The 70,338-nt window shown below is 49.3% G+C and overlaps 2 protein-coding genes across 2 annotated transcripts; both read right to left on the minus strand.

Annotated features, from left to right (window-relative positions):
* Nucleotides 1–23,176: 23,176 nt before the first annotated feature.
* On the minus strand, nt 23,177–30,187 carry LOC135460947 (uncharacterized). Its single transcript, XM_064737923.1, has 6 exons — nt 30,099–30,187; nt 29,970–30,046; nt 27,850–28,158; nt 26,624–26,920; nt 25,422–25,739; nt 23,177–23,363 (listed from the first exon to the last, which is right to left on the minus strand). Exons 1-6 carry the CDS (start codon nt 30,185–30,187, stop codon nt 23,185–23,187), a joined length of 1,269 nt encoding a protein of 422 aa, XP_064593993.1. The 3' UTR covers nt 23,177–23,184.
* An 885-nt stretch (nt 30,188–31,072) lies between these two features.
* On the minus strand, nt 31,073–49,942 carry LOC135460948 (Fc receptor-like protein 5). Its single transcript, XM_064737924.1, has 14 exons — nt 49,807–49,942; nt 47,666–47,704; nt 45,828–46,136; nt 44,878–45,174; nt 43,683–44,000; nt 41,568–41,876; nt 40,285–40,636; nt 39,303–39,491; nt 39,176–39,252; nt 37,061–37,369; nt 35,834–36,130; nt 34,471–34,792; nt 32,358–32,665; nt 31,073–31,428 (listed from the first exon to the last, which is right to left on the minus strand). The coding sequence occupies exons 1-14, from the start codon at nt 49,940–49,942 to the stop codon at nt 31,073–31,075; spliced, it is 3,618 nt and encodes a 1,205-aa protein (XP_064593994.1).
* Between the last annotated feature and the right edge of the window lie 20,396 nt (nt 49,943–70,338).

A 70,338-nucleotide genomic window follows, 5' to 3' on the forward strand; every position in this document is an offset into this window, starting at 1 on the left:
CCTTGTCATCTCTTTGTAGCTAAATCACACTTTGGGGGAGTTGAAGGAGTTTGGAAGGAGCTAGAGAGCGGACCTCTGAGTTTTTTAGATGATGCCATTGCTTTTTCTTCTCTTCTACATAGGCAGGAAGGGTGAGTTGGGCTCACATCTCCACCGCATGGCTCACAGGGCCGCAAGACTTGTAGTTACAAGAGCTCTGAAGGATTTCTTGGCCAAGAAGACACTGCAAACAAGGATATTTGTGGTTTGGAGCCAACCCTTCAAAATTTCATCTTATGGACTAATGCTACAGGGTAAGCTTCCTTAGCCAATCATGTTATGACACGCAAACCTACAGCACTGCATCCTAAACTTCTTGTTTACCATTGTAACTACTTTTGTGTTTTCTAGATCTTGGACTTTAAAACTCTAAACTTTCCTCCACTTCAACGTTCCTCCCCGTGTCTCTGCTATAATAAACTAGAAATCCACATTCTCGCTTCTAGCACCTAAGTTTGGAAGCCCTTTGCAAGGTCTCAGATCAAATCCTGTGTTTAATTCTAAGCTTTGCTGACAAGACCAAAGGTCTGAGATTTCCCTGCATTTGGGTTTCCAACAACACTGATGCTGTCAGTTCCAGAGTGCCCAGGGTCCCTCTTGCAAGTCAACTCTGGCAGGAACAAGGCGGCTGCCAGGGGGGGCTGCTTGTGGCCTCCGACAGCCCATTGGCCAGGGCTTGCCAGCGGCCCAGCCCCTCAGGGGCTGCCCCAGCCCGGCCAAGCTGCCCGGCAGCAGCGCCGCAGCCCCACAGCAGCTCCAGAGCAGCCCCATGCAGAGGCACCTGGAAGCCCTCAGCAAGGCAGCCGGCAGCACACGGGCAGGAGGACACGGCTGGCACTTCCTGCCTGGCACAGGGCTTGTGGCCATCTCCAGGCACCACTCTGACAGGGATCCCCGCAGCTCCGGCCCCCGCCCAGCTGCTCTGTGGGCAGCACAAAGGCTTCCGCAGAACCACCAAAGGCCGAGGGGCTTCTGGCCATTTCCCCTTGCCGGCTGTACACCTGGGCAGCTGGCTGAGCGCAGGCACCCTTTTCCCCCTGGAGAGCCTCAGGACCCCTCAGCCAGCTGTGCTGCTGAGCACAAGCATCCTTTTCACCCTTTCCTGCCTCTTGCCCTGCAGACCCTGTGCAGCAAAGAAAAGCTCCTGGCAGTCTGTGTATCATAATACATTCTATAATTATTTACAGTAGTCTATAATCTATAATAATATATATAATGATAATATATAATTTTTTTTTCAATATAGATAAAACAATGAAAAGAAAAAAAGAAAAATCTTGAAGAAAAGGAAAATTACCCTGGCTCAGGTTGCCCCAGCAAAGACAGCCTCCAGGATCAGCTCTCCTTGTAAGTCATCTGGCAGCGCAGCCAGCCGAGCCCCGACAGACGAGGCCGTGTCCTTCATGCCCTGTGCAGCTCATCTTGCAGCTTCTGGATGGTGGAATATCGCCCATGCTGTATTGCCTGCAAAACATGCAGTGTTTGAAGTGCCAGCTGCGACACCGCATTGCTCATGTCCACTGTCAGGCATTCCAGGGCTGCGAGAGAGAGAAACAGAGCCACGGTCAGAGCCGGATCTGCGGGGAGCCAAGGAGAGCCCCCTGCAAGGCCCATCCCAGCCGGCTCTTGCCATGGCCAGGAGGGAGAAGGGAGCAAGGGGATCAGCCCGAAGCTGCTGGCCACGAATGGCCCGCGTGGCCCTGAAAGCTCGGTGTGCTCTGCCCACGGGAGCAGAGCCCTCCGCAGCCGGGGCAGGGCTTGCAGCTCCCCCCGGCAGCCCCCGCTGTCAGCCCGCTGCCCTCACTCACCAGCGCAGATCAGCTGCAGCTCTTGCTGCTGCCCCCTCAGGTGCCGCCCGGCCATGCCTGTGAACACAGAGCCTGTCATGGCCCCAGCAGCACAGCTCCCTGCCAGCGCCGCTGCGGCGCTGTGGCCACACGGGCTGCCGGCCCGGCAGGGCTCAGCTCAGCCCATGCGGCACACGCTGTCGCCCCAGGGCACGGCTGTCAGAGGGCGGCAGCAGCAATGCCCGGGCCAGGCGGGGCTCCACGGCGCCGGGCGCGGCTGCCGCTGCCGGGGCAGCAGGCGGGGCCGGGGCCGAGCTGCGGCGGGCCGGGGAGGGAGCCCGGGCTCGTAACTCACCCATGAAGCTGATGGCCGCCTCTCGCAGGGGCTCCTGTGGGCTCTCCAGGTAGCGCAGGGCTCGGCGCAGGTGCTCGGCTGCTCTGCTCCTGTCCTCTGCCAGCTGGAGAGAGCGGCAGGAGGGAAGGGTTGGCGCGGGCTCAGCCCCTGGGCCGGGCGCTGCCTGTGCCCAGCCCCGGCCTTCCCTGCCCGCACAGCGCTGAGGCGCGGCCAGCAGCCGCTGGCGCCGGGCTCCCGAGGGGAGGGGGAGAGGGCCGGCTGCTGCCCGGGGAGCCGCGGTGCCGCCCCTGCCCCGCAGCTCTGCCGGGCCGGGGTTTCATGGGCACCCGGCTCGGGCCCACGGGAGCCTGGAGAGGAGCCCGCGCGGCCTCTGGCTGCAGCAGCGCGCAGGGGCACAGCTGCCCGGTCCGCACACTGAGCACCGCCCTCAGGGGGCTTCTCCAGGGTGAGGCTAGGGCATGCAGGCCGTCCTTACCAGGAGCTCAGTGAACTTCAAGTGTTTCTCTTTCCTCAGTTTTTTCAAGATCTTTCCTTTTCAGGAACTTGACCGCACAAAGCAGCATCTGCCGAGAAGTCTGGAGAGCAGCAGAGACATGGAGAGGGCCCCACAGCCCAGGGCACAGGAGCCGCAGCCTGGAGGAGGCTGCGGTCCAGCAGGTGCAGGGCAGGAGGCAGCCGAGCCCCTGCCAGGGGGACAACAGCAGCCCACAAGTCCTCACCTGTGCCACACGCCAATTCTCATCATTGCAGTGGAAGAAGAGTGGGAGCAGGCTCTGCCACACTTGTGTCATCAGGGGCTTTTTTCCTTCTTCTTCTGCAGCAGACATCAAGGTGTGGAAGACAATAATGGAGAGCTGCTGCACCTGGCTATCACCCTGTAGAACAGGAAGGCAGCAAGAGCTCAGTCTCAGCTGATTCTGGCCCACATTGGCCCAGGCCTGCATCTGCACAGGGCACCAAGTGTCTGGGCAGCAGCCAGTGGCCGTGGCTGGGGGCACAGAGCCTTACGTAGTCAAAGAGTGGCAGGAACACTTAGCCAAATGCAGGGCAATGGGGCTGGGTATGCGGGCACCATTATCCAGGAACAGATAGCCCAGCAGCATGATGGTCATCCTGAGCCGCAGGAGCTCCACGAGCTTTTCGGTCAGGCTCCATATTCTTTCGGCCTGTGCGGAAGGCAAGTTTGTGAAAGGCCACCCTGCTGCCGCAGGGCCCAGAGGCCAAAGGCCTGTCCTGAAGCACTGGGGCAGCTGAAACAGGAGACAGGAGAGCTGGGAGTAGCTGCCACAGCGCCCAAACCCCAGGCAAGGTCAAGCGACTGCGTTGCCCAGCCCCATACTGCCTGCATGGCTTCAGCCACTGCCCCCTTCTCACCAGAGGGGAATGGTCCCTGAGCAGGAGAAGGGCCCTGAGCAGCTGGCTGCCAATGTCTGCGCGGTCCCTCTGCAGGTGCCATGACAAGACCAGATCCATGATGCTGTCCCTGCATTCCCTCAAGTCCAGGCACTCGAGGACCTGGAAGGCACAGGGCAGTGACGGGGGAGCCGGCCGGCAGGAGCCCGCAGCCGCACAGGACTGGGCCCAGGACGCAGCAGCAGCAGCAGCACAGGGCATGGGCACCATCCCAGGCGGCTGCGGTGGCGAGAGGGCAGAGAGCTGGGAGGAAGCACAGCCAGGTCATGTTGGCCTTCAGGCTCACCTCTGCAAGGAATGCCAGGGCAGGGAAATCCCAGTATGGCATCTCTGTGCTAAGCATCTCAAGGAGGCAGCATAAGATCCTTTTACACAAGGGCCTGGATGCACGGCACATCTCCCTGGAAGGTGGAAAATGTCACTAAGACCTTCACCCGGGGGGGGAAGCCTCTCCCAGCACTGACTCACATAGTTCTTGTCTTTCCCCACCACCCCCTGCCAGGGAACCTGGACCCTTTGAGATGTGGGCGCTACTGGTCACCCTCCTTTCCCAGCCTTTTCCAGTCTGCTTGACTGTCCCTCGTCCCTTTGGCCCACAGCCATGTGGGACAGCTCGGGCACAGGGCACAAATGCCGGGAGCAATGGGGAGAAGTGGGGTCTCACCCGGCCAGCAGAGCCACGGCAGAGTGGTGGGTATCAACGCAGAGCAGCATGCCCCAGCCACGCTTGCCTTCCATTGACACCACCATGTGCGCACACTGGACAAGGCAGAGCAGGGACTTCAGGGTCTGCACTGCAAACCTGCGTGCACAGCAAAGCCCAGGTCACTCTGGCAGCACTGGCTTCTTTGCAGGCCACATGTCAGGGACAGGAGGAGTGGGATGGAGCACCTGTTGGGGCTGGTGGCAAGGCCATGCTCTTCCTGGCATTGCTTCCAGAAGGTATTGACCTCCTCTGGCATCTCTTCTGTGCTGAAGAACACTTGGAAGAGCAAATGCAAAAATAGGTGGGGGAAATATGGCCTCACTACACGTGGGACAGAGGGCTCCTGGAGGATCTTCCACATCACCATGGTTGCCTGCAAAGGACAAAGCCCCCCGAGACAGCGCTCAGTGCCGAGGTGTCCGTGTGGCAGGGCCTGAGCATGCCAGGGAGAGGCCCGGAGAGACCTTGGCAGGGGAGCACGGGGCCTGGTGGGGCTGAAGCTGGCCCTGGGCCAGGTTTCAGGCCAGTGCCTGAGGCAGGCAGGTGCAGTGGGGGAAGGAGGATGGAGAGCTGCTGGAGAGGCGGCCTTGGGGCCAGCAAAGGCCAGTTGCGGAAACTCACAGCCAGGGCAAAGACAGCCGTTTTGTCCCCATTGAAGGTGCACGTGCTGTGCTCTGGCCAGCTCCCCAGCACATCCAGGAGGATCAGCTGCACTGGCTCTGCAGTCCTGGACGAGCACATGATGGTCTTCCACATGGAGGTGGCAGCTCTGCGGGATTAGAGCTCTGTCTCAGGGGGTGTCTCAGACACAGCAGTGTGGCCTGGGCATCCCTAGGGGCCCGGGCTGACCGCCGGCGCTGCCTCTGCCCACTGGCCCTTGCCAGCAGCAGCCAGGCAGCCCAGCTCTGTGAGGACAGGCCCCTGAGGGGCAGCAAGGCGGCATGGCAGCAGGCTAAGGGGCTGACGTGCCAGGGCTGGGAAAGGCAGCAGCCAGAGGGTTCTGGAACTCTCTAGCTCAGACACCTGGGCCAGGCGATACAGGGTGATGGGCTTGGGAGGCCTGAGCCCTCTGGGCAGGTGGGCCCCATACCTGTCACAGGACGGGGCCACACGCAGGAGCGTCACGACTGCGTCAGCCGGCTGTGCTTTGGTGAGTTTCAGCAGGGCCTTGTCCAGCCTGTGCTGGGCAGAATCATTGGCCAGGAGCCATCGGTGAATGTACCTCACCATGGCAGGCACCTGCGGGAGGCACGGGGAGACTTGGAAAGCTGCCAGAGAGAGCAATGTCCCCAGGCTCCCCAGAGAAGTCCTTCCCTTGCCAGTGCACTGCCATGGCCTCAAAGGCTCTGAGGGAGCAGCAGGCGTGGCTGGGGAAGCCACGTGACTCCTGGGGGAACTGAAGCCTGGCCCCAGGCTGCTTACTTGTTCTGGCCTGGCAACACCCTTCTCCAGGAGCAAATCCAGCAGGGCGGCACTGGTCTCATGCTTGAGGAGCTCGGAGTGAGCTGTGAGCCCAGTGCCCATGGTGCGGGTCTCTTCCTGCCGAATGCTCCGGATGAAGCGGCAGACGAGCTGTAGGAGAAGGGCAAGAAGCCGCGGATGTTGCATGGAGTGCTGCACACACGGTGCTGGGCTGAGCAGGGACAGCAGGCCCAGCCCGGGTGGGGGTGGCTGCAGGTACCTGTGCTGGAAAAAGAAATGAAATTTAGCGAAATGTTTAATTACAGTTTAGCTATGAGTTGTGAGTGAATTGGTTTGTTAAAAACAGTTTTGTAGCCGTTGATAGTATGTGTTGAGTTTTGTGTGTAACTTAGCAGGTAGTCTTAGGAACTTAATAAAACATTTAGAGCAGGGTAGGAAATATCTGAGGAACAAATAGCAGGCATTTTTGTGATCAAGGAAGTGGATGCCTCTCCTATTCCAGAAGAAATTGAGCAGGCTGTAGTACCCTGGGTATGGGAGTCAGGGGTCCCCGGAAAATCTAAAGCTGCGCAGCCCGTAAAGGTGGAGCTAAAGGAAGGGGCCCAACCAGTGAGGGTAAAGCAATACCCCTTGAAGCTTGAAGCAAGGAGAGGAGTAGCCCCGTTGATTAAACAAGTTTTGGTTCAAAGAATATTACAGGAATGTGAATCGGAGTATAATACTCCAATTTTTACAGTGAGGAAACCTAATGGTAAGTACTGTTTGGTACAGGACTTGAGGGCTATTAATGAAATAGTGAAAGACATACATCCAGTTGTTTCTAATCCTTATACATTGTTAACATCTGTATCGGAGGAGTTTAAATGGTTCTCTGTGATTGATCTTAAAGATGCCTTCTTCTGCATCCCACTGGCAGTAGAGAGTAGGAAATATTTTGCCTTCATGTGGGAGAGTCCTGATTTTGGGAGAAAGAGGCAGCTTACGTGGACAAGACTCCCACAAGGATTTAAACTCAGCCCTACTATTTTTGGAAATCAGCTGGCCAAGGAGCTGGAGGAATGGAAGACAGCCCAGGTAACAATATCTTCATCCTTGTATGTAGTCCTGCAGTACGTGGACGATATCTTTCTGGCCACTAAGGAAAGGGACATGTGTGTGGAATTAACAATTAAATTACTCAACTGCTTGGCCAAGCAGCTTTTTCTCTAAGGAAAAAGCTCAATTGATCAAAAATAGCGTTATTTATCTCAGTTGTGAGATCACACAAGGGCAGAGACATTTGGGAGTAAACCGAATAGAGGCAATATGTGCTATTCCTTTGCCTCGTAACCATCAGGAATTGAGATCTTTTCTAGGAATGGTGGGATGGTGTCAACTGTGGATCATGAATTTCGGTCTCCTAGCCAAGCCACTGTATAAGGCCTTCAAGCAGCATCGGTTGGAATGGACGACACAACAAAAGAAGGCCTTCCAGGAATTGAAGCAGGCACTAAAAGAGGCCCCAGCCCTAGGACTCCCTGACCTGACCAAGGAATTCCAGTTGTATGTGAATGAGAGGCAAAAACTGGCATTGGGGGTCCTCACCCAGAAGGTGGGATCATGGAAGAGGCAAGTAGGATACTTCTCCAAACAACTGGATTCGGTAAGTTCCGGGTGGCCCTCGTGTTTATGAGCCATGGCGGCAACAATAATCCTTATTCAAGAGGACCGGATTTGACTTTGGGTGCAAAAATTAAAGTATTTGTTCCCCATATGGTCATGGCTGTTTTGGAGCAAAAGGGGGGTCACTGGCTATCATCAAGTCGAATGTTGCAATACCAGGCTATCCTGAGAGAGCAGGATGATATTGAAATAAAGACTACTAACCATGTTAATCCAGCAGAGTTTTTACGCAGTGACCAGGAGGCTGGGGGACTGGTGCACGATTGCGTGGAGGTAATTGAACAAGTATATGCCAGCAGACCTGACCTAAAGGATGAACCATTGGAAGAACCTGAATGGGAACTATACACTGATGGATCCAGTTTTGTCGAGAATGGGACTCGCTATGCTGGGTATGCAGTGGTAACATTGGATCAGGTAATAGAAGCAAAGGCTTTGTTATCTGGAACTTCGGCCCAGAAGGCAGAGGTGATTGGACTCACCAGAGCCCTGTACTTGAGCAAGGACAAAAGGGTTAATATCTGGACAGATTCTAAATATGCCTTTGGTGTGGTCCATGTACATGGGGCGTTATGGAAAGAAAGGGGGCTTTTGAACTCACAGGGAACCAACATCAAGCACCGGGAAGAAGTGCTACAGCTACTGGATGCGGTACATAGTCGCAAAGCAGTTGCAGTAATGCATGCTAAAGGACATCAGACTGCGGAAGGAGAAGTTTACAGAGGAAATCGATTTGCTGATGTTACAGCATGGCAAGTGGCACAGGAAATATGGACTCAAATGGCATTGGTACCCATAAGAACAAATCCGGCTACCCCATACCTGAATCAGGTGCCCAAATATTCAATAGAAGATGGAAAATTAATAAACTTGCTAGGGGCACAGAGGAATCAGCTCGGGTGGTATGTTACACCAACGGGACAAATAGTGGTACCTACTCGCATAATGAAATTTATTTTGGAATCAAAACGTAATAAATGTCATTGGGGGCAGAAGCATTGGTAAAATTTTTAAAGAATGAGATAATCTCTAATCAGATGTTAACAATGGCAAAAAGAGTTAATGCAATGTGCCTGGTATGTTTGAAAAATAATCCAGTAGTTAGGAGACAAATACAAATGGGAAAGTTGCAAGTCAGGCCACAACTGGGAGATTACTGGCAAGTTGATTTTTCCGAATTGCCTAGGGCACAGGGATACAGATATTTGTTAGTGTACGTATGTACGTTCTCAGGGTGGACGGAAGCTTTTCCATGTAGAACTAATCAGGCTAAGGAGGTGGTAAAAACCTTGTTAAAAAAAATAATACCAAGATTTGGAGTACCCTTAGGATTGTCATCAGATAGGGGTCCGCATTTTATAGCCGGGGTAGTGCAGGAATTAGCATGAATGTTTAGATATAACCTGGAATTTGCATACCCCGTGGAGACCTCAGTCTAGTGGGCAGGTGGAAAGGATGAATCAAACTCTGAAAGGACAAATCAAAAAGATTTGCCAGGAAGCTAAACTGCACTGGCCTCAAGCTTTGCCTTTGGCCCTACTCAGGATTCGAATTAAACCAAGGGAAAAGGTAGGCTTAAGTCCATATGAGATACTATATAGCAAACCATATCATGCAAGTGTATTAAAAGGGGAGGTACATGTGAGTGGGGACCAGGCGATTGCAGAGTATGTTATGTCACTTAATAAGATCTTGAATTCTTTAAGAAATACGTTACAGTGGAATAAACCGCTCACGCTGGAGAATTCTGTCCACGACATTCAGCCTGGGGACCAGGTGTACATCAAGAAGTGGATTACGGATCTGCTATGGGAATCATGGAGCGGACCCCACCAGGTGATGATGACGACCTACATGGCGGTGAAGGTCCAGGGGATGGATGCTTGGATCCATTACACCAGGGTAAAGAAGGCACCGTTCCAATGGGAAACCCAGATAGTGTCTCCAACCCGGATGATGTTCCGCGCAAAGCCGCCTTCTTGATTATATTGCTGCTAGTGATCATGAGACTGGTACCCGTTCAAGGGTCTACTCTAGTACAGGTTGAAGAAACAAAGGTTACAGTTGTGGAAGGGATGGATGTTCAATTAACTTGTGTTATATTTCACAGCCAGAAAGTTGAGGCCGGTGAAATTATTGCAATATGGCAACGGGGGGCTGAAAGAAGCCGAGGCAAGATAGGAGTCGGTTAGGATCAGGATAAACAACAAGGAAGCACGGTACTGAATCTTACCAAGGTAACCACAAACGATACGGGAGAATATACATGTTTGGTCAAAATACGGGATAGTTTTGATTACAAAAGATTTTGATTACAAAAGATGGGGCCAAAAGAGTGAGTATGAGGGTTTTGCCATGGACAGGGGATCGTGCTGGGTGGAAGCAAAATAGGGAACTGACCTGGGACAGAATAGAGGACGGGACCAGCTGGTGGCAGAAGGGAGGTAAAGGTTGTGGGTGGTCGAATGTCACTAATCCTAGAATAGGAAATGCATGGTGGAGGCATGACAAAATGATGTCATCCTTACAGAGACATGGTAAAAGAAGTAGATGGGACGCTAATGATACAATAGAACGAAATGCTGAGCAGGGAAACTTAGTGGCAGGATTAATTAGAGATTTTGGGATCATGCAGAATGTGACTAAAATAACAGCTTGCCTGCCATTACCACAGGCTGCAAGTGAACCAATTCCCTGGGGAATAATACTGGTAACCAAAATGCCTGAATCATTCAAGAATGTTTCATGGTCCTGCCAGTCAGTTCCCAAACCAGTAGAGGTATGGAGGGATTTGTGTATGACCGTTCGGGTTATGACTAAAGAGGAATGTGAAAAGAAACCCAATCATTATGGTTGGATTCAAAATACCAGGAAGTGTTTGATTGCAACCCCAAAACCAGGTTGGGGCGATGAGCCATGCAATCCAGTACGAATAAAAACAAAATCCCACCGAAATGAGATGAGTTGTCAGAATATCACACAGAATTTTGACACCTGGAAAAGCTGGAAGACATTGTGGGGACCCAGTGTTTTGGAACACTATAATTACCTTGGGGAAGTACAATGGTGCATCCAATGGTCAGGGGTAAAGAATCAGTCACATTATAGGGCCATCATCACGTCTACATCTTCCCAAGAGTTCAGACTGCAGAAAGAGGATTGGAATTGTACTGAGGTTTTTACATGTGATACACCGGAAGACCGAATTGGATTGGTACCGGTGAAAATGGCATTAAAGTGGGGATGCGAGTGTAGGGGCTATGATCACATAGTTAGCAGAGAGTTCATGGTTGGACCTATAGATTGCAGATATACTACTGTGCACAGTCCTGGAAATCTAGTCTGGGTGTTGGGACACGGACAGTGGACCACACATTTACCTCTAGATAGATCAGTAACCCAAGTCACCCTAGGGGTTCCCACATTGTGTCCATACTGGAAAGAGAATAGATTGATCCGAAGGAAAGGACTCAAAAAGAGGGAAGAATCCCTAGAGGAGCAGTGGCATGAACCTGGCTCAGGAGTACAATTTGGGTGGATATTAGAGTCATTATTCCCTCCGATAGTGACATATCGAAATAGGGAAATGCTCAACAACTTGTTAGGACAGACAGAAAGATTGGCAGCAGCTACTAAGAAGGGATTTAAAGATCTAAATTTGCAATTGCAAGCTACATCAAGAATGACCCTACAAAACAGAATGGCATTGGATTTACTACTGTTAAAAGAACATGGAGTTTGTGGTTACCTGAGTAGGAGAATAGATCATTGCTGTGTACACATTCCAAATGTTAAACTTGAAGTGGAGAAAGATATTTCCCAATTGGCAGAAGTGGAAACAAAAACCAAAGAAATTGAAAAGGAAGCACAGTATAATTGGATAGGAGAAGTATTTTATTCTTTGGGGCTTCATCTGTCTGGCTGGATTACTTCTGCTATACAGTATGTACTAATGTTTTTAGTATTTTTGGTGACTATATGGATTGTATATAGATGCCTTTTATGTGTGATCGAAAAGGAAAAGAAGCGATCTCTCCGGTTGCTGAAGGCAATGACCCATGGGCGGCAGAATGAAGAACATCCCCCACCTCGTTATGAAGATGTTACTGTCAATACTGTTGGTTGAGCATCCTTGCAGCGGGACTGAAGGATGCTCAAAAGGGGGGAAATGTTGGAAAAAGAAACGAAATTTAGCGAAATGTTTAATTACAGTTTAGCTATGAGTTGTGAGTGAATTGGTTTGTTAAAAACAGTTTTGTAGCCGTTCATAGTATGTGTTGAGTTTTGTGTGTAACTTAGCAGGTAGTCTTAGGAACTTAATAAAACATTTAGAGCAGAGTAGGAAAGTAAGAATGCTAACCTGTTTGGAGGCAGCATACAATGAGACAAGCAGAAGATTTATGATTTTGTTTGTGAACTAAGGAATGCATTACAGGGGTCTGTCGTTAGGCAAGGGGAACTGTGTCTTGGAGACCTTGTTGTGAATCGCATGTATATAAAAGGGAAGCACCTGTGCATGAAGTTTGGGGCTCTGATTTGGGACGTGAGTCCACAGGCTCCCGGGCCCTTTAATAAAGCACGGCACAAAACTTATCCGAGTTTTGTGTCCTTTGTCTATCAGGCAACACCTGCGCTGTTCTATGGAAGCGGCCACGGCTGGATTCCTGCTCATGTGTGCGCTCCACAGCTTCATCTGGCAAAGAGGGAGTGCAGCCAGAGCTGAGGGGCTGTGGGAGAGGCCGGAGAACACAGCCCAGCTCTGCGCTCCCCAGGCAGGGAGAGCCCTGGGATGTCCCAGGGGGATGGAGCGAGGCCGCTGAGGGGTGTCTGCCTGGCCCCTCTTCCGGCCTGTCCTTGGGCATTTCCCCAGGGGAGGGCTGGGATGGGATGGGATGGGACGGGACAGGACGGGAGGGGACGGGACGGGACGGGATGGGATGGGATGGGGCCAAGTTGGCTGCAGGCTCCAGCCCTGCAGCCCAGCTCTGCCACTCACCCTCCTGCGGTGGATGGAAGGGCATCTTCTCCTGTGCTAGAGCAGTTCCAAGGCCTTCTTCCTCCTCCTCCTCCACAGTGTCCAGCTTGGGTACTCTCGAGGCTCTGGAGCCCCAGCAGCGAACATAGCCGGTGCCGCTCCTCCAGGGCCTTCTGCGCCTTCCCTGCGGGCAGGACGCGGCTGTCAGTGCTCGGCCCGGGCTAGCAACGGCCCCCGAGCGCCCCTCACCCGCCCCGGGCTGGCCACGCCCAGGCGTTCGCTCCCAGGAACGCGGCACGGGAGGCTCGGGGCCAGCAGCCACGCTGCCGAGCGGCGGAGCTCGGGCCGGGGAAGCCGCAGCGGAGGCGTAGGGAGCAGCCGCGCTGCCTGTGTCCTCCGCGGGTCCCGGGAGGAGCCGGGGCCCGGGCTGGGGCCGGGACCGGGGCCGGGGTCGGGACTGGACCCTGCGTCGGGGCCGGGGCCGGGCTCGGGCCAGGCGCAGCCGAAGGGTGGCGATGCCGCCCTCGCACCAGGCACTGATGACCGCCCAGCAGCGCCACCGCCAGCATGCCAGAGCCAGGCGGAGGCGAGACCGCGGCGGGACGGCCGGGGCCGGGCATGGGGCAGCCCCACCCGGGGCCGGGTGCATGGCCCGGCCCGGTAGGGGAGAGGGAGGCGGGGAGAGGAGAGGGACGCTGGGCAAGGGACCCCGAGAGAAGGGTGCCTGACAGCGGGCAAGGGAGAGAAAGAGAAATAAAGGCACAAAGAGAAAGAAAAAGTAAAAGAGAACGAAAAATAGAAGGAGAAAGCGTGTTTTAGACTATCTGTTTTGCTGCTCCTGCCGCTGCTGCTGCCGCCGCTGCCGCTGCTGCCGCTGCTGCAACTGAGGCACCGGGGCCGTTCCTACCTGTGTCCGTTCCCCGCTCGCCCCTCGAACCCCACGTTTGAGCCCCCCACGTCCTGGGGACAGCCCCTTCGTCTGCCCAAACACAGGAACTTGGCAGCCTTGAGCCCAGATGCAGAGCCCTGACTCCTGCACACTGGCACAGCAATCCCCTCCCCTGCTGCTGAGCATTGTCCTTGCTGAGGGTCAAACACTGTCGGGGCACCTTCCCTTGGGGTAGGATTCCTACCTGACCCGAGCACTGCAGTTATATCTCCAGTGTTGCCTTCCAGTAAAAACATGGGAATGAAAACTGTGTGTGGCTCATGGTATTTAAGAGTGTCTAAAAATCACTAAGTCACCGATCTTAGAGGTGAGGTGCATCTGGAATGACTGGGATGGGGAAGTAGTGTAACATGGAAAAGGGAAGCATAAAAATAAATAGAGGAAAATGTTATAGGTTGCAGTGGGGAATCAATCACCGACTAGTGAGTCCAAATGAAATGTAATTTATTAATTGATAGAGCAAGCGATAATAGGCAAAGTCAGCGCTGGGTGAAACCAACAAAAGGCTTGCACCCACCCGGGAGCGCTGGGTGTGGCCGGGGAGTCACAGCTCCACCAACGGCCCACGCCCTTCTAGTGTTTCTGTGGGGTTTATACACAGTCCCATTTTTGGTTGATGTGGCTTCAGGGTAGTATTCTGCGTATGCTCCTCCTGTTGCTAAGTGGTTGTAGTCCACCTCCCGGTGGTCTGAAGATGAAGGCCGGTAGTTTTCCTTATTTGGAATGGTTTGTTTGATTCCTGGAACTTTAAGCTTAATCTACTGAGTTCCTGGAATTTTAAGTTTACTGAGCGGATAAGCTAATACTGTTCTATCAATCATAGCAGGCCCACCACCCATGTCAACAGTTCACTAAGCAGATAAACAAATGTTGTGAAACCCATTGTCTTTGGTTTCGCCTTCCTTATTAGGTCTGGAGATTTACTAGGCAAACAAATGGATGTGGTGCAACAGTCTTAGTAGAATAACTTTGTCAGCTTGGATGAACAAACTTAAGGTTTTAACCCACTACAGAAAAGATCTTGGATTGTTTCTTTCATTTTCATTTAAATTCTGGAAAGCCGTTTCAGTTTTCCAGAAATCTTCTCCTGTCTGCTCTTCCCAATAATCTCTCATGGAGAATAAGTTCAAGCTTCTATCACAAGATTTGCCCCCAGGAAATTGTGCCACTGGTGAAATTTTCATGATGACTGTTTGTGCTGGCTTAGGGTAAATTTTGGGAGGAAACCTCCTATATGGGTCCGTCTAGAAAGCAAGTTCAAGCAGCCCCTCCCCCTACTAGTTCAGGAAAAGACTTCCCTTGAGAAAAGTGAAAAAACCCCCAGTTAATTTAACAAGTAAAGTATTCACAAACATTAGAAATTAATAATATTAAATAAAACCTCTGACAGTGCTGAAGAGATGGCAAATTGAGAAAGCCCTTTTTGTGGGTTGTAGTTGGCTCACTCAGTCTCTTCTATGTCCCTCTGGTGCTGGAATGCAGCGTCCCAGAGCTTGGCAGGCCACAGGTGTGAGCTGCCGGTGTTTTTTTGGGTTTTCAGTCCAGAGCAGGTTTAAAGAGTTCCAAGAAAAGGAAAGTCACGGTCCAAGGAACTTATTTTCCTGAGGTGGCTAAAACCAAATTGCTAGACCTGGGCTGTGAAGGCATCGGGAAATTTCCAAATCTGGGCACTGGTGGTCCCAGCAAGTACCATATCTGGATGGTGCTGGACCTAGAACCTACAGATTTCCAAATTTTGGCTTTCCGTGCCAGCAAATCACTGGACTTGGGCTGTGCCAGCACCAGGAAGTTTTCAGATCTTGGCACTAAGCACTGCCAGCGAACACCAGATCTGGGTGGTGTCCTTGCCAGCAACAAAAATCTGCTGGCTTTGGGCTCTGCTGGCATCGGGAAATTTCCAAATCTGGGTACTGGTGCAGCAAACACAAGATGTGGGCGGTGCCAGACCAGTTGCCAGGTTTTGGATTTCTGTGCCAGTAAATTGCTGCACTTGGACTGTGGCAGATTAGGGAAATTTCCAGATCTGGGCACTGGCAGTGCCAGCAAACACCAGTAAAACCTTCTGGTCCTTGTCTGGACCGTTGACCAGTGGTTTCCCTGAGAGCCATCTCTGGCCACTTTACAGAGAGAGACTGCTTTCATCTGGTTCTGTGGAAACAGAACTTTAATGAAGGCAAACACAACAAACAGGACAGCGTGCACAGTACAGAGTGCAAAGCAGAAAAAAGCCAGGGTCTAGCAGGAACATTTATACATTTATTTATGGGGAGGGGTTAAGGTGGGATCTGAGGGAAGGATCCAAGAGCAAGGAAGGATTAAGAATATTACATTTTTTTCAGTATAAAGTAACCAATGGAAGCAAAGAGAACTCAGAACTTTCTAGTAACAATCTGCATAAATGAACAAGAGGATTATGGGCAGGAGCTCCTTCTGACCTCCACTAAAGAGGGTTTTCCCATGGCCTTAAGCCAAGGTCTCCCTCTTCTTTTAAACCAACATATCAGATCTGGATGGTGCCGGGTTTTGGCTTTCTTTGCCAGGCAATTGCTGCATTTGGGTTGTGCTGGCACAGGAAAATTGCCAGATCTAGGCACTGGTGGTGCCAGCTAACCACAGATCTGGGTGGTATCGGTGCTATCACCAGAAAATTGCCGGGTTTTGTCTTTCTCTGCCAGTAAACTGCTGGACTTAGGCTGTGTTGCCACTTGGAAACTGCTGGATCTGAGCACTGGAAGTGCCAGCAAACACCAGATCTGGGTGGGGCCAGCACCAGGTATTTGCAAGGACTTGGCTTTCTTTGCCAGAAAATTACTAGACATGGACTGTGCTGGCACTGGAAAATTCCCACATCTGGGCACTGGTGGTGCCAGCAAACACCGGATCTTGGCATTGCCAATTACGGTAGCAGGGAATTGCCAGATTTTGGCTTTCTTTGCCAGAAGATTGCTGGACTTGGCTCTGCCAGAACAGGGAAATATCCAGATCTGAGCACTGGCAGTGGCAGCAAAGACCAGGTCTGGGCACCTGTATTGGCATCAGGAAATTGCCAGATTTTGGCTTTCTGTGCCAGCAAATTGCTGGACTTGGGCTGTGCCAGCCCTGGGAAATTTCCAGATCTGGGCACTTGCGCAGCAAACACCAGACCTGAGTGATGCTGGTGGCAGCACCGGGAAGCTGCCAGGTTCTGGCTTTCTTTGCCACAAAATTGCTGCATTTGGGTTGTGCTGGCACTGAGAAATTACCAGATGTTAATTTTCTGTGCCAGCAGATTGCTGGAATTATGCTGTGGAGGCGTCTGAAAAATTCCAGATCTGGCACTTGTGGTGTCAGCAAACACAAGATCATGTTGCTTTAGGTACTAGGTACTTGCCTGGTTTTGGCTTTCTTTGCCAGCAAGTTGCTGGAATTGGGCTCTGCCATCACCAGGAAATTGCCAGGTCTAGACACTGGCAGTGCTGGAAAACACCAGATCTGGGTGGTGCTGGCCCCAGGTATTTGCCAGATTTTGGATTTCTGTGCCAGTAAATTGCTGCATTTGGGCTTTGCCAGCACTGGGAAATTTCTGCATCTGGGCAATGGCTGTGCTGGGAAACTCCAGGTCAGGCCATGACAGAGCCACCAATGGAAAATTGCCAGATTTTGGGTTTTTTTGCCTGCAAATTGCTGCACTTGGGCTGCACCAGCACCAGGAAATTTCGGGATCTGGGCACTGGCAGTTCTGGGAAACACCAGTCTGTGAGCGCCGAAATGAGGGGTGTGGGACTCCAGGCGGCTCTTCAAAATGCAGTTTATTCCATCCAAGATTTTACAGCAGTCCAGGGTCATGGAACACAGAGCCTGTGCCTGCATCTCTCAGCTCCAGCTTCAGACAAGCCTGGTGACCCAAATCCCTCATTCAGGCTCTTACTGATGGTGCATCACGTTGGGTGCCACTGTAAGTGCCAAAATGAGGGATGCAGGACTCCAGGCGGCTCTCCAAAATTCAGTTTATTAAATCCAAGATGTTACAGCAGTCCAGGGTCATGGGTGACAGAGCCTGTGCCTGCAGCTGTCAGCTCCAGTTGCAGGCAGGCCTGGAGACCCAAATCCCTCATTCAGGCTCTTAGTGATGGTGCCTCATGTTGGGCGCCATTGTAACAGCCTAAATCAGAGATGCGGGACTCCAGGTGGCTCTCCAAAATTCAGTTTATTGTATCCAAGACATTATAGCAGTCCAGGGTCATGGGTGACAGAGCCTGTGCCTACAGCTGTCAGCTCTAGCTTCAGACAAGCCTGGAGACCCTTTAGTTTAAGTTACAAATGCATTATATACTTTTCTTTTGGTTACAATGCATTATATACTTTTCTTTGCTGAGCATCTTAATACAGAAGAACTAATCTATACTTTAACTTTTACCTATAGCTTATCATAACTACTATAATTACCATATTCATGTTACTATTCTCCAATCACTAAAAGTTAGTACATTAAAATTTAAGCTAGAAGTTGTATTGCAGTTTTCTTGCAGTGGAAAATTCTGAGACCTTTTTTCTACTTGCCACATCTGCTGATTTGTTTTCCTGTGCTGTCTTTCTGCTTGGTAAAAACATCTGCTTGTTTGAGGTGGGTTTATCCTTTGCTCTAAGTCATAAAATCCCCTTCTAACTAACATACACTTTGTTTTCTTAGTTATCCAGTAAAACTGGCTCAGAAATTCTTTTCTTTTATATCAAAACTTGCTTTCATTTCTATTCCTTCTTCAGATTCCACATTTAAAAACCTTTCTGCCAAGCATACAAATCTGTGAGACTTCCCTGTCAAAATCTCACCCTTGCCACAGGATCCCTGCTCCAGCAGAACCTCACTTGCCACTCCAGGAGTTTTTCAGCCAAAATCTGTCAAAATTCCAGGTGGAATGAAACAATTCCAACAGCCCAAGCAATGGGGTGTCAGGTTGTGTTCTGGCTCTGACAGTGGTTTTTATTTTGGATTGTTAAATATATTTTGGTTTTATTTTCCCTTTTACTAATAAATTTCTGACTTGGAGTCTCTCACTGGTTTTGCTTTCAAACCACATTGATGTGCCTGTGGAGAAAAAATTGGGGTTTTGTGATTGGCTGTGAAAATTTGGGGTTTTGTGATTGACTGACAAAATGTGGGAGTTTGGTCAATGGTGCCACTGCAAAAATTTTGGGCTTTGTGATTTGTTGTGAAAATTTGGAGGTTTTGTGAGGGATTGATGGGGGCCCTGTGAAAATCTGGGGTTTTTCTGAAGGGTCAATGGGGTGGCTGGGAAAGTTTTGATTTTTTGTGATTGTGAAAATGCTGGGATTTTGTAATTGGCTGAGAAAATTTGGGAGTTTGGTGATAGGTTGCTGTCACTGGCTGAGAAAATTTTGGGGGTTTGTGACTGAAAATTTGGAGTTTTTGTGAGGGGTTGATGGGGTCTCTCCAAATATTTGGGGTTTTTCTGAAAGGTGAGTGGGGTGGCTGTGAAATTTTTGATTTTTTATGATTGACTGGCAAAAATTTGGGGGTTTTGGGAAGGGTCGATGGGATGACTGAAAATTTGGGATTTTTGTCATTGGGTGTGAAAATTTGGGGTTTTGTGAGGGGTCAATGGTGTCACTGCAAAAATTTTGAGGTTTTTATGATTGGTTGTGAAAATTTGGAGTTTTTGCGAGGGGTTGATATGGTCTCTGTAAAAATTCAGGGTTTTTCTGAAGGGCCAATGGGGTGGCTGGGAAATTTTTGACTTTTTATGATTGGCAAAAATTTGGGGGTTTTGTGATGGATCAGTGGTGTTGCTGTGCAAATTTTGGGATTTTGTGATTGGCTGTGAAAATTTGGGTGTTTTGTGTTTGTCTTTGGGATGGCAGCAAAGATTTGGGGGTTTTGTGAGGGGTTGATGGGATGTCTGGAAAAATGTGGGGTTTTTGTGACTGCCTGCAAAAATTTGGAGTTTTTGCAAGGAGTTGATGGGGTCTCTCTGAAAAGTTGGGCTTTTTCTGAAGGGTCAATGGGGTGACTGAGAAAATTTAGAGTTTTTGTGATTGTGAAAATTTTGGTGTTTTGTAATTGGCTGAGAATATTTGGGAGTTTGGTGAGGGGTTGATGGAGTGGCTGCAAGCATTTGTGGGTTTTGTGTGGGGTCAGTGGTGCCGCTGCTTAAATTTGGGGGTTTTGTGGTTGACTATGAAAATTTGGGGTTTTTTGTGAGGGGTTGATGGAGCGACTGCAAAGATTTGGAGTTTTTCAGAAGGGTCAATTGGGTGCCAGCAAAAATTTTGATTTTTTTATGATTGACTGGCAAAAACTTGCGGTTTTGTGATTGGCTGCCAAAAATTTGAGATTTTTGTGATTGGTTGTCAAAACTTTGGGGTTTTTGTGTGGGGTTGATGGGGTGGCTGGGAAAATTTTGGGGTTTTTGTGATTGCCTGGCAAAAATTTGGGGGTTTGTGATTGACTGTGAAAATTTGGGGTTTTGTGAGGGGTTGCTAGGGTGGCTGTGAAAATTTTGGGGGTTTTCAGATTGGTTGCTAAAACTTTGGGGTTTTTGTGAGGGGTCAATGGTGTCACTATGAAAATTTTAGGATTTTTTTAATGGTTGTGAAAATTTGGGGTCTTCGTGATGGGTTATCAAAAGTTTGGGGTTTTTGTAAGAGGTCAATTGTGTCACTGTGAAAATTTTAGGGTTTTTGTGATTGCCTGCAACAACTTGGGGGTTTTGTGAGGGGTTTATGGGGTGGCTGGAAAAGTTTGGGGGGGTTGTGTTTGGCAACCCCCCAAATCTGGGGGTTTTTGTAATTGGCTGTCAAAACTTTGTGAGGGGTCAATGGTGTCACTTGGAAAATTAGGGGGTTTTGGGATTGGCTGTCAAAAATTTGGGGGTTTTGTGAGGGGTTGATGGGGTGGCTGTGAAGATTCATCTTCCAGCAGATCCCAGCACCTGTGGATCTCAGGGCCAGCAGATCTCAGATCCGGTGGCACCCAGCAGATCCCAGCCTCAGCACATCTCAGTCGCGCCTGTCCCAACCTCAGCAGATCCTAGATCCAGTGGATCTCAGTCCCAGCAGATCCCAGCAGATCCCAGATCCCAATAGGTTCCAACCCCGGTGGCCCCCAGCCCCAGTGGAACCCAGCCTGGCACTTCCCGGCCGCAGGAGATCCCAGATCAAAACAAGATCCTGATCCCGGTAGATCCCAGAGATCCCGGGCTGGGATCATCCCTGCAGCCACTGAGCCTGGATCCAGCATATCCCAGTCCCAGTGGATCCTATTGGATCCCATTGGATCCCATTGATATCATTGGTCGATGTCATCCCCTCAGTCCTGGTCCAAGCCTCACCCCGACCAATCCCCTCATTAGCATCTCATTTGCATAAGAACCCCTTGATTTCCTCCCCCAAACACACACAAACACATCTCCCCCCCAACCCTGCCTGTGCCCCTGATATGAATCTCATTTGCATGAATACAGCCCAAAATACCTCCAGGATCTATCAAGTAACTGTTGTGTGGCCCTGATTAACATTTCATTGGCATAAGAACATAATAATGTCCTCCCCCCAAACAACCCCACAGGGATCCTGCCTGCAGCCCTAATTTGCATCTCATTTGCATAAACAGCTCCCAAATCCAAACCAACTGATCAGGGCACAGCACCATCGTATCCACCAATCCCCATTGCCTGCCTCAGCCTGGGCCCACCCACTTTCACCAGTGGGGTGGGGCCTCAACATCTGTAGCCATCTTGGAGGTGTGGCCTGGGAGCTGTTGGCCATCTTGAGGGTGTGGTCTGGAAGCCATTTTAGGGGCGTGACCCACACTTTGTCGGCCATCTTGGGGGCGTGGTCTCAGCATTATTATGGGGCAGGCTGCACGTTGTCAGCTATCTTAGGAGCTTGGTCTCGGAAACATTTTGGGGGTGTGGTCTCCATGTTGTCAGCCATCGTGTGGGCATGATCAGAGCGCACCGGCAGCCATATTGGTAGGCGTGGCCCAGCTCAGGCGCCAGCCTCTGGGTCCCCCATGCAGAGGGCCCTGGTGTCATCACCCCACCAGCAGTAACCCCCTGGATCAGGGTGAAAATCCAACATTTTGTGAAAAAGAAGCCATTTTGGGATGAAAAAGGACATTTTGGGGAAAACCAACATTTTGGGGCGGTAAAGCGGATTTGGAGAGAATTGAGGATTGTTTTGGGATGCAAAAAGGAGATTTAATGAACGAAATTAGGAATTTTTGAGGTGGTTTGGAGACAAAAATGGATAATTTATGGAAAAATGAGGAATTTGGAACAGAAATGGTGATTTTGGGGGAAAAAATCTGAAGTTTTGGGGTAAAATGAGGATTTTTGTAGCAAAAATCAAAGTTTTGGATTTAAAATTATAAGTTTGGGGTGAAAATGGGATATTTGAGGGGTAAAATGTGGAATTCTGGGATTCAAATAAGAATTTTGGGGGAATATGGGGAAATTTTGGGTGAAATCTGGGATTTTGGGGAAAAATGGGGATTTGGGTGTAAATGGGGAATTTTGAGGTCAAAATGTGGGGATTTTCTGGGAATATGTGAAAATTTGGGGTGAAATTTGGGAATTATGGGGGAAAATGTAGGAATTTGGGGGGAAATGGGGATTTGGGTGTAAATGGGGAATTTTGAGGTCAAAATGTGGGGATTTTTGGGGAATATGTGAAAATTTGGGGTGAAATGTGGGAATTATGGGGGAAAATGTAGGAATTTGGGGGGGAAATGGGGATTTTGGGATTAAAATGAGCAATTTTAGGGCAGAAGTGCCAAGTTTGGGGGGAAACCTGGGAATTTGAGTCAAAAATAAGAAATCTGGGATGAGAAGAGTCTGATTTTGGGGTTCAACGGGGCAGTTTGGTTCAAAAGGGTTTTTGGTGAGAAATTTGGTGATTTTGGGGAATTTGGGGAGAAATTCGAAGTTTTGGGAGAGAAGGGGAAATCTGGAGTCAAATTGGGGCAAAATTTTTGGGGCAAAGAGGAAAACTGGAAGGGGAAAATGGGCAATTTTGGGGAGAAATATATTTGATTTTAAACTAAAATGGGAAATTGCGGGTCAAAACAGGAAAATTTGGTGAAAATGGGCAATTTGGAGAAGAAAAATGTTTATTTTTGGACCTAAGTGGGAAATCGGGGTCAAAATTGGGAAATTTTAGTGGAAAATATTAAATTTTGGATGCAAATAGGGAAATATAAGTCTAAATGAGGCCAACATGGCCAACTTGGGTTGAAAATGGCAGATTTTAGGGTAAAGTTGAAATATTTGGGTTAAAAAGAGAGATTTCAGGGAAATTTGGGTGTCAAAATGGGCAATTTTGAGGGAAAATGTTAATTTATTTTAAAAAATGGGAAAATTTTCAGTCAGATGCAGCCAAAATGGCCAACTTGGGCTCAAAATGGCTGATTTTGGGGTAAAAAGGTCAATTTTTGGTTAAAAAGGGACAATTTTGGTGTCAAAAGTAGGAATTTGAAGGTCAAAATGGGTCATTCTGAGGTAAAATGGAGGAATTTGTGTTTAGATGAAAGATTTGGGGATGATTTGGGATCAAAATGGGCAATTTAAGGGCAGAAGGGTCAATTTTTTCCCAAAACTGAAGACATTTTGGTCCAACTGGGCAATTTGGGAACAATTTTGGGGTCAAAATGAGGATTTTTGGGACAAAAGAGTCACTTTTGTAGTAAAATGTGGGACTTTGAGTCAGAATTACCTCTTTGGGGACAAAAAGGTCTTTTTTGGACTAAAATGGGGAAATCTGGGGTAATTTTGGGATACAAGTGAGGAATTTGTGGTCAAAATGGCCAAATTTGGGACTAAAATGGAGAAATTTGGGGTGAAATGTTCCCTTTTTGGCCTGACAAGGGAAATTTTGGCATTAAAATAGGCGATCTGGGGACATTTTGGGGTCCAAATCCTCCTCTCCCCCCCACTGACTCCTCCTCCTCCGGCCTAGCCAAGCAGCCAATAGGATCACCAGAAGCGTCAAGGCTACTCCCACCACTCCGCCGATGACCAATGGGGGGAACTCGAACTCAGCTGGGGACGAGAAACCACCTCAAAAAAAAAAAAAAAAGCTGGGTCAGCAAATACCCCAAAACCCCCAAAACTGACCCAAAATAAACCCTGGATCATCAAATACCCTGAAAACCCCCAAACCACCCCCCAAAATCTCAGGGTTATCAAATACCCCAAAATTCCAAAAATTACCCCAACATAAACCACCCCAAGGTCAGTGAATAACAAAAATCCCCAAAATCACCCCAAAAAACCCTGAGTCAACAAATCCACCCCCAAAAAGAGCGCTAGGGTCAGCCAATGCCCCAAAACCCCAAAAACCGCCCCAAAATATCCCCAGGGTCAGCAAATACCCCAAAAAACCGCTGTGGACATCAAATAACCCAAAAGTTCTAAAAATCACCCAAAAAAACCACTTGGGTCAGCAAATACCCCCCCAAAAAAACAAAATTCACCGCAAAAACAACCTCACGGTCATCAAATACCCCAAAAACCCTAAAACTCACCCCAAAAACAAACCCACAGTCATCAAATACTCCAAAAACCACCCCAAAAAAACCCAGGGGTCAGCAAATATCCCAAAAACCCAAAAAATCACCTGAAAAAAGGACCCCGTGCTTAACTGGGTGTGATCAGTTGGTGGGTGTGGTCATTGGGGTGGGCATGACCACTTTGTGTGTCTGGTCAATTGAGGATGGGTGTGGTAAGTAGGGAGGGTGGGTGTGGTCAGAAGGATGGGTGTGGTCATTGGGGTGGGTGTGGCTATTTTTGGGAGTGGCCATTGGGGTGGTGGAAGCCATTTTGATGGTTGTGTTCATTGCTTGTGGTCATTGGAGTGGGTATGGCCTTTTGGGGGTGTGGTCAACCCTGTAGGTGTGGCTTTTTTTGCATGTGATCATAGGAGTGTGTGTGGCAAATTTGATAGCCGTGGTCAATAGGGGGCAGTAAATAAGTGGGTGTGGCCAATGGGCAGGGTGTGGACATTGCACTGGGTGTGCCCTTTTGGGGTAAGGTCATTGAGGTGGGTGTTGCCATTTAAGGTTGTGGTCATTTGGTCGGGTGTGGCCATTGTGATACACGGGGCAATTTTGGGGATGTGATCATTGCTGTGGGTGTGGATATTTTGATAGGTATTGTAAATTGTAGTGAGGATGATGACTGGGCCTGGCCATTTAGGGGTGTAGTCATTGGGGTGGGTGTGGCCATCCTTGGGTGTGGTTAACACAGAGGGTGCAGCCATTTTTGGGTCTGGTCATGGGAGAGGCTGCAGACACGTTAATGGCTGTGGTCAATTTGAGAGTGGCCATTGGGGTGGGTGTGGCCATTTTGCGGTGTGGTAAATGGGGTGAGTGGAGCCATTTAAGTGTGGAGTCATAGGGGTGGGTGTGGTCTATTGGGGTGCTGTCTTAGGGTAGGTGTGGACATTGGGGGTGAGGTAAATAGGGAGTCGTCATTGGGGTACGATTAGGTATTTTTTCCGGAGAGGTCGTTGGGGTGGTGAGACCCATTTTGATAGGTGTGGCCATGGCTTGTGATCATTGGAGTGGGTTTGGCCTATGGGGGTGTGGTCAAAATAATGGGTGTGGCCTTTTTAGGTATCATAATTGAAGTGGGTGAGGCCAATTTGATCGGCATGGTCAATTGGGTGTGGTCAATAGGTAGGTGTGGCCAATGGGTGGGGGTGGCCATTTTGGGGATGTGGTTGTGGAGGTGGGTGTGGCTATTTTGATAGGTGTGTTCAATTTCAGTTAGGCAAATGAGTGGTGTGGCCCTTTGGGGGTGTGCTCATTGGTGTGGTCATGGCAGTTTTGGGAGTGGTCATTCGTGTGGCAATTGGGGTGTGGCTATTTTGATAGCCGTGGTCAACTGGGGTGTGGTCAATGGGCGGGCGTGGTCACTGATGAGTGGTCATAGGTGCGTAGTCGCTTAGGTGGGGGTGGACAAACAGCTGGGTGTGGTCATTGTAGTTGGCGTGGCCAATCAGCCAGGACTGACCATTTCTGTGGCGGGGGCCAACCCCAATAAATACCAATATGTCTCCTCCCCCTCCACTTTTTCCCCAAATCCCCCATTTTCCCCCCAAAACCCCTCACCTACCCGTGACCACCACGGCCACGCCTTCACTGGGCGGAGCCTCCACCCAGGCCCCGCCCACCTCCTCCTCCAGCAGGCAGCTGAAATTCCCGGAAAATTCGGGGGAAATCCGCGGGAACACCAGCTGGGACCCATCACCAGTGACGTCACTGATGACGCCATCGATGAGGTCACCCGGAGTCAGCTCGATGCCATCGCGGAAGAAGCGGAAGCGGCGCCGGAAGTGACGTCGGCTCGCAGAACAGGTCAGGCGCAGCCGCTGACCCACGGTGACCACGCCAGACGGAGGCTCCACCCAAAGCACGGGGGGCGGACACGGGTCTGGGAAAAAATTGGGGGAAAATCAGTGTTATCGGTGATTTTAAAATTCGGATGGGAAAAGGGTGAAAATGGCTCAAAATTAGATTTTTGGGAGGAAATAAAGCCTACAATTCAGTTTTTTGGGTGGGAATGGAGAAGATGGAGAAGAACCACCCAGTTTTTCCCAAAATCCTGGTTTTTATTGGTTATAGGAAGTCCCACCATGGCCGTGTTTGGATAGGGCTTGGATTGGGTCAAAAAGCCCAAAAAGGGCCCAAAATTCAGTATTTTGGAGGTGGGAATGGAGAACATGAAGAAGAACCTCCCAAATTTCCCCAGAATTCTGAGTTTTGATGACTTTAGGAATTTGGGGACCCCCTGGATGGTCCTGGAGGCGCCGCCAAACAGGGGGAGATTCTGGGGTTGGGACTGGGTCAAAAAGCCTAAAAGTGGCTCCTGATAATTTCAATATTTTGGAAAAAATGGGGAAAAAAAGGAAATTGTCAATTTTGGATATTCAGGCGGAGATTTGGGATCATGATGTGATCAAACTCAACCACACCAAACCAAACCCAACCAAACCCAACCACGACCCAACCATGACTAAACCCAATACAACCAAGGTCCAACCAAACCCAACCATATCAAACCAAACCAAACCAAACCCAACCCAACCCAACCTTGACCCAACCCAACCAAACCCAACAAAACTAAACCCAACCTTGACCCAACCCAACCCAATTCAACCTTGACCCAACCAAACCCAATCCAACCCAACCCAACCTTGACTGAACCTTGACCCAACCAAACTCAACCAACCTTCCTTCTCCTCACCTTGCTATCTCCTCACCTTTCCCCACAGCCCTCCCCATACCCAAACCCTGCCAATTTCCCCTCAAAATCACCTTCCACCACCACTGCCACGGCCTCGCTGGGGTAGGAGGCAATCCAGCGCCCCTCGGTCATCTCCTCATAGCTGCAGCTGAAGTTCCCGGTCTGGTTCTGGCCGCTCCTCTCCACCCTCAGCCGGGCGCTTCCAGAACCTTCCACGATGCCCTCGGAGACCTCAAGCTCATCCCGGAGGAAGCGGAAGTGGCGCCGAGGGGCTTTGCTGGGTGGGGCCATGCAGAGGAAGAGGAGGGGCTGCCCTTGCACCGTGAGGCCCGAGGGTGTCACCGTCAGGTTGGGTTGGGTTGGGCGGTCTGGTGGGAGGGGAATTGTCAGAGGTCAAGGTTGGAGGTCAAAAGGGGAGGGATTTTGGGGTAAAAATGGTGCTGTTGGGTCAAAAGGGGATTTTTGGTGAATGGGGGTGGATTTTGGGGGTGAAAATGGTCAAATTTGGTGGAGAAGTCAAGGTTTGACCTCACTGGGGATGAATTTTGGGATAAAATTTCACCGTTGCATCTAAAGGCAATGTTTTGGTCAATGGGATGGATTTAGAGGTAAAAATGGCCCAAATTGGCTGGAAAAGTCAATGTTGGGTGGAAAACTCACGGTTGGACCACAACAAGGATAGATTATGGGATCAAAATGCCCCTGTTGGACCAAAACCCAACGTTTGGTCAATGGGGATGAATTTGGGGGTAAAAATGCCCAATTGGGTGGAAAAGTCAACACTGAGCCTCAATGAGATGAACTTGGGAAAATAATGATGGAGTTGGGTAGAAAACGCAACATTGGGTGGAAAAGTCAAGGTTGGACCTCAATGGGGACGGATTTTTGGATAAAAATGCTCAATTGGACACAAAAGTCAAGGTTGGATCTCAATGGGGAGACATTTTGGGATTAAAACCCCCAATTGAGTAGAAAAGTAGTAGAAAAGTCAACATTGGGTGGAAAACCCAACCCTGAACCTCGGCAGGACCAAATTTTGGCCTAAAATCCCCAATTGGACACAGAAGTCAACGTTCGACATCAACGAAAATGAATTTTGGGATAAAAATGCCCAGTTGGTGGTAAAGTCAAGGTTTAGTGGAAAAGTCAAGGTTGGATCTCAATGGGTATGAATTTTGGGATAAAACCCCCAATTGAGTAGAAAAGTCAACATGTGGTGGAAAACCCAACCCTGAACCTCATCGGGAGCAAATTTTGACCCCAAAACCCCCCACTCCAGGAGTTTCCATCGCAAAACCTCGGACATCGATGACCACAGCCCGGCTGGGCGGCGAGTGGAGGACGTGGCCACCGCGCCGGATGACGCTGTAGGAGCAGGTGTGGACGCCGCCGTCGCGGGGCCCGGTGACGGTGAAGGTGTGGACAGACGTCCGGCGGGACGTCCGGACGTCGCTGGCCCAGCCCGAGGTGCCGTTGAAGCGGAAGGCCTGGATGCGGTCGGTGCCGGGCGGTGCCGGCGCGGCGCAGGAGATGGACACGGCATCGCCCACCAGGAAACGTGCCTTGGCCGGCGTCACCGAGATGTTGGGGGCGGGAGGGGAGAGGTCTGGGGAGAAAAGAGGGGGAAATGAGAAAAAAATCCAATGTTTTGGAAGTGGGAATGAAGAAGATGGAGAAGAACCTCCCAATTTTCCCCCAAAATCCTGACTTTTCCCAAAATTCTGATTTTGTTTTTGGTGGAGGAGGTTCCTCCATGACCCTGCTTGGGTTGGGCTCAGATTGAGTTGAAAAAGCCCAAAAATGTCCCAAAAATTCCATTTTCTGGAGGTGAAAATGAGGAAGATGGAGAAGATAGAGAAGAACCTCCCAATTTTTCCCCAAAATTCTAATTTTTTTTCCTAAATATCTGATTTTGTTTTGTGGAGGAGGTGTCACCATGTCCTTGGTTGGGTTGGACTTGGATTAGGTCCAAAAGGCCTAAAAATGACCCAAAAATTCAGAGTTTTTGAGGTGAAAATGGCGAAGATTGAGGAGATGGAGAACCACTAGCAGGTTTTTCCCAAAATCCTGGTGTTTGTTGGTCATGGGAGGTACCACCATGACCCTGCTTGGGTTGGGCTTGGATTTGTCCAAAAAAGCCCAAAATAGGCCCAAAAATTCAATTTTTTGGAGGTGAAAACGGAGAAGAGGAGAAGATGGAAAAGAACCTCCCAATTTTTCCCCAAAACTCCTTTTATTTTTTTTGTTGTAAGAGGTTCCACCATGACCCACTTGGGTTGGGCTTGGACTTGGTCAAAGAAGCCCAAAAACGGTACCAAAATTTGAATGTTTTGGCAATGGGGATGAAGAAGATGGAGAAGGTGGAGAAGAATGTCCCAATTTTCCCAAAATCCTGGGGTTTTTTTCCCTAAAGCTCCGATCTTTTTTTTTTTTTTTTTTTGGATGAAGGAGGTCCCACCATGACTCTGCTTGGGTTGGGCTAAGTTTGGGTCCAAAAAAGCCCAAAAGTGACCCAAAAATTCAAGTTTTGGAGGTGAGAATGGGAAAGATGGGGAAGATGGAGAAAGGGGGAAGAAATACCTAGTTTTTCACAAAATCCTGATTTTTTTTCCTAAATTTTCAAAATTTTTTTGGATGGAGGAAGTGCCACCATGACCCTGCTTGAGTTGGGCTCAGACTGGGTCAAAAAAGTAAAAAAAATAACCAAAAATCCTAAAACCACCCCAAAAGGAACCCCAGGGTCAGCAAATACCCCAAAAGCACCCCAGAAAACCCCCATGGCTATCATAAACCCCCCAAACACCCAAAAGTCACCCCAAACCCCCCCTGGGTGATCAAATACCCAAAACCACCGCAAAACGACCACAAAATAAACCCCAGGGGCAGCAAATAACCCAAAAAACACAAAACCACCCCCAAAATATCCCCAGGGTTAGCAAATGCCTCAAAATACCCCAAAACCATCTCCAAAAAAAGCCCTTAGTCAGCAAATATCTCAAAAACCCCAAACCTCACCCCAAAAATTCCTGGGTAAGTGAACACCTCAAAAATTCCAAAACTTCCCCCAGATAAACTCCAGGGTCAGCAAACGCCACAAAAACCCCAAAACCATCTCAAAAAACCCCCATGTGTCGGCAAATAACCCAAACCTCAAAACTCACCCCGAAATAAACCCCAGGGCCAGAAAATACCCCCAAAACAACCCAAAAAACTCCCGTGGACATAAAAAAACCCAAAAATGCTAAAAATCAGCCCTAAAGAAACATGGTTCAGCAAATACCACAAAAGAACCCAAAACTCACCCCAAAAACAACCCCACGGTCATCAAATACTCCAAACCAATAAATCCCAATATGTCTCCTCCCCCTCCACTTTTTCCCCAAATCCCCCATTTTCCCCCCAAAACCCCTCACCTACCCGTGACCACCACGGCCACGCCTTCACTGGGCGGAGCCTCCACCCAGGCCCCGCCCACCTCCTCCTCCAGCAGGCAGCTGAAATTCCCGGAAAATTCGGGGGAAATCCGGCCAGGGAATCACCAGTGACGTGATGACCCATGTGACACCAGTCAGACGATCATCTGAGAAGGGGCCGCGGATGACGTCGGCTGCAACAGTCGGGGAGCTCCACTGCATCCGACCAATCGCGGGAGGCGGAACGGGTCTGGAAAGTTGGTGGTGCAAAATCGGGTGTCACGGTGACTAAACGGATGGACAACGGGGATGGCTCAAATAGACTTTGGGAGGAAAGCGACATCAGTTTTTGGTTGGGAAAAAATTGGGAAAATCAAGTGTTTAATCGGTTTTTAAATTGGTATGGGAATAATGGGTGTATTGGATAAGATTAGATTTGGGTAGAAAGAAAAGCCCAATTCAGTTTTTTGGGTGGGAATGGAGAAATGGAGAAGAACCACCAGTTTTCCCAAACCTGATTTTAGGGCCCACCATGGCCGTGTTTGGATAGGTTGGATTGGGTCAAAGAAAAAGGCCAAAATTCAGTATTTTGAGGTGGGAATGGAGAACATGAAGAAGAACCTCCCAAATTTCCCAGAATTCTGGTTTTGATGACTTTAGGATTTGGGGACCCCTGGATGGTCCTGGAGGGCCGCCAAACAGGGGGAGATTCTGGGGTTGGGACTGGGTCAAAAAGCCTAAAAGTGGCTCCTGATAATTTCAATATTTTGGAAAAAAATGGGGAAAAAAAAGGAAATTGTCAATTTTGGATATTCAGGCGGAGATTTGGGATCATGATGTGACCAAACTCAACCACACCAAACCAAACCCAACCAAACCCAACCATGACCCAACCATGACTAAAGCACACAAAACCAAGGTCCAACCAAACCCAACCCTATCAAACCAAACCAAACCAAACCACCACCCAACCCAACCCAACCTTGACCCAACCCAACCTTGACCCAACCAAACCCAATCCAACCCAACCAAACAAAACCCAACCTTGACCCAACCTTGACCCAACCAAACTCAACCAACCTCCCTTCTCCTCACCTTGCTATCTCCTCACCTTTCCCCACAGCCCTCCCCATACCCAAACCCTGCCAATTTCCCCTCAAAATCACCTTCCACCACCACTGCCACGGCCTCGCTGGGGTAGGAGGCAATCCAGCGCCCCTCGGTCATCTCCTCATAGCTGCAGCTGAAGTTCCCGGTCTGGTTCTGGCCGCTCCTCTCCACCCTCAGCCGGGCGCTTCCAGAACCTTCCACGATGCCCTCGGAGACCTCAAGCTCATCCCGGAGGAAGCGGAAGTGGCGCCGAGGGGCTTTGCTGGGTGGGGCCATGCAGAGGAAGAGGAGGGGCTGCCCTTGCACCGTGAGGCCCGAGGGTGTCACCGTCAGGTTGGGTTGGGTTGGGCGGTCTGGTGGGAGGGGAATTGTCAGAGGTCAAGGTTGGAGGTCAAAAGGGGAGGGATTTTGGGGTAAAAATGGTGCTGTTGGGTCAAAAGGGGATTTTTGGTGAATGGGGGTGGATTTTGGGGGTGAAAATGGTCAAATTTGGTGGAGAAGTCAAGGTTTGACCTCACTGGGGATGAATTTTGGGATAAAATTTCACCGTTGCATCTAAAGGCAATGTTTTGGTCAATGGGATGGATTTAGAGGTAAAAATGGCCCAAATTGGCTGGAAAAGTCAATGTTGGGTGGAAAACTCACGGTTGGACCACAACAAGGATAGATTATGGGATCAAAATGCCCCTGTTGGACCAAAACCCAACGTTTGGTCAATGGGGATGAATTTGGGGGTAAAAATGCCCAATTGGGTGGAAAAGTCAACACTGAGCCTCAATGAGATGAACTTGGGAAAATAATGATGGAGTTGGGTAGAAAACGCAACATTGGGTGGAAAAGTCAAGGTTGGACCTCAATGGGGACGGATTTTTGGATAAAAATGCTCAATTGGACACAAAAGTCAAGGTTGGATCTCAATGGGGAGACATTTTGGGATTAAAACCCCCAATTGAGTAGAAAAGTAGTAGAAAAGTCAACATTGGGTGGAAAACCCAACCCTGAACCTCGGCAGGACCAAATTTTGGCCTAAAATCCCCAATTGGACACAGAAGTCAACGTTCGACATCAACGAAAATGAATTTTGGGATAAAAATGCCCAGTTGGTGGTAAAGTCAAGGTTTAGTGGAAAAGTCAAGGTTGGATCTCAATGGGTATGAATTTTGGGATAAAACCCCCAATTGAGTAGAAAAGTCAACATGTGGTGGAAAACCCAATCCTGAACCTCATCGGGAGCAAATTTTGACCCCAAAACCCCCCACTCCAGGAGTTTCCATCGCAAAACCTCGGACATCGATGACCACAGCCCGGCTGGGCGGCGAGTGGAGGACGCGGCCACCGCGCCGGATGACGCTGTAGGAGCAGGTGTGGACGCCGCCGTCGCGGGGCCCGGTGACGGTGAAGGTGTGGACAGACGTCCGGCGGGATGTCCGGACGTCGCTGGCCCAGCCCGAGGTGCCGTTGAAGCGGAAGGCCTGGATGCGGTCGGTGCCGGGCGGTGCCGGCGCGGCGCAGGAGATGGACACGGCATCGCCCACCAGGAAACGTGCCTTGGCCGGCGTCACCGAGATGTTGGGGCGGGAGGGGAGAGGTCTGGGGAGAAAAGAGGGGGAAATGAGAAAAAAATCCAATGTTTTGGAAGTGGGAATGAAGAAGATGGAGAAGAACCTCCCAATTTTCCCCCAAAATCCTGACTTTTCCCAAAATTCTGATTTTGTTTTTGGTGGAGGAGGTTCCTCCATGACCCTGCTTGGGTTGGGCTCAGATTGAGTTGAAAAAGCCCAAAAATGTCCCAAAAATTCCATTTTCTGGAGGTGAAAATGAGGAAGATGGAGAAGATAGAGAAGAACCTCCCAATTTTTCCCCAAAATTCTAATTTTTTTTCCTAAATATCTGATTTTGTTTTGTGGAGGAGGTGTCACCATGTCCTTGGTTGGGTTGGACTTGGATTAGGTCCAAAAGGCCTAAAAATGACCCAAAAATTCAGAGTTTTTGAGGTGAAAATGGCGAAGATTGAGGAGATGGAGAACCACTAGCAGGTTTTTCCCAAAATCCTGGTGTTTGTTGGTCATGGGAGGTACCACCATGACCCTGCTTGGGTTGGGCTTGGATTTGTCCAAAAAAGCCCAAAATAGGCCCAAAAATTCAATTTTTTGGAGGTGAAAACGGAGAAGAGGAGAAGATGGAAAAGAACCTCCCAATTTTTCCCCAAAACTCCTTTTATTTTTTTTGTTGTAAGAGGTTCCACCATGACCCACTTGGGTTGGGCTTGGACTTGGTCAAAGAAGCCCAAAAACGGTACCAAAATTTGAATGTTTTGGCAATGGGGATGAAGAAGATGGAGAAGGTGGAGAAGAATGTCCCAATTTTCCCAAAATCCTGGGGTTTTTTTCCCTAAAGCTCCGATCTTTTTTTTTTTTTTTTTTGGATGAAGGAGGTCCCACCATGACTCTGCTTGGGTTGGGCTAAGTTTGGGTCCAAAAAAGCCCAAAAGTGACCCAAAAATTCAAGTTTTGGAGGTGAGAATGGGAAAGATGGGGAAGATGGAGAAAGGGGGAAGAAATACCTAGTTTTTCACAAAATCCTGATTTTTTTTCCTAAATTTTCAAAATTTTTTTGGATGGAGGAAGTGCCACCATGACCCTGCTTGAGTTGGGCTCAGACTGGGTCAAAAAAGTAAAAAAAATAACCAAAAATCCTAAAACCACCCCAAAAGGAACCCCAGGGTCAGCAAATACCCCAAAAGCACCCCAGAAAACCCCCATGGCTATCATAAACCCCCCAAACACCCAAAAGTCACCCCAAACCCCCCTGGGTGATCAAATACCCAAAACCACCGCAAAACGACCACAAAATAAACCCCAGGGACAGCAAATAACCCAAAAAACACAAAACCACCCCCAAAATATCCCCAGGGTTAGCAAATGCCTCAAAATACCCCAAAACCATCTCCAAAAAAAGCCCTTAGTCAGCAAATATCTCAAAAACCCCAAACCTCACCCCAAAAATTCCTGGGTAAGTGAACACCTCAAAAATTCCAAAACTTCCCCCAGATAAACTCCAGGGCCAGCAAACGCCACAAAAACCCCAAAACCACCTCAAAAAACCCCCATGTGTCGGCAAATAACCCAAACCTCAAAACTCACCCCGAAATAAACCCCAGGGCCAGAAAATACCCCCAAAACAACCCAAAAAACTCCCGTGGACATAAAAAAACCCAAAAATGCTAAAAATCAGCCCTAAAGAAACATGGTTCAGCAAATACCACAAAAGAACCCAAAACTCACCCCAAAAACAACCCCACGGTCATCAAATACTCCAAACCAATAAATCCCAATATGTCTCCTCCCCCTCCACTTTTTCCCCAAATCCCCCATTTTCCCCCCAAAACCCCTCACCTACCCGTGACCACCACGGCCACGCCTTCACTGGGCGGAGCCTCCACCCAGGCCCCGCCCACCTCCTCCTCCAGCAGGCAGCTGAAATTCCCGGAAAATTCGGGGGAAATCCGCGGGAACACCAGCTGGGACCCATCACCAGTGACGTCACTGATGACGCCATCGATGAGGTCACCCGGAGTCAGCTCGATGCCATTGCGGAAGAAGCGGAAGCGGCGCCGGAAGTGACGTCGGCTCGCAGAACAGGTCAGGCGCAGCCGCTGACCCACGGTGACCACGCCAGACGGAGGCTCCACCCAAAGCACGGGGGGCGGACACGGGTCTGGGAAAAAATTGGGGGAAAATCAGTGTTATCGGTGATTTTAAAATTCGGATGGGAAAAGGGTGAAAATGGCTCAAAATTAGATTTTTGGGAGGAAATAAAGCCTACAATTCAGTTTTTTGGGTGGGAATGGAGAAGATGGAGAAGAACCACCCAGTTTTTCCCAAAATCCTGGTTTTTATTGGTTATAGGAAGTCCCACCATGGCCGTGTTTGGATAGGGCTTGGATTGGGTCAAAAAGCCCAAAAAGGGCCCAAAATTCAATATTTTGGAGGTGGGAATGGGAAAATGAAGACCATGGAGAAGATGGAGAAAAACCACCTAGTTTTTCCCCAAGCCCTGATTTTACCCAAAACTCTGATTTTTCTTTGATGGAAGAGGTCCCACCATGGCCCTGGTTGGGTTGGGTGAAAAAAGGCTAAAAATGGTCCAAAAGGTCAAGTTTTTAGAGGTGGGAATCGAGAAGATGAAGAAGAACCTCCCAGATTTTCCCAGAATTCTGAGTTTTGATGACTTTAGGAATTTGGGGACCTCCTGGATGGTCCTGGAGGTGCCACAAAACAGGGGGAGATTCTGGGGTTGGGACTGGGTCAAAAAGCCTAAAAGTGGCTCCTGATAATTTCAATATTTTGGAAAAAATGGGGAAAAAAAGGAAATTGTCAATTTTGGATATTCAGGCGGAGATTTGGGATCATGATGTGACCAAACTCAACCACACCAAACCAAACCCAACCAAACCCAACCACGACCCAACCATGACTAAACCCAATACAACCAAGGTCCAACCAAACCCAACCATATCAAACCAAACCAAACCAAACCCAACCCAACCAAACCCAACAAAACTAAACCCAACCTTGACCCAACCCAACCCAATTCAACCTTGACCCAACCAAACCCAATCCAACCCAACCCAACCTTGACTGAACCTTGACCCAACCAAACTCAACCAACCTTCCTTCTCCTCACCTTGCTATCTCCTCACCTTTTTCCCACAGCCCTCCCCATACCCAAACCCTGCCAATTTCCCCTCAAAATCACCTTCCACCACCACTGCCACGGCCTCGCTGGGGTAGGAGGCAATCCAGCGCCCCTCGGTCATCTCCTCATAGCTGCAGCTGAAGTTCCCAGTCTGGTTCTGGCCGCTCCTCTCCACCCTCAGCCGGGCGCTTCCAGAACCTTCCACGATGCCCTCGGAGACCTCAAGCTCATCCCGGAGGAAGCGGAAGTGGCGCCGAGGGGCTTTGCTGGGTGGGGCCATGCAGAGGAAGAGGAGGGGCTGCCCTTGCACCGTGAGGCCCGAGGGTGTCACCGTCAGGTTGGGTTGGGTTGGGCGGTCTGGTGGGAGGGGAATTGTCAGAGGTCAAGGTTGGAGGTCAAAAGGGGAGGGATTTTGGGGTAAAAATGGTGCTGTTGGGTCAAAAGGGGATTTTTGGTGAATGGGGGTGGATTTTGGGGGTGAAAATGGTCAAATTTGGTGGAGAAGTCAAGGTTTGACCTCACTGGGGATGAATTTTGGGATAAAATTTCACCGTTGCATCTAAAGGCAATGTTTTGGTCAATGGGATGGATTTAGAGGTAAAAATGGCCCAAATTGGCTGGAAAAGTCAATGTTGGGTGGAAAACTCACGGTTGGACCACAACAAGGATAGATTATGGGATCAAAATGCCCCTGTTGGACCAAAACCCAACGTTTGGTCAATGGGGATGAATTTGGGGGTAAAAATGCCCAATTGGGTGGAAAAGTCAACACTGAGCCTCAATGAGATGAACTTGGGAAAATAATGATGGAGTTGGGTAGAAAACGCAACATTGGGTGGAAAAGTCAAGGTTGGACCTCAATGGGGACGGATTTTTGGATAAAAATGCCCAATTGGACACAAAAGTCAAGGTTGGATCTCAATGGGGAGACATTTTGGGATTAAAACCCCCAATTGAGTAGAAAAGTAGTAGAAAAGTCAACATTGGGTGGAAAACCCAACCCTGAACCTCGGCAGGACCAAATTTTGGCCTAAAATCCCCAATTGGACACAGAAGTCAACGTTCGACATCAACGAAAATGAATTTTGGGATAAAAATGCCCAGTTGGGTGGTAAAGTCAAGGTTTAGTGGAAAAGTCAAGGTTGGATCTCAATGGGTATGAATTTTGGGATAAAACCCCCAATTGAGTAGAAAAGTCAACATGTGGTGGAAAACCCAACCCTGAACCTCATCGGGAGCAAATTTTGACCCCAAAACCCCCCACTCCAGGAGTTTCCATCGCAAAACCTCGGACATCGATGACCACAGCCCGGCTGGGCGGCGAGTGGAGGACGCGGCCACCGCGCCGGACGACGCTGTAGGAGCAGGTGTGGACGCCGCCGTCGCGGGGCCCGGTGACGGTGAAGGTGTGGACAGACGTCCGGCGGGACGTCCGGACGTCGCTGGCCCAGCCCGAGGTGCCGTTGAAGCGGAAGGCCTGGATGCGGTCGGTGCCGGGCGGTGCCGGCGCGGCGCAGGAGATGGACACGGCATCGCCCACCAGGAAACGTGCCTTGGCCGGCGTCACCGAGATGTTGTGGGCGGGAGGGGAGAGGTCTGGGGAGAAAAGAGGGGGAAATGAGAAAAAAATCCAATGTTTTGGAAGTGGGAATGAAGAAGATGGAGAAGAACCTCCCAATTTTCCCCCAAAATCCTGACTTTTCCCAAAATTCTGATTTTGTTTTTGGTGGAGGAGGTTCCTCCATGACCCTGCTTGGGTTGGGCTCAGATTGAGTTGAAAAAGCCCAAAAATGTCCCAAAAATTCCATTTTCTGGAGGTGAAAATGAGGAAGATGGAGAAGATAGAGAAGAACCTCCCAATTTTTCCCCAAAATTCTAATTTTTTTTCCTAAATATCTGATTTTGTTTTGTGGAGGAGGTGTCACCATGTCCTTGGTTGGGTTGGACTTGGATTAGGTCCAAAAGGCCTAAAAATGACCCAAAAATTCAGAGTTTTTGAGGTGAAAATGGCGAAGATTGAGGAGATGGAGAACCACTAGCAGGTTTTTCCCAAAATCCTGGTGTTTGTTGGTCATGGGAGGTACCACCATGACCCTGCTTGGGTTGGGCTTGGATTTGTCCAAAAAAGCCCAAAATAGGCCCAAAAATTCAATTTTTGGAGGTGAAAACGGAGAAGAGGAGAAGATGGAAAAGAACCTCCCAATTTTTCCCCAAAACTCCTTTTATTTTTTTTGTTGTAAGAGGTTCCACCATGACCCACTTGGGTTGGGCTTGGACTTGGTCAAAGAAGCCCAAAAACGGTACCAAAATTTGAATGTTTTGGCAATGGGGATGAAGAAGATGGAGAAGGTGGAGAAGAATGTCCCAATTTTCCCAAAATCCTGGGGTTTTTTTCCCTAAAGCTCCGATCTTTTTTTTTTTTTTTTTGGATTAAGGAGGTCCCACCATGACTCTGCTTGGGTTGGGCTAAGTTTGGGTCCAAAAAGCCCAAAAGTGACCCAAAAATTCAAGTTTTGGAGGTGAGAATGGGAAAGATGGGGAAGATGGAGAAAGGGGGAAGAAATACCTAGTTTTTCACAAAATCCTGATTTTTTTTCCTAAATTTTCAAAATTTTTTTGGATGGAGGAAGTGCCACCATGACCCTGCTTGAGTTGGGCTCAGACTGGGTCAAAAAAGTAAAAAAAATAACCAAAAATCCTAAAACCACCCCAAAAGGAACCCCAGGGTCAGCAAATACCCCAAAAGCACCCCAGAAAACCCCCATGGCTATCATAAACCCCCCAAACACCCAAAAGTCACCCCAAACCCCCCCTGGGTGATCAAATACCCAAAACCACCGCAAAACGACCACAAAATAAACCCCAGGGCAGCAAATAACCCAAAAAACACAAAACCACCCCCAAAATATCCCCAGGGTTAGCAAATGCCTCAAAATACCCCAAAACCATCTCCAAAAAAAGCCCTTAGTCAGCAAATATCTCAAAAACCCCAAACCTCACCCCAAAAATTCCTGGGTAAGTGAACACCTCAAAAATTCCAAAACTTCCCCCAGATAAACTCCAGGGTCAGCAAACGCCACAAAAACCCCAAAACCATCTCAAAAAACCCCCATGTGTCGGCAAATAACCCAAACCTCAAAACTCACCCCGAAATAAACCCCAGGGCCAGAAAATACCCCCAAAACAACCCAAAAAACTCCCGTGGACATAAAAAAACCCAAAAATGCTAAAAATCAGCCCTAAAGAAACATGGTTCAGCAAATACCACAAAAGAACCCAAAACTCACCCCAAAAACAACCCCACGGTCATCAAATACTCCAAACCAATAAATCCCAATATGTCTCCTCCCCCTCCACTTTTTCCCCAAATCCCCCATTTTCCCCCCAAAACCCCTCACCTACCCGTGACCACCACGGCCACGCCTTCCCTGGGCGGAGCCTCCACCCAGGCCCCGCCCACCTCCTCCTCCAGCAGGCAGCTGAAATTCCCGGAAAATTCGGGGAAATCCGCGGGAACACCAGCTGGGACCCATCACCAGTGACGTCACTGATGACGCCATCGATGAGGTCACCCGGAGTCAGCTCGATGCCATCGCGGAAGAAGCGGAAGCGGCGCCGGAAGTGACGTCGGCTCGCAGAACAGGTCAGGCGCAGCCGCTGACCCACGGTGACCACGCCAGACGGAGGCTCCACCCAAAGCACGGGGGCGGACACGGGTCTGGGAAAAAATTGGGGGAAAATCAGTGTTATCGGTGATTTTAAAATTCGGATGGGAAAAGGGTGAAAATGGCTCAAAATTAGATTTTTGGGAGGAAATAAAGCCTACAATTCAGTTTTTTGGGTGGGAATGGAGAAGATGGAGAAGAACCACCCAGTTTTTCCCAAAATCCTGGTTTTTATTGGTTATAGGAAGTCCCACCATGGCCGTGTTTGGATAGGGCTTGGATTGGGTCAAAAAGCCCAAAAAGGGCCCAAAATTCAGTATTTTGGAGGTGGGAATGGAGAACATGAAGAAGAACCTCCCAAATTTCCCCAGAATTCTGAGTTTTGATGACTTTAGGAATTTGGGGACCCCCTGGATGGTCCTGGAGGCGCCGCCAAACAGGGGGAGATTCTGGGGTTGGGACTGGGTCAAAAAGCCTAAAAGTGGCTCCTGATAATTTCAATATTTTGGAAAAAAATGGGGAAAAAAAGGAAATTGTCAATTTTGGATATTCAGGCGGAGATTTGGGATCATGATGTGACCAACCTCAACCACACCAAACCAAACCCAACCAAACCCAACCATGACCCAACCATGACTAAAGCACACAAAACCAAGGTCCAACCAAACCCAACCCTATCAAACCAAACCAAACCAAACCACCACCCAACCCAACCCAACCTTGACCCAACCCAACCTTGACCCAACCAAACCCAATCCAACCCAACCAAACAAAACCCAACCTGACCCAACCTTGACCCAACCAAACTCAACCAACCTCCTTCTCCTCACCTTGCTATCTCCTCACCTTTCCCCACAGCCCTCCCCATACCCAAACCCTGCCAATTTCCCCTCAAAATCACCTTCCACCACCACTGCCACGGCCTCGCTGGGGTAGGAGGCAATCCAGCGCCCCTCGGTCATCTCCTCATAGCTGCAGCTGAAGTTCCCGGTCTGGTTCTGGCCGCTCCTCTCCACCCTCAGCCGGGCGCTTCCAGAACCTTCCACGATGCCCTCGGAGACCTCAAGCTCATCCCGGAGGAAGCGGAAGTGGCGCCGAGGGGCTTTGCTGGGTGGGGCCATGCAGAGGAAGAGGAGGGGCTGCCCTTGCACCGTGAGGCCCGAGGGTGTCACCGTCAGGTTGGGTTGGGTTGGGCGGTCTGGTGGGAGGGGAATTGTCAGAGGTCAAGGTTGGAGGTCAAAAGGGGAGGGATTTTGGGGTAAAAATGGTGCTGTTGGGTCAAAAGGGGATTTTTGGTGAATGGGGGTGGAGTTTGGGGGTGAAAATGGTCAAATTTGGGGGAGAAGTCAAGGTTTGACCTCACTGGGGATGAATTTTGGGATAAAATTTCACCGTTGCATCTAAAGGCAATGTTTTGGTCAATGGGATGGATTTAGAGGTAAAAATGGCCCAAATTGGCTGGAAAAGTCAATGTTGGGTGGAAAACTCACGGTTGGACCACAACAAGGATAGATTATGGGATCAAAATGCCCCTGTTGGACCAAAACCCAACGTTTGGTCAATGGGGATGAATTTGGGGGTAAAAATGCCCAATTGGGTGGAAAAGTCAACACTGAGCCTCAATGAGATGAACTTGGGAAAATAATGATGGAGTTGGGTAGAAAACGCAACATTGGGTGGAAAAGTCAAGGTTGGACCTCAATGGGGACGGATTTTTGGATAAAAATGCCCAATTGGACACAAAAGTCAAGGTTGGATCTCAATGGGGAGACATTTTGGGATTAAAACCCCCAATTGAGTAGAAAAGTAGTAGAAAAGTCAACATTGGGTGGAAAACCCAACCCTGAACCTCGGCAGGACCAAATTTTGGCCTAAAATCCCCAATTGGACACAGAAGTCAACGTTCGACATCAACGAAAATGAATTTTGGGATAAAAATGCCCAGTTGGGTGGTAAAGTCAAGGTTTAGTGGAAAAGTCAAGGTTGGATCTCAATGGGTATGAATTTTGGGATTAAAACCCCCAATTGAGTAGAAAAGTCAACATGTGGTGGAAAACCCAACCCTGAACCTCATCGGGAGCAAATTTTGACCCCAAAACCCCCCACTCCAGGAGTTTCCATCGCAAAACCTCGGACATCGATGACCACAGCCCGGCTGGGCGGCGAGTGGAGGACGCGGCCACCGCGCCGGACGACGCTGTAGGAGCAGGTGTGGACGCCGCCGTCGCGGGGCCCGGTGACGGTGAAGGTGTGGACAGACGTCCGGCGGGACGTCCGGACGTCGCTGGCCCAGCCCGAGGTGCCGTTGAAGCGGAAGGCCTGGATGCGGTCGGTGCCGGGCGGTGCCGGCGCGGCGCAGGAGATGGACACGGCATCGCCCACCAGGAAACGTGCCTTGGCCGGCGTCACCGAGATGTTGGGGGCGGGAGGGGAGAGGTCTGGGGAGAAAAGAGGGGGAAATGAGAAAAAAATCCAATGTTTTGGAAGTGGGAATGAAGAAGATGGAGAAGAACCTCCCAATTTTCCCCCAAAATCCTGACTTTTCCCAAAATTCTGATTTTGTTTTTGGTGGAGGAGGTTCCTCCATGACCCTGCTTGGGTTGGGCTCAGATTGAGTTGAAAAAGCCCAAAAATGTCCCAAAAATTCCATTTTCTGGAGGTGAAAATGAGGAAGATGGAGAAGATAGAGAAGAACCTCCCAATTTTTCCCCAAAATTCTAATTTTTTTTCCTAAATATCTGATTTTGTTTTGTGGAGGAGGTGTCACCATGTCCTTGGTTGGGTTGGACTTGGATTAGGTCCAAAAGGCCTAAAAATGACCCAAAAATTCAGAGTTTTTGAGGTGAAAATGGCGAAGATTGAGGAGATGGAGAACCACTAGCAGGTTTTTCCCAAAATCCTGGTGTTTGTTGGTCATGGGAGGTACCACCATGACCCTGCTTGGGTTGGGCTTGGATTTGTCCAAAAAAGCCCAAAATAGGCCCAAAAATTCAATTTTTTGGAGGTGAAAACGGAGAAGAGGAGAAGATGGAAAAGAACCTCCCAATTTTTCCCCAAAACTCCTTTTATTTTTTTTGTTGTAAGAGGTTCCACCATGACCCACTTGGGTTGGGCTTGGACTTGGTCAAAGAAGCCCAAAAACGGTACCAAAATTTGAATGTTTTGGCAATGGGGATGAAGAAGATGGAGAAGGTGGAGAAGAATGTCCCAATTTTCCCAAAATCCTGGGGTTTTTTTCCCTAAAGCTCCGATCTTTTTTTTTTTTTTTTTGGATGAAGGAGGTCCCACCATGACTCTGCTTGGGTTGGGCTAAGTTTGGGTCCAAAAAAGCCCAAAAGTGACCCAAAAATTCAAGTTTTGGAGGTGAGAATGGGAAAGATGGGGAAGATGGAGAAAGGGGGAAGAAATACCTAGTTTTTCACAAAATCCTGATTTTTTTTCCTAAATTTTCAAAATTTTTTTGGATGGAGGAAGTGCCACCATGACCCTGCTTGAGTTGGGCTCAGACTGGGTCAAAAAAGTAAAAAAAATAACCAAAAATCCTAAAACCACCCCAAAAGGAACCCCAGGGTCAGCAAATACCCCAAAAGCACCCCAGAAAACCCCCATGGCTATCATAAACCCCCCAAACACCCAAAAGTCACCCCAAACCCCCCCTGGGTGATCAAATACCCAAAACCACCGCAAAACGACCACAAAATAAACCCCAGGGGCAGCAAATAACCCAAAAAACACAAACCACCCCCAAAATATCCCCAGGGTTAGCAAATGCCTCAAAATACCCCAAAACCATCTCCAAAAAAAGCCCTTAGTCAGCAAATATCTCAAAAACCCCAAACCTCACCCCAAAAATTCCTGGGTAAGTGAACACCTCAAAAATTCCAAAACTTCCCCCAGATAAACTCCAGGGTCAGCAAACGCCACAAAAACCCCAAAACCATCTCAAAAAACCCCATGTGTCGGCAAATAACCCAAACCTCAAAACTCACCCCGAAATAAACCCCAGGGCCAGAAAATACCCCCAAAACAACCCAAAAAACTCCCGTGGACATAAAAAAACCCAAAAATGCTAAAAATCAGCCCTAAAGAAACATGGTTCAGCAAATACCACAAAAGAACCCAAAACTCACCCCAAAAACAACCCCACGGTCATCAAATACTCCAAACCAATAAATCCCAATATGTCTCCTCCCCCTCCACTTTTTCCCCAAATCCCCCCTTTTCCCCCAAAACCCCTCACCTACCCGTGACCACCACGGCCACGCCTTCACTGGGCGGAGCCTCCACCCAGGCCCCGCCCACCTCCTCCTCCAGCAGGCAGCTGAAATTCCCGGAAAATTCGGGGGAAATCCGCGGGAACACCAGCTGGGACCCATCACCAGTGACGTCACTGATGACGCCATCGATGAGGTCACCCGGAGTCAGCTCGATGCCATCGCGGAAGAAGCGGAAGCGGCGCCGGAAGTGACGTCGGCTCGCAGAACAGGTCAGGCGCAGCCGCTGACCCACGGTGACCACGCCAGACGGAGGCTCCACCCAAAGCACGGGGGGCGGACACGGGTCTGGGAAAAAATTGGGGGAAAATCAGTGTTATCGGTGATTTTAAAATTCGGATGGGAAAAGGGTGAAAATGGCTCAAAATTAGATTTTTGGGAGGAAATAAAGCCTACAATTCAGTTTTTTGGGTGGGAATGGAGAAGATGGAGAAGAACCACCCAGTTTTTCCCAAAATCCTGGTTTTTATTGGTTATAGGAAGTCCCACCATGGCCGTGTTTGGATAGGGCTTGGATTGGGTCAAAAAGCCCAAAAAGGGCCCAAAATTCAGTATTTTGGAGGTGGGAATGGAGAACATGAAGAAGAACCTCCCAAATTTCCCCAGAATTCTGAGTTTTGATGACTTTAGGAATTTGGGGACCCCCTGGATGGTCCTGGAGGCGCCGCCAAACAGGGGGAGATTCTGGGGTTGGGACTGGGTCAAAAAGCCTAAAAGTGGCTCCTGATAATTTCAATATTTTGGAAAAAAATGGGGAAAAAAAAGGAAATTGTCAATTTTGGATATTCAGGCGGAGATTTGGGATCATGATGTGACCAAACTCAACCACACCAAACCAAACCCAACCAAACCCAACCATGACCCAACCATGACTAAAGCACACAAAACCAAGGTCCAACCAAACCCAACCCTATCAAACCAAACCAAACCAAACCCAACCCAACCCAACCCAACCTTGACCCAACCCAACCTTGACCCAACCAAACCCAGTTCAAACTTGACCCAATCCAAACCCAATCCAACCCAACCAAACGAAACCCAACCTTGACCCAACCTTGACCCAACCAAACTCAACCAACCTCCCTTCTCCTCACCTTGCTATCTCCTCACCTTTCCCCACAGCCCTCCCCATACCCAAACCCTGCCAATTTCCCCTCAAAATCACCTTCCACCACCACTGCCACGGCCTCGCTGGGGTAGGAGGCAATCCAGCGCCCCTCGGTCATCTCCTCATAGCTGCAGCTGAAGTTCCCGGTCTGGTTCTGGCCGCTCCTCTCCACCCTCAGCCGGGCGCTTCCAGAACCTTCCACGATGCCCTCGGAGACCTCAAGCTCATCCCGGAGGAAGCGGAAGTGGCGCCGAGGGGCTTTGCTGGGTGGGGCCATGCAGAGGAAGAGGAGGGGCTGCCCTTGCACCGTGAGGCCCGAGGGTGTCACCGTCAGGTTGGGTTGGGTTGGGCGGTCTGGTGGGAGGGGAATTGTCAGAGGTCAAGGTTGGAGGTCAAAAGGGGAGGGATTTTGGGGTAAAAATGGTGCTGTTGGGTCAAAAGGGGATTTTTGGTGAATGGGGGTGGATTTTGGGGGTGAAAATGGTCAAATTTGGTGGAGAAGTCAAGGTTTGACCTCACTGGGGATGAATTTTGGGATAAAATTTCACCGTTGCATCTAAAGGCAATGTTTTGGTCAATGGGATGGATTTAGAGGTAAAAATGGCCCAAATTGGCTGGAAAAGTCAATGTTGGGTGGAAAACTCACGGTTGGACCTCAATGAAGACAAATTTTGCGATAAACATTGCAAACTCGGTGGAAAAGTCAATGTTGAGCTGAAAAGTCAAGGTTGGACCACAACAAGGATAGATTATGGGATCAAAATGCCCCTGTTGGACCAAAACCCAACGTTTGGTCAATGGGGATGAATTTGGGGGTAAAAATGCCCAATTGGACACAAAAGTTAAGGTTGGATTACAATGGGGATGAATTTTGGGATTAAAACCCCCAGTTGAGTGGAAAAGTCAACATGTGGTGGAAAACCCAACCCTGAACCTCATCGGGACCAAATTTTTACCCCAAACGCCTCCCAAAGACCCCCCCACTCCAGGAGTTTCCACTATAAAACCTCGGATGTTGATGAACACCGCTCGGCTGGGTGGCGAGTGCAGGACGCGGCCACCGCGCCGGATGACGCTGTAGGAGCATGTATGAAAGCCGCCGTCACGGGGCCCGGTGACGGTGAAGGTGTGGACAGACGTCCGGCGGGACGTCCGGACGTCGCTGGCCCAGCCCGAGGTGCCGGTGAAGCGGAAGGCCTGGATGCGGTCGGTGCCGGGCGGTGCCGGCGCGGCGCAGGAGATGGACACGGCATCGCCCACCAGGAAACGTGCCTTGGCCGGCGTCACCGAGATGTTGGGGGCGGGAGGGGAGAGGTCTGGGGAGAAAAGAGGGGGAAATGAGAAAAAAATCCAATGTTTTGGAAGTGGGAATGAAGAAGATGGAGAAGAACCTCCCAATTTTCCCCCAAAATCCTGACTTTTCCCAAAATTCTGATTTTGTTTTTGGTGGAGGAGGTTCCTCCATGACCCTGCTTGGGTTGGGCTCAGATTGAGTTGAAAAAGCCCAAAAATGTCCCAAAAATTCCATTTTCTGGAGGTGAAAATGGGGAAGATTGAGAAGACAGATTAGAACCTCCTATTTTTTCTCCAAAATTCTGATTTTTTTCCTAAATATCTGATTTTGTTTTGTGGAGGAGGTGTCACCATGTCCTTGGTTGGGTTGGACTTGGATTAGGTCCAAAAGGCCTCAAAATGACCCAAAAATTCAGAGTTTTTGAGGTGAAAATGGAGAAGATTGAGGATATGGAGGAGAACCACGTGGTTTATCTGGCATGGTTTTTCCCAAAATTCTGATTTTTTTTGGTCATGGGAGTTACCACCTTGACCCTGCTTGGATTGGGCATGGATTTGTCCAAAAAAGCCAAAAATAGGCCCATAAATTCCACCTTTTGAAAGTGAAAATGGAGAAGATGGAGAGGAGTTTTAAATTTTTCCCCCAAATTCTGATTTTTTTTCCTAAAATTCTGGAGTTTTTTGGGGTGGAGGAGATGGCACCGTGTCCTTGGTTGGGTTGGATTTGGATTAGTTCCAATAGGCCTAAAAATGACTAAAATATTCAGTGGGTTGGCGGTGGTAATGGAGAAGATGGAGTTGATGGATAAGAACCTCCCAGTTTTCCCCAAAATCCTGTTTTTTACCAAATTCTGCTCTTTTTTTTGTTGGTTGGATGACGTATCATTATGACCGTGGTTGGGTTTGGCTCAGATTGAGTCAAAATTATCACAAGAATGACCCAAAATTTCAACGTTTTTTGGAGGTGGGGATGGAGAAAATGCATCAGAACTTCTGAAACTTTCCCCTAATCCCAATTTTTTGGCTATGGGAGGTGTCATCCTGATTCTGGTTAGGTTGGGCTCAGATTGGGTCCAAAAAGATGAAAAATGTCTTAAAAATTCAGAGTTTTCGAGCCGGGACTTGACAAGGTGGAGAGGATGGAGAGAATCTACTCAATTTTCCCCAAAATTCTGATTTTTTTCCTAAAATTCTGATCTTTTTGGAGGAAGTTACTCCATGACCCTTCCCGGATTTTGCTCAGGTTGGGTCAAAAAACCCCAAAATGGCCCAAAAATTGAATTTTTTGGGGGTGGGAATGTTGAAGATGGAGAAGGTGGAGAGGAACCTCTAAATTTTTCCCCAAAATTCTGATTTTTTTTTCTTAAATATCTGATTTTTTTTGGGGTGGAGGAAGTGCCACCATGACCCTGCTTGCGTTGGACTCAGATTGGGTAAAAAAAAGCCCAAAAATGACCCAAAAATTCAAATTTTGGAGGAGGAAATGGAGAAGATGCAGAAGAAGGTCCCAATTTTGTCCAAAATTCCGATTTCTTGGGGAATTTTTTGTTACCTGAGGGCTTCACCGGTGGGAAAAGGATCGGGAGAGAGGCTGGAAAAAAGGAAAAATGGGAAATTTTTTAAAAATTGGGAAAATTGAGGAAAAATGTTGTTGAGGGAAAAACGGAAAATTTTGGAATGGAAAGGAAATGAAAAATTACTTTTTAATTAATAATGAAAGGAATAAAAAAATTAAAATAATTTAAATAGAAAGGGAATTAAAATACTATAAAGAAAATGAAAAATTTGGAATAAAAAAAATAAATTATTTATTAATTAATACTTAGAGGAAAATTAATTAAAAGGAAAAATTAAAGGAAATAAAAAATGATTTTGAAGTAAAAAGGAAATGAAACTGAATTTTCAGAAGGGTAAAAAAATTAAAGAAAAAAATTAAAAATTAATTGAGAAAAAATTTGATAGAAAGGTAATAAAAATTATTTATTAATTATTAATAAGGTAGAAATTAGGGAAATTAAATGTAAAATAATTTCAAAATAAGTAGGAAATTAATTATTATTTTTAAAAGTAAATTAAAAATAAAAGACTAAAATTAAAGAAAAAATTTAATAAAGGAAGAGAAATTAAAAATTATTTGCTGATTATTTTTTTGGGTGAATGAATGGAAATTAAAAATAAAAATAATTTAAAATAAAAGATAATTTAAAAAAGTAAATTAAAAATAAAAATTCAAATAAAAGGAAAATGGAAATTGGGATCAAAGGGAAATTACAAATATTTATTAATTGATAATTAGGGTAAAATGAAATAAAAGAAAATGAAAATAAATTAAAACAAAAATAAAATTTTAAATACTAAAAGTTCATTTTAAAAGAAAATAGAAAATAAAAGGAAATTTTAAAATGAAAATTTAAAACTTTTTGTAATTATTAATTAGGGGAAAAGAAATAAATAAAATAATTAAAATTATTTAAATTTAGAAGTAATGAAAAGAAATTAAAAGAGTATTTAAAAAATAAATTAAAAAGGAAAAATTAAAATAAAAAGGAAAGGAAAAATTGGGATAGAAAAGAACATTAAAAATTATTTTTAAGTTATTAATTAAAGGAAAATTTAAAAAGGGCAAATTGAAAAAATTTTGAAATAAAAATTTCATTTTAAAAAGGAAATAGAAAATATAAGGAAATTAAAAAGTAAAATTAAAAAGTGAAAGAAAAAGGAAAAATTTGGAATAAAAAGGAATTAAAAAATTTTTCTTAATTATTAAATAGGGGTAAAGGAATTTAAAATATAAAAGAATATAAAAGTAAAAAGGAAATTAAAAGTGAATTTTTAAAGAAAATAAGAATAAACATAAAAATAAAAGGAAATAAATATTTATTAATTAGTAATTAGGGAAAATGAAATAAAAGAAAATTTGAAAAGAAACTTAAATGAAAACTAAAGAAAAATTAGAATAAACAGAAATAAAAGAGAATTTTTGAAAGGAAATTTAAAAAATCAAAGGAAATTTTAAAATAAAACCTAATTTAAAGAGAAAAAGAAATTTTTTAAAATTGGGAAAATAGGGAGAGAGGAGGAGGAAGAGGAGAAAGAGCAGGTGGGATAATGGCCACGGAAATGAGAGAAAAAAAGGAAAAATTGGGGGAAAAGGGAGAAGAGAGGAAGAGGAGTTGGGATGAAGGGCAGGAAATAGGAAATAAGGGAAAAAATTGGAAAAATTGAGATGGAGGAAAAGGAGGAGGAAGAGTTGGGAAAATGACCATGGAAATTGGGGAAAAATGGGGAAAATTGGGGAAAATGGGAGAGGGGAGGAGGAGGAGCCCAGAAGGGGGGGGGGCGGCTGGTGGAAGGAAATTTGGGGAAATTGACTGGGGAGGAAGAGGAGGAGGAGCTGGGATGAAGGGCAGGAAAATGGTGGGAAAATTGAGGGAAAAAAAGGGATGGAGGAGGGAGAGGAGGAGGAAGAGTGGGGAAAATGGGGATGGAAATTGGGGGAAAATGGGAAAAATTGGGCAAAATGGGAGAGAGGAGGAAGAGAAACCCAGAAATGGAGGAAAGGGGATTTGGGGAAAATGGGGTGGGGAGGAAGAGAAGGAAGAGGAGGAAATGGGATGAAGGGCAGGAAATGGGGGGAAAAGAGAAAATTGAGGGAAATGGGCGAGAGGAGGAGGAGGGGAAGAGGAGGCTCACCGAGCAGCAGGATGAAGCTCAGCTGTGCCATGGCCCTGTCCCTTCCCTTCCCTGGCACTGGCACTGTCACTGTCCCCTCCCTGGCACTGTCTCCTCCCTGTCCCTCCTCCCTGTCTCCCCTCCCTGTCCCCCCCATCCCCAAAGTGGCACCATCCTCTTCCTGTCCCTGTCCCCTCCCTGTCACTCTCACTGTCCCCTCCTGTCCCCTCCCTGTCCCTCCCCTCTTCCTGGCACTGTCACTGTCCCCTCCCTGTCCCTATCACTGTCCCCCTTCTGTCTCTGTCACTGTCCCCGCCTGTCCCTCCCTGTTCCTATCACTGTCTCCCTTCTGTCCCCGTCCCTGTCCCCTCCTGTCCCTCCTTGTCCCTATCACTGTCTCCCTTCTGTCCCTGTCCCCTCCTGTCCCCCCTGTCCCTATCGCTGTCCCCCTTCTGTCTCTGTCCCTGTCCCCCTCCTGTCCCCCCTGTCCCTATCACTGTCCCCCTCCTGTCACTGTCCTTGTCAAACCCCCGTCCCCTCTCTGTCCCCCCCTGTCGCCCCCATGGCCCCCTTGTCCTTGTCCCCGTCCCCATCCCTGTCCCTGTCCCTCCTTGTCCCACCCTGTTCCTGTCTTTGCCCCTGTCCCTGTCCCCATCCCCTCCCTGTCCCCTCCCCATCCCTGTCCCCTCCCTGTCCCCTCGCTGTCCCTATCACTATCCCCTCCTGTCCCCCCGGTCCCTATCACTGTCTCCCTTCTGTCCCTGTCCCCTCCTGTCCCCCCTGTCCCTATCACTGTCCCCTCCTGTCCCTGTCCCCTCCTGTCCCCCCTGTCCCTATCACTGTCCCCTTCCTGTCCCTGTCACTGTCTCCTTCTGTCCCCCCTGTCCCTATCACTGTCCCCCTTCTGTCCCTGTCCCCTCCTGTCCCCCCTGTCCCTATCACTGTCCCCTCCTGTCCCTGTCCCCTACTGTCCCGCATGTCCCCATCCCTGTCCCCAAAGCGGGACCATCCCCTCCCCATCCCTGTCCCTGTCCCCTCCCTCTCTCTGTCCCCCTGTGCCCAAAGTGGCGCCATCCCCTTCCCCATCCCTTGTCACCCCCATCCCGGCCTCCTCCCTGTCACCTCCCTGTCCCCCCCCATCCCTGTCCCCCACCATCACTGTCCCTCGCTTTCCCCTCGCTGTCACCTCCCTGTCCCTGTCCCTGTCCCTGTCCCTGTCCCTGTCCCTGTCCCTGTCCCTGTCCCTGTCCCCCCTGTACCTCCCTGTCCTCCCTCCCCCCTGTCCCCTCCCTTGTCTCTGTCCCCATCTGTACCCATTTCTGTCCCCTCCCCTGTCCCTGTCCCCTGTCCCCTCCCCCGTGTCCCCAATTTTGGGGGAAAAGTGGAAGCGGGAGTTGCGACACCGTGATGACGTCACAGGGACGCAGGGGTCACTCTTGCAACACTTGGGGACATTCCAGGCTGGGGGGGGGGGGACACGGGGTGGGGACGGAGGGGACATTGGGGGGGCACCGAGAGGGTGACAGCAAGGGGGTGACAATGAGGAAGTGACACTGAGGAGGTGACACCAAGGTGAGGGTGGCATCAGTGAAGGTGACACCAGGGTTAGTGATGCTGAGGTGAGGGTGACACCAAGGTAGGAGTGGCACCAAGGTTGGTGGCACCAGGGTTGTGGTGACACCAAGGTGACATCAAGGTGAGGGTGACACTGAGGTGAGGGTGTCACCGAGGTCAGTGACACTGAGAAGAAGGTGACACCAAGGTGAGGGTGGCACCAGGCTGAGGGCTGGTGACACTGATGGGAAGGTGACACTGATGTGAGGGTGACACTGATGTGAGGGTGGTACCAAGGAGGAGGTGACATCGGTGAGGATGACATCAAGGCAAGGTGGCACTGAGGAGGGGGTGACACCAATGAAGGTGACACTCAGGGGAGGGTGGCACCAAGGAGGGGGTGGCAACATGGAGGTGGTACCAAGGAGGTGACATTGAGGTGAGGGTGGCACCAAAGTTGGTGACAATGAGGGGAAGGTGGCATCAATGAAGGTGGCACCAAGGAGGAGGTCACACTGAGGTTGGTGACACTGAGGAAGTGACACCGAGGTGAGGGTAACACCAGGGTTGGTGACACTGAGGACAAAATGGCATGGAGGAGAAGGTGGCACCAAGGTGAGGGTGACACCAGTCAAGGTAGTCAAGGTAACATCAGGGTTGGTGACACTGAGGAGGTGGCACAGAGATGAAGATGACATCAAGATCAAGGTGACACCGAGGTGAGGGTGGCACCAAGGAGGAGGTGGCAGCTAGGAGGGGGTGGCATCAAGGTGAAGGTGATACCAGGGTAGGTGACACTGAGGTCAAGGTGGCACTGAGGTGAGGGTGACACCAATGACGGTGACACAGAGGTGAGGGTGGCACCAGTCAAAGTGACACCAGGGTTGGTGACACTGAGGAAGTAGCACAGAGGTGAAGGTGACACCAAGATCAAGGCTCCATACTTTCCTTCCTATGGAAAAGAGCTGTCCTTCTCATCCAGAGGCCTGTAGACAAAAGTGGGGTTTGGCCTCCCAAACTCCATCATTTCAAGGATTCATCCCTTGTTGCAGTTTTCCAGCCATTTGTCTGGTGCAGGGAAAACTCGGGGCTCAATATGAGTCATCAGCAAGTTCCGTTTATTGAAGAGAGCATCAGACACTTATACAGCAAATAATAAGCTCATGAATATTCTGTAATTTACACCGTCCATTAGTGGAATAAAAATCCCAATATAACCAGTTAGATTGTGCCTGGGTCAGTGTGACCCTTGCTGCTGAGCCAAAGGCGGCTTCTGTGGTGCTTTACCCCAGAGATACCTCAGCTGCCGGAGATTGCAGCAGGGCACTGAGCAAGTCCAGGCTTGTCAGGGACTCCGTTTACCTCAGGAGAGAGAGCTTCTGGCGATGGTGAAGAGAAAAAGGAGAGGATTCTGCTGGAGGGTTATATCCAGATGTTTATTCCATGGTTACAGAGGTCTGAACTGGGGCAACTGCTCCACCAGAAATACGGCTGCATGGTCTGATTAACCTTTTAAGCTCCGGGACGGGGGAAGGGGAGGGGACAGGTGAGCTACCAACCAGGTGAAAGAGGCAGGGTCTCAAGGGACTAGGGACACCTATCCAATGTCCCCCAGGCCTGAGGGACCAACCACATGACACCTTGCTGGAATGTTAGCCCTGATTGACAGGGCACACTCCGCAAGGGGCGAGGGGGAAGAGAGAAGGGAATATTAGCACACCTGAGGAAGGGACCCGGAAGCTAAAAACACACCACAACATCTCCCCCTAGTTTTGTTTAAAAAGAAGAGGACTGTGTTTATGGTGCAGAATGATTGCCAAACTAAGTTGGTAAATCGGTTCTTCTTCTACGGGAGGGTCAGTGTTTTCCACTGAGGCTTCTATGTCATCTATTGGAGCACGGAGGGCTTCCAAATGGTAGACTTCAGGAGGGGGGGATGAGCTTGAAATTAACTTGAGAACCATGCGTTTGATTAGTCCAAAACCAATGCTAACAACTACAATAACTATAACTAAAATAAACAGCACTAAAAACACAGTTTTCAGAACAGATCTCAACCAGCCCGCGAGTCCCCAGCCTTTGAACAGTCCATTCAGCCCGTTGTCAGTTTCTCTGTTGATGTCCGAGAACTTTTGTCAAGGTAGTCCATATGTGGTTTGGGCTGCGGTCCTATGTAGGAGATCGCAGGTGGGATGATCACGAGTAGGACGAGAAGCAGGCTCGGTCTCGTGGCGTCTCGAGGCTACACACGAACAGTGGCATCTAAACTGGTACAAGAACTTGAGACAAACATATATTACAAACTATTCCAGACAGGAGACTTAAATGGAATTTCCTCCAGAGAACGCATGCGGCGTTTTCTTCTCCAGGCAGCGTGAGCAACCTGGGGTGCTTCTGCAGATTTCTCTGAGACTTTGGGAACATAGGGCTTTACCCATTTGGAAGGAACCCACCTTAAACCAGAGGGGGTGGACACACAGGCGTATCCACGTCCCCAAGTAACCAATTTGTAAGGTCCCACCATTTTCCAAGTCTCAGGGTCTTTTACTAAAACCGGAGGTTTTTCTTTCATCAACCTGTGACTGCTCCCCCCAAAGTGGCGAAGGATGGGTGGGTTCAGGCTGTCAAAAGAACAATTCAGAAAATTGATTGTGAATAGTGCCCTGGATAACCGGATGTGGGGAGGTTCTACCTTCAGAACCTGTTGTTGCTGGTCCAGGACCCTTTTAATATCACGGTGAGTTCTTTCTACAATGGCTTGACCTGTAGGAGAGTAGGGGATGCCAGTTTTGTGCTCTACTCCCCATTGCTGCAGGAAGCTCCCAAATTCCTTAGATTTATAAGCAGGCCCATTATCAGTTTTCAGCTCCTTGGGGATGCCCATGAAAGAAAAAGCTTGTAAGAGGTGCTTAATAGCATCAATAGATGATTCTCCTGTGTGGGCAGAAGCATAGACCGCTCCAGAAAAGGTATCTACACTAACATGAACATATTTCTGCCGTCCAAAAGCCTGTATGTGTGTTACATCTGTTTGCCACCGTTCACAACTGTTCAGTCCCCTTGGGTTTGCTCCCGTACTCACTGTAGGGAGTGCATGTTGTTGGCAATTTGGGCACGTGGCCACAATCGCTTTGGCCTGTTCTCGAGTGATGTGAAACTGGCAAACCAGGCCAGGTGCATTTTGGTGGAAAAGCTGGTGGCTGATTTTTGCCTGTTCAAAAACATTTGGGAGAGTGGCCATCACTGCAGGTGCAGCAAGAGCATCTGCCCTTCTGTTGCCTTCAGCGATAAACCCTGGCAAGTCAGTGTGTGACCTGACATGCATCACATAAAATGGTTGCTCTCGGTGAGTGAGCAACTTTACCAGTTTTGAGAGCAATTCAAAAAGTGCGATGTTAGATACATCTTGCAGTATTGCTTGATCTGCTCTGGATACTACTCCTGCCATGTATGCAGAGTCTGTAATCAGATTAAATGGTTCTGAGAACCTTTCAAAAGCCCTAACAACCGCAGCCAATTCAGCAACCTGAGGTGAACCTTCCACCTCAGCAATGTCCGTCTCCCACTGCTGGGTTTGAGGATCCTTCCAAGTCAGAACGGACTTGTGGGACCTCCCGGACGCATCTGTAAAGACAGTTAGAGCCCTTTTTAAAGGTCTCTTACTTAGAGCAGTTCTTAATTTTAAAGTAAATTGAACATCTTGTTCAAACAATTTGTGAGCGGGCCGCGCTACAGAAATTTGTCCTGAGTAGGAATCCAGAGCATACTGCAACACTTCATTTTCTTGAAACAATTGTTCCAGTATTTTCATAGTATTTTGACCTGATTTTAACTCAAATGGAATGTGAATGCACTTAAAATCACATCCTGCTAACTCCCTGATCCGGGTCCTTGCTTTCCGGATCAGTTCCGCTAACAGCTCCTGAGGCTTTGTCAGTCTCTTGGACCTTTTGTGACTGAGGAAAACCCATTCTATGATCAAGAGAGAGTCCCTCTGGTCCCGGTCCTTTTTTGGTGTGTCCTTTGCCTTAGGTGTTTGTTTTTCCTCCCACTGGAAAATAATTCCATGGAGGTGTGGCAACTTACCTAGGATGATAAATTTGAATGGCAGGTCAGGCCGGCATCGGTGGGCCTGTCTTGTGGACATTGCAATCTGAACCTTTTCTAGAGCTTTCCGTGCCTCTGGGGTAATAGACCTAGGAGCACCTGGGTCCTCTCCCCCTTTCAATAAATTGAAAAGAGGGGCAAGGTCATCATTAGTCAGACCAAGCCATGGTCTTACCCAATTCAAAGACCCACACAACTTGTGGACATCCGCAAGGGTCTTCATCCTTGGATTGATTTCTAGTTTTTGAGGAACAATGGTCCAATTTCCAGTTTCTAAGCCCAATTACTTCCAAGGTGGCATCTTTTGAATTTTCTTTTCCTGGAGCTCGAACCCTGCAACAATCAATGCATCGATCGTTAGGTCAAGCGCATGTGTGAGTAAATCATCATTGGGGGCACACACAAGGATATCATCCATATAATGATAGATGATGGCCTTCTCTGCGGCTGCACGCACTGGGGAAAGCAGGGAAGAGACATACCACTGGCAGATAGCTGGAGATACCTTTAATCCCTGAGGAAGAACGGTCCAATGGTACCTTTTCATAGGAGCTTCTGAATTGATAGAAGGGACTGAGAATGCAAAACGCGGTGCATCATCAGAGTGCAATGGGATTTGGAAAAAACAATCTTTAATATCAATAACAGCTAATTTCTAATTTTGGGGAAGCATTGTTGGGGATGGCATACCAGGTTGGGGAGAACTCATATCTTCAATTACATTATTAATTTGTCGGAGGTCACAGAGGAGTCGCTACCTCTTTTTGTCAGCTTTTTGGATGACAAACACTGGAGAGTTCCATGGGGACATGGTCTCCACAATGTGGCCTTTTTTTAGTTGCTCTTCTACTAGTTCTTCAAGCACCTTTATTTTTTGTTTACTGAGTGGCCACTGTTTCACATCAACTGGTTTGTCTGTTTTCCACTTCAGTTTTTGGGTGGGGCGCTGTTGTTCAATGACTGCTGCACAAAAATGCTGTGGAGAGTCTGGAATATCAATTGTGACACCTCACTGGGCCATTAAATCTCTCCCTAACAAAGGTTCTGAATAATCTAACACAAATGGATGGATATTTGCCAATTGTCCGTTTGGACCCTCGAATTGAATAATGCTTTTGGATTGTTTTGCCAATTGCAGACCTCCTACACCTCGAAGGTGACTAGCAACATTTTGTAAAGGACAGTGTGCTGGCCAGTCTTGTACTGGAATCACTGAGCAGTCTGCACCTGTGTCTACAAGCATCTCAATGCGTTTAGACTCCCCACCCCCACTGACATTGCACCACAATTTGGGTTTCTCTTTCCCAATAACTTGGACCCGGGCGATTGTGGGCCCTTGTTTTTCGATATTTTCAGGTAAAGATGGCACAGGGATAGCTTGAGCAACAATTTGTCTCTTGGGAAGAAACAGGGGTGGGTGGAAACAGTGCAAGATGAGAACAAATTGTTTGGGATCTGATGTTGTCCTTCCTGGAGCAATTTCAATCTCTTGTGGTGTGTGTTTGGTGTCCCCAAAAACGATGTACTTACAATGAATTTGGTTCCAAGTACCCTTCTGTTCAGGATTTACAGAGACAAAATGCCAGTCAGTGTCTTTCAGGTGGAGTGACTCTGTCAGCTGCAACCTGTAAGGCTCATTGACAGAAGATGTGGTTAATATAGGATCACTTAAATCATAACAAAGGTTATTTTGTTTCACCTTCAACAGTGGACTAGCAGACTTGGTCTTTGAAGCACCTGCTTCACTTACACAAATGTTAATGTTATCGCATGCTTGATTTGTTTTGCTACCTTTATTTTTTTGGCCTGCTCTTTGTATGTCTGCACGCCTGGCAGGCTGGCGCTTTACTTTCAGTTTTTTTGTTGTTGACCCCCAGGGAGGGCTTGTAGTTCTCCTCCCCTGCCATTTCTAAATTCATCAAATTCCCTTTTCAGGGGGCACTGGTTACTCCAGTGTCCTAGGTTATTACAAAGCAGGCATGGTTTAGTGGGCTCAACCATTTCTGGTTTCCGCTGCTGCCCAGGGTACTGCTGTGCTGAGGGAAAAGGCGCAGGGCTGGCAACAGCGACACGCTGAGGTGGTCTTGGCAGCAGCCTTGGTCTGGTGTCTTCAGCCACAGTCATCAGAGGCACTTTCCTGTTACAGACTAGAAGCATATCTTTTAGTGTAGGGGAAGGTTCCATAGGAAGGCTCAGGATTGCCGCTCGACACTGTTCATTTGCATTTGTAAATGCCATTTCTTCTAAAATTGCTTCCTTAGCATTTTCTTTTTTAACCTGTATTTCAATGGCTCTAGTTAGCCTTTCTACAAATTTCAAAAAAGGCTCCGATGGTAGCTGTTTAATTTTACTATAGGGCTCAAAAGGCCCCTCAGGTTGTAGGGAAAAAATGCTTTTTCAGCTGGTTCTTTTACTTTCTCGAGTGTTTCTGCAGGAATTGCAGCAGCTTGGACTGAGGGAGAAGACCACTGGCCCTCACCACAGAGGTGCTCAGTGGTGATAGGGTTACCACTGTTGTCTTTCGCTGTGTTTGGATCAGCCTGTAAGCCTGGGAGAGCATCTTTTAGCAGTTGTTTCAATGCTGATTCCCATAATTTGAATTCTGTGGAGGTCATGAGGCAGGAAAAAAGCTGTTTTAAATCATGTGGGACTACCACAGTCCTACTCAATTCAGAATTTAAAAGGCCACGGAAATATGGACTGTGTGGACCATATTCCTTATGAGATTTACAGATCTCTTTAATCAATTGTCGTCCAAAGGAGCTCCAATTAGCAGTTGGGGCTGCTCCTCCCTGAGCTGCAGGCTGAAACGTAACAGGAGCTAGTGACAACATGGCACTGTGCATTGGGTCTGCTGTTCCCTGCTCTGTATCCCTGGAATCAGAAGCATTGGGATCACAGCTACAGGTTTGAGGACAGGCAGTGGGTGTGTCCCCACCGTGGGAACCCGGGGAGGGGGCAGGGACAGGGAGCCGGCAAGGGGCAGGGAAACCGTGGGAACAGGGGGCGGGGACAAGGGGCTGGCAGGGGGCGGGGACGCCTGGTGACATCACGTCAGCAGACGCCCCCTGGGAGGAGTAGAGGGGCGGAGCCAAGGGTACTGTAAGAAAGGGGGGGGAAGGTGTCACGAGGAACAGGAGGAGAGGGGGATGGGGCAGGGATTTTGGAATGCTTAAGAGGATTTTGGGAAGAAGAAGACCAGGTTTGGGAAGATGCGATGTGGCATCCACCATTTTGCGGACCCCCTAGGGACTGGGGGCCATTTTGGACATCACTGCTCTCCAGAAAGCTAACGCGTGCTCTGGGTTTTAGAGGAGGGGATACAGGGGGTTGGGAAAGCCACGCAGCCTGGCCAGGGCTTTGTGAACAAAACAACTCAGGTATTCCTGCACACTCTGGGAGCCGACTTCCCAATGAGTGTGCTCTCTTTAAAATACCAAGTTTTGGGGAAAGAGGTTTAGAGGTTTTAGAGCTAGGAGAGGGAGAAGCAGGGAGAGCAGAGGTACATGGCTTTACATTAGGCTTTTTCTCCATTTCCTTTTGTTTGAGCAATGCTGTTCGAATTTGTAAACTCTAGAACACAAATTTAGCTGAGGGTGATTTGCTAGATTGTCCTAAGTTTATCAATTCATTCCCAACTTTATCCCAGAATTGAATATTGTGGATATCTTCAGGGGAAACGTTTGGGAACTGCAGAAAAAGCCATCTTATAAACGGTTTCAATTTTCCTTTAGAGAATTTCACATTACCATTGACTAAAATGCTAACAATATCATAATACACTCCTTTTTGTACATTGCTGAGTTTGGAACCCATGTTAGATGCAAAAAGCAAAGTACTTAATCCCGCCTGACCAAAAACAAAGCTAAAATCAGCTACCAATTTCTAAAAAAAACCCACAGATAGAAAGCGATAGCGAGCAGACAAAAGCTTCACAATGCAGCTTTTAAAATTCCCGGGCAGCAGCAGCAGGGCACGCCCTGCCAAACCGAGGCAGAAACAAAGCCTACCCCGCCGTGGAATGCAGCCCCCCTGCGGAGCAGAGAGAGCAGCCACTCCACGTGGCAAGCCGAAACTGGGGAGCCCCCCCGCCACGCCGCGTGTGCAAAGAGCACTCCCCACCCCGCACCGAGAGAGATCCCCCGGCCACGTGGAAAGAGAACCCCCCCCTCCCCCTCACAGAGAGAGAAAGAGAGTCCTCTGAGGAGCAGAGAGCCGAAAGCACCCCCCTCCCCCGCACAGAGAAAGAGAGAGAGTCTCCCGACCACGTGTAGAGAGCCGAGTACGCTGCCGAGCCGGGGGGGAAGGGCAGAGAGCGATCCTGCTCCAGCGCGAATTCTAAAAGACAGTGAAACACGCGGCAGAAAGCTAAAAGCCTATAGAACGCAATGAATTCCCGTCTGTGGGGCTGCGCAGCCAAAAATGCAAAGGCAAAAAGGAACAGAACTCACGGCAGAGTCTGTTTTTGAGCTTCTGCTCTACCGAAAGCAGAGATACTGACGTGAAATGGAAGCTGTAAGTGGCTGGGTCTAGGCAGGCAGGTCTCCACCAGAAAAGGACCTCTCTCTGGGCAAGAGAGGCTACCCTCTTCTTCCTCTGGAAAATCTGCTCACCAAACAGAAGCTGGGCTTTCCAGAGGCACCAAACAGTCCACGAAACTTTTTCTGGGAATATTCCCAAAGTCTCTAGCTGGGAGTCTTGAAGCAAGGCTCCTTTCAGCTGGGTGCATGGCTGCCAGAAACTTCTCTGAGGTACTGTGAGTCCTTTCTCGGGCTGCGGAGTCGCTTTGCCCACCCAGGGACGCCAATATATTGGAATAAAAATCCCAATATTACCAGTAAGATTGTGCCTGGGTCAGTGTGACCCTTGCTGCTGAGCCAAAGGCGGCTTCTGTGGTGCTTTACCCCAGAGATACCTCAGCTGCCAGAGATTGCAGCAGGGCACTGAACAAGTCCAGGCTTGTCAGGGACTCCGTTTACCTCAGGAGAGAGAGCTTCTGGCGATGGTGAAGAGAAAAAGGAGAGGATTCTGCTGGAGGGTTATATCCAGATGTTTATTCCATGGTTACAGAGGTCTGAACTGGGGCAACTGCTCCACCAGAAATACGGCTGCATGGTCTGATTAACCTTTTAAGCTCCGGGACGGGGGAAGGGGAGGGGACAGGTGAGCTACCAACCAGGTGAAAGAGGCAGGGTCTCAAGGGACTAGGGACACCTATCCAATGTCCCCCAGGCCTGAGGGACCAACCACACGACGCCTTGCTGGAATGTTAAACCTGATTGACAGGGCACACTCCGCAAGGGGCGAGGGGGAAGAGAGAAGGGAATATTAGCACACCTGAGGAAGGGACCCGGAAGCTAAAAACACACCACAACAGTCCATTGGCCACACCACAACATCAGCTCTTCCCCATTCCTTAGGGGTTGCATCTCTCTTTTTTCATGTCTCTTTCTCTATTTGTTATACCCAGCTAGGCCCAAGGACACGCTTTCTTGCAGGTGCAATAGCTCAAATTAGGCTGAGTCCAGTACTTTTCCAGTCTCTAGTCAGCTAAAATCCCAACAATCCCTGACAAAGGTCTGGCTGGCCTTTGCCTCCTTGAGGCTGCCTCTCATCAGCCTTTGAAACACTGGGCCTCTGCCCTTTCCTTCCTATAGAGAACTGTCATTCCAGTCCAGGATCCCATGGCTGAAATGAAATTCCACACCAAAATCTCCCCGTATATCCAAAGGCTGCTTTCAGACAAAAGCTGAAAGGACAGACAGGTCTGGCTTGCCTTGGCCTCTGGTGACTGCTTCTCATCTGCCTTCAAACCCTGGGGTTCTGTGGTTTCCTTCCTGTAGAAAAGAACTGTCCCTCTTGTCCAGGTGCGCTTGGTCTCAAGAATCTGACCACTATATAGGGACAAAGGAGCTTTGTGCTCAGTGGGGTGGAGACTGAGGACAGCAGAGGAGAGCCCTGGGAGGGACTGAAGGGTGGTTTCAGAGATGGTGGATCTTTCTGACATAGTGGAGGACAGATGGAGAAAGAAAGAATTAATGCCAAGGGAATGTGGGGAGGCCCAGAGTGGACACCAGGAGAAAGGAATTTCCCTGCCTGGGCAGGGCTATGGTGCAGCACATCCCCAGAAGGAGCCTGGAGCAGCCCAAGGCTTTGTGTGGGCAGGCAGAGGCAGGCAGGAAGCAGAGCTGTCAGCAAAGGAATGGCCCAGCCAGGTGGGGCAGCTGGGGGTTGCTGACAACCTGCAGGGACAGAGGTGCAGGTTTGCTCAGCATCAGAGACACCTTTCCCTTGCTTGTCCCCATCTGTCATCACTGCATCCAGTGTTCTGCTCTGCCAGGAACCTGGGGGCACTTTGTCAGTCCTGTCCCTCAGATGGGTCTATTTAAAGTATGAGAAACTTCAGTGTTTCACTCTCTTTTTGAGTCCCTGAAAAGTTTTTTGAGCACATTGTGAGGCACTGAGTCTGATGCAAAGAGCACCAAGGCCCCAGAGGGTCATTAAAGTCCCTGTCCTCTGTCTGTGCTGCTGGGCTGGGCCGGGCTTCTGGCCCAGAGGCAGCTCCTGGCAAGGGCAGCGCTGCAGAGAGGCAGCTCTGGCCAGGAGCAGCTCCTGCGCACGGCCCAGGGCTGGGGCACTGCCAGGGCCCCTCAGGGACACGAGCAGGGCACAGACAGAGCTCACAGGGGCTCAGCACTGCCAGGGGCAGTGGGATGTCCCAGAGAGGGCTGCATCACAGCAGCACCTCTGTGGCTCTGTCACAGAGGCACAGAGCAGCTGTGATGTCAGCAAGGGGCTGTGTGACAGCACAGAGTGGGCAGTGTGGGGTCACAGATTGGGCTATGACATCACAAAGTTTGTTGTGAGAGGTCATTGAGCAGCTACACCATCACAGAGGGGATTCTGTGACATAACAGAGCAGGCTGTGACATCATGGCATCGCTGTATGACATCATAGAGAGGGATATGAGGTCAAAGTGTGTGCTGTGACATTACAGAGTGGCAGTATGACATAACAGAGGGTTTTGTGACATCACTGAGAGGGTTTTGACATCACACAGTTGACTGTAACATCATGGAGTAGGGTGTGAGGCCATAGATCAGATCCTGCCAACATAAAGGGTGGCTCTGTGACATCAGAGAGTGAGTTGTGACATGACTGGGTGGCTGTGTAATATCAGAGAGCAAGCTGTGACATCACAGAACAGACAGTGACATCACATGGTGACTTTGTGATATCTCAACATCTTCTGTGACATCACAGAGCAGCTGTATGACATCACAGGCTCTGTGACATCACAGGGGCCTGTGTGACACCACAAGAAGGCTGTCTGACATCATGGGGGCTGTGTGAGATCAGTGGGGAAGTCACTCTGCCCCGGCCCCCCTCACAGTTCCCCCCAGAGCAGTCCAACCCTGCTTGTGCACAGCGGGGTCCCCTGTTCCCCCGGGTCCCCCCACCCCTGGCCCCGCAGCCTCCCCCAGAGGATGTTCCACAAGATCGATCCCAGAGCCTGACACGGGGACGGGGGTCTGGGACTGGGACAGGGGGACAGGGACCCCCCGGCAGTGTCCCCATGTCCCCCAGGGCCAGAGCCTGGACCAGGGCTCCTTCACCCTGTTATGAATGAGGGCTTGAGAGCGTTTCAAAAATCCCAAGCAAGGGATCAGCAAAAACCAGGTTTAATATTAAGGGACAGGGGACAGTAGCACAAAGTTCCTTGGCAAGAGTCACTCTGCTCCTGACTGGACACTTCAGGCACATCAAGGAAACAAATCAGCAGCAAAGTCAAACAAAATCCAGGTAATCAAAGCAAAAATGAACAGAGAACTGGGTTTTCTTTCCTATGGAAAAGAACTGTCATTCTTGGCCAGGTGTCCAATGCCAGAATTGGGATTTCACCTCCAACATTCCCTATTGTGACAGACTGGAGGAGATTGTTGGCTCAAAACATTTCATATGGGGGGGAGGAAGGGGCAGGTCCAGCCTTGCCCTGCCCTGTAAGCCCAGCACTGCCCTGCCCTGGAACCCCAATCCCCCCAGAGCCTCTATCCCAGCCCAGCAGTGTCTGCCAGTCCCTGGCACAGCACAGGCAATGCTCCACAGCCACCTCTGCAGCCCCCAGCCCAGCTCCTGAGGGACCAAATGAGCCCAAGTCGCACCTGGGGGAAGGGCCCAGGAAGACCAAGGGGTATTGAAGGCTGACCACAAGGCAAGCACACTTCTTGACCCTACCTCCTCTTGGGATTTCCATCTGAAAACCACTGGAATCCAGGAGCTGGTAGCTCTGTGTGTACTTCCTTTTGTTCTTTTGTCTTTCCCTCTTTCTGTGTCTTCTTCTTATTCCCTCCTCTTCCAAATTTTGAGTAAATTAAAATTAAATGAGCTAAGAGTTTGTGAAGTTGAATGGGCTGAGTTAATGAAAAATGAATTTTTGACTGATTGAATGTTGTATTAAACCATTTGCCAAGCTTCTCTGATTTTCTAAAGTTCCCAGTAAAGGCTGTTTTGTTTTTTTGAGCTCCTGAGAATCTCTTGTTGGTATTTCTCCAGTACATTCAACTCAGAGAACACAAACAACTGTAATTCCTTTCAAATGTCTCCTCAAGAAAGTTTTTTAGTGGATGGGTATTGGAATAAGAATCCCAATATTACCAGTTAGATTTTGCCTGGGCCAGTTTGACCCTCACTGCTGGGCCAAAGGCGGCTTCTGTGGTGCTTTACCCCAGAGATGCCTTGGCTGCTGGAGATTGCAGCAGGGCACTGAACAAGTCCAGGCTTGTCAGGAACTCCGCTTACCTCAGGAGAGAGAGCTTCTGGTGATGGTGAAGAGAGAAAGGAGAGGATTCCGCTGGAGGGTTTCCAGATGTTTATTCCATGGTTACAGAGGTCTGAACTGGGGCAACTGCTCCAACAGAATCCCGGCTGCATGGTCTGATTAACCTTTTAAGCTCAGGGACAGGGGAAGGGGAGGGGACAGGTGAGCTACCAACCAGGTGAAAGGGGCAGGGTCTCAAGGGAGGATGACACTTAGACAGGCCAATGACCTGTGGGCATAGGGGCATCTTTTGAATTTGACCAACCACACGACGCCTTGCTGGAATCTTAAGCCTGATTGACAGGACTCACTCAGCAAGGGGGCGAGGGGGAAGGGAGAGAGGTATAGGCACACCTGGGAAGGGACCCAGAAGTTTAAAACAGGACATTGCAACACACCGCAACAGATGAGGGTCAGGGCTTGTCTGTCCTGCTTGGCACAGCACAGGCAGGACTTTCCCAGCCACATTCCACACTCCATTTCCCAGCTGGAGCTGCTGGTGCCTCTGAGTTGTGCTGCCCCAGCCCCAGGGATGCTCTCCTTGTCTGCCCATTCCCCCACGGTCTCTGAGCAGGCATGGCCTCAGTGGGGGCTGCTGACATCCTCAGCAACTTGGCAGCTGCTGCTAAATTTCCCTGCTCCAGAGGCTTGTCCAGCTTTCTGCTCTTCAGTGCAGGAATTCAGTATCCCAGGGCTCATTAACATTAAGGACACCTTAACAAGCGCAGCCTTTGGGAATAATTTTATTTTAATTTTCAAATATTTTTTGGTTTATTAGACAGATCTCAGTAGTATATCCACAGTGAATGCAATATATTTAAAAACACTGAGAAAAGATTTTTTAGGTCATGTTTAGCTTTTTTTTCCCTGTTAATTTATTGATAAGTGCAATCTCCAATTGACATTGAATCCAAGTACGTCCTCATGCAGTTGGAATAGATATGAAAATCAAGTCCCTTCATGGCTGACAGTCAATCAGACTCTGTCCCTACCCCCACCCCACCATTTCCCCTATCCAAACCCTGGCACTCAGAGCAACCTTGCGCAAATCTGAGCTCCCTCCAGCCCAGGCTGCACCTGCAGCTTTCAGCTCCTTGGCTCCAACTCCCACCTGCTTTCCTTGGAGAAGGACCTGCCTGAGACACAGAGGGATGTTCATTTATTGTCAGCCAACAAACCCAAGGGGAGGCACAGCTCCATCAAATGCAAAAGTCATTCTTCTCCCTGGCTCTGCCCTGCCCCTGATCCCCACAGACTATCCTTTTTCCTTCATCCCTGCATTGCCAGGGACTTTCTGGCACAAGGGAGCTCTGCTCTGGCTATAGAGGGAGGTCCAAGTGCAGCCACTGCAGTGGGAACCACAACTCATCACGTTTGTGTCCTTTGAGGGACCAGGAACTGGTAAGACTCCGAGGCACAGAAAGGTCTCTCTTCATGGCACACATAAAACTGTGAAGTTATAAAATTTAATAAACATCAAACTGCTTCCCTGAGCTCCTTGTGGCATCCCAGCAATATCTGACATATCCACCATCCACAAGAGATTGCTGTACAGGAAGGATTTTAGACAAACACATAAGAAAAGGTGATGGAAAATATAAAACTACAATTAAGATGCTGACTAAGGAACTATTTAAACTTCTGAAAGATTGGGCAACCCCCTGAAGCTCACAGCATGAAACCAGTCAAAGGAGATGCATTGGAATGACCAGAGAACAGCTGCAGTATGAAATCTGGGAGCAACAGGAAGGACATAGATCCAGCTGCTCTAAATGAAGAGATGTCTTTAGACAGGGCCATTTAACCAGGAGAGCTGGAAACACCTGAAGGAAGAGGGTCATGAAATATTAGAATGACTGTTGGTGGCTAAGCTAGAGGGGAAGATCAGTATTTCTTCTCCTGCCATCTGAAGAAGAATCCAGTACATCCAGGAAATTCCCGTTCCTGATGGGAAAATTTAGGCATTTCTTAAAAGTGCTCAAATGACCCAGATAATAAAGATTTGCTGCCATATTACAAAAGTAACAAGTATTAACACCTGTACCCCTTTCCAGACAGATATCAATTGTGTGTCCATGAATAGGCAGTGCCACTTGTGTCCTGAAGTGCCCAGCTGGGATTGAATCTCTCCAAGAGCACCTGAGGGAGAGCAGAGCACTTTGCAAGCTGCAGGTCCCTGACAGCCCTGCAGGGCTCCTGTCCCATCAACATCTGCTCTGCTCCAGTCTGAAACAGGGTCCAGCATGGTGCTGGGATCATCAGAGAGTTGAGGTGTGTGCTAGAATTCAGTGTCCTCCTCATCCCAAAGCAGCCCTGCATTTCCCTGCTGGAGTCTTGGTCTCCAGCACAGCCATGGAGGCTCTTTGGGCTCTGGACGGTTCCTGCACCCCCAAGGGCAGCTGCGCTCTGCCTTTGGCACAGTCAGGCCTGGCCAGCACAGGCCATGCTCAGTAATTCCCTGTGTGTGCCTGGCCTTGCTGTCAGCCCCAGCAGTGGCTGTGTGGCCCCATTGTGGCCCTGTGCTGGCCCAGCCATGGTGGCCCAGCCCTTGTGCAGGCCCAGCTCAGGCCAGGAACATTGCGGCTGGGAACGGCCCCTGTGCCGTGGTGCCCACAGCAGCCTTGGGGCTCTGTGCCCCATGGCCTTCCTGCTGGGCAGCCTCTGCCAGCTCCTGCAGAGCCCCTGGCACCTGTGGGCGTGCACAGACAGCCCTGCCCCAGGCTCTGCTGGTCTGGGCCAGCAGAGAGGCAGCCAGGGCTGGCCATGGCCAGGAACAGGCCCTGAGCCCTGCAGGAGGATGGAGCTGGGCGACAGCCAAACTCAGCCTAGGCCAAAGCTGGGCCCAGCAGCCAGGGCTGCCAACACATGGGGACAGAGGCTGGTGCAGACAAATGTCCTGGGCCCCCTCCCTGCTCTGTCCATGCCACCAAGGGCACAGAGCAGCCTCCTCTCTGGGCCACTTGCCTGTTTGCAATGCCTTGCACAGGCGCTGGTTGAAATAAACAGGGCCAGGAGACTTCTTCCCCTTTTTAATGCCTTTATTAAAAGTGATCAGCTCAGGATTGAGCAGCTCAGCAGGGCTGCAGTCCCTGTCGTGTCTCCCAGGGCGACTCAGAGGAGGAGGGTATGCACAGCTTTGTCCACTAGGGGCAGAGCTAGGGATCAAGTTCTCGTGGGAGCCTTTTGGGGCGTGATGATCCCTTCGTTGTTACTTTTCCCAGCGCGGTCCCCCTCAGTCTCGGTGCTGGGGACGACTCCCATGGTCAGGGCGAGAGGGACTCGGCATCTCTGCAGGCTCAGCACTCGGCTCCTCATGTCCAGACATAACTCCAGTCTCTCAACTCTTATTTGGCTCGTTGTTTTTGGGGTTTTCTGTGTGCGTTTGGAGTCGGGGTCCCACAAAGCATTCTGGTCCTTGGAGTCACTTTGCATAACCCCCCCCACCCTCTCAGGTGTCTTCACCCTTCTGGAAAAGTTACAACATAGCCTTGGGCAAGGCTCTGCTAATACAAAAGGAGCGATTAGCCATAACAGAAATAAACAGGGCCAGGAGACTTCTTCTCCTTTTTAATGCCTTTATTAAAAGTGATCAGCTCAGGATTGGGTGGCTCAGCAGGGCTGCAGTCCCCGTCGTGTCTCCCAGGGCGACTCAGAGGACGAGGATATGCACAGCTCTGACCACCAGGGGCAGAGCTGGGGACTCCGGTCCTCGTGGGAGCCTTTAGGGCGTGGTGTCCCCATCAGATCTTGCACCTCCTTGCTTATTTGGCTTGGTCTCTCTGCCGGGGACGACTCTCATGGTCAGGGCGAGAGGGACTCCGCATCTCTGCAGGCTCAGCACTTGGCTCCTCATGTCCGGACATCACTTTAGTCTCTCAGCTCTTGGGTTCGTTGTTTTTAGGGTTTTCTCGTTGCATTTGTAGTCGGAGTCCCAAAAAAGCATGTTGGCCCTGGAGTCACTTTGCATAACCCCCCCCACCCTCTCAGGTGTCTTCACTATGGTAGGAAAAGAGCACAGCCTCAGGGAAGGGCCATTACCCCACCCCAGCCAGGGCCTTTACTAATACAAAAGGGGCGATAAGCTACAATGACCCGTGATTACAATAACAAAGCACACAGAACCCTGGCAGGGACAGAGATCTGGCTGCCTCCCTGTAGCTCTTTCTCACAAAAAAAATATCAACCGAATTTTTGTTCATAACAATAACGACCCATGATTACAATGACAAAACATGCAGAACTTCGGCAGCTACAGTGATCTGGCTGCCTTTTTGTAACTTTTTCTCACAAAAAAAATATTAACCAAATTTTTGTTCATAACACTGGCCCTGCCCCACAAGGCCTGGCCTGAGTCCTGCCCCTGCACGCTCAGCCAGGCTGAGATGGGCACTGATGGTTTCTGGGCCGGCTCTCTGAGCCCAGCCCAGCTCCCTGCAAGCTCTGCCAGCTGCCCTGAGCTCTGGGCAGCACCAAGGGCCTCTCCCCAGCCCAGCCCAGCCAGCTCTGGCCCCACAGCTCTGCTCAGGCCAGGTGTGGTGGTTTGACCAGGAAGAAGTGGGAATTCTGGGATGCTGTGGTCAAACCAATGGATGTTCGAGAGTTTGATACTGGCACCTGGTGTAGCCAGTGGGGTTTGGACACACCTCCGAGAATACACAGGGGTTAAAAGCAGAGTTTCGGCCTTGGGAGGCCTCTTGGGACTTGGAGGTGAAGAGGTCAGATCTCCCTCCCCTGTGCAGCCGCTGCTGCTGGGCGGGGGAGGGGCAGCCATGCGGTAGGCCCATGCCTGGACAGAGATGGGGGTGAGGAGGCCCTTGAGGATGGAAGGGTGGAGGAGCCCCAAGAGACATCGGGCAGCCATTCCCCGCCCCCCCCCCCCCCTCCCCAGGAGGGAGAGAGGAGAGCCGGCGACACCGAATGTGATAGCAGCCGGCCCAGGAGGAGAAGGAGGGGGGGAAGAGTGCCTGGCCGGAGCGGCAGCGTGTGTGGGAGCGCCACAGCTCCGGGACAGACAGAGACTGAAAGTTTTAACCCCTTTCTTTCATGATTGGGGCCTTGCAAAAATGCTAATCCTCCTCGAAGCTGAATAAGAAGGGAGATAGGAGATGAGATGAGACAAGGACCTGGCCTGAAGGACGTAGAGAAGACTGGCTGAGTGAAGAGAGAGATGCTTGGAGTGGCCTTGTGGCTGGACTTTTCTTGTGGCCATGGACTCAGTTTGTTCCTGTGACACAGAGACTGCACTTAGGGGGAGGCAGTGCCTCAGAACCAGGAGGGTTCATCGTGGGGACACCCCGGCCCCAGGGGGTTGGAAAAATATGGGGGGGACAGATGTCCCAAAGCAGAGACTGTGCCTTTTTTGGAGGGAGACAAGGCATCCTTAAAAGACAACCCTAAAAGCAGCTCTGATCCATGCACGGTGGTGAGAGCACTGGGCATGGAAGGAAGATGTCACAAGCGGCAAAAGGACTTTTTCCGGGTGGTGCTGAGTGACATGGAAGCACACGAGGTTTCAGTGTGTTTCCAGGGGAAGCCTATGGAACAAGAAGGACTCCTCTCCTCTTCATGAACTGAAGTTTGAGTATACTAAAGTGTGGTGCCAGGCTGGGCAGTTGGTGATTTGGGAGAATGTATCGGATTGGGAAATTCAGGTAGTGGGGAGGAGGAAAGTGTTTTTTTTGTAAGGTTTTCAATTTTTTTTTTCTTTTCCTTATAGTTTTTCCCTATTTTCCTGTAGTTTAGGTAATAAAGTGTTCTTTATGTTTAAGTTGGAGCCTGTTTTGCTTATTCCTGGTCACATCTCACAGCAGACACCAGGGTGAGGGCATTTTCATGGGGGCACTGGCTCTGTGCCAGGCTCAAACCATGACACCAGGCTACTCTGGGCACTGCCCCACGGCCTCAGCCCCTGGCAAGGGCACAGCAGCAGCTGCAGCTGCCACAGAGCTCAGCCCCAGCCATGGGGGAAGGTGCTTGGCCAAGGCCAAAGGAGGCTCCCTGGCTGCCCTGCTCCCCTCGGGCTGAGGTGTTGAGAGCTCTGCAGCCCCTGCTGCCATCCCATTGGCCCAGGGCA

The sequence above is a fragment of the Zonotrichia leucophrys genome, unplaced genomic scaffold (genome assembly GCF_028769735.1).
Source record: "Zonotrichia leucophrys gambelii isolate GWCS_2022_RI unplaced genomic scaffold, RI_Zleu_2.0 Scaffold_134_123620, whole genome shotgun sequence".
Lineage (NCBI taxonomy): Eukaryota > Metazoa > Chordata > Aves > Passeriformes > Passerellidae > Zonotrichia > Zonotrichia leucophrys.

Bases quoted from the DNA above. Each gene is read 5' to 3' on its own strand.
- LOC135460948 (XM_064737924.1), bottom strand. From the start codon at position 49,942: ATGGGGGGGACAGGGAGGGGAGACAGGGAGGAGGGACAGGGAGGAGAC. The intron at 32,666-34,470 runs GTGAGGGGTTTT...TTTTCTCCCCAG, and splicing joins GCCGTGGTGGTCACGGGTAG to ACCTCTCCCCTCCCGCCCCA. The intron at 31,429-32,357 runs GTTTTGCGATGG...CCCTCCCACCAG, and splicing joins TGTGGTCATCGATGTCCGAG to ACCGCCCAACCCAACCCAAC.
- LOC135460947 (XM_064737923.1), bottom strand. From the start codon at position 30,187: ATGCAGTGGAGCTCCCCGACTGTTGCAGCCGACGTCATCCGCGGCCCC. The intron at 26,921-27,849 runs GTTTTGCGATGG...CCCTCCCACCAG, and splicing joins TGTGGTCATCGATGTCCGAG to ACCGCCCAACCCAACCCAAC. The intron at 25,740-26,623 runs GTGATTTTGAGG...ATTTTTTCCCAG, and splicing joins CGTGGCAGTGGTGGTGGAAG to ACCCGTGTCCGCCCCCCGTG.